Genomic DNA, 64,133 nt, shown 5'->3' with positions numbered 1-64,133 from the left:
TCAGGGAAGTGTGGTGTGGGCTTCAGCCATGCCAGCGGGCAGCGCCCAGGCCGGCACTTTGACCAGCTCCACTGCTGGGCTGGCCGCTCTGTCCATATCACCGGCCCCTCTCTCACAACCTTCTCCCAGCGCACATCTTGATAGGAGGGAAGGGAGCTAAAGGGAGGACCCAGGGCCCTGGAGAGAAAGAGGTGGCTGCAAGGAGAGAACAGAGACCAACCATATGGACACTCGCCAGGTATCCTGATTTCAAACCGAGGGGCCTTGTTCAGCTTGCAGAGCTGCATGCAGGAATGTGAGGGCCGCCCTTTGTGAAAGCACAGCTGTCCTGTGTCCTCAGCCCTCTAATGCCAGCCTCTTTTCTGGCCAAAGGACCTCTTACGACATTGTCAAATTGTGGTGATTATGCATGAGTATGAAGAAAAACATGCAGAGGACTCAAGGTTGTTTTTAAGTTAAGTTCAACAATGTAAATGCCTGTTTGGGGGGAAGATTTTTCTGCTAATCGACTTGGAACTGTTCCACTGTGGAACTATGGATTGCTCACTGTCCAGCAATGTCTCAGAGGTGAATCTCACTTGACTAAGGGAAATAGATCCGTGCAATGCTGCAGGGAAGGCCTAGATCAGGAGTTCTTAACATTTTGTGTATATGCCATGGTCCCCTTATCATCTGGTGAAGCTGTGGACCCCTTCTCAGAATAATGTTCTGAAATGCACAAAATAAAATAGCATAGGCTTACAAAGAAAACCAGTTATATTAAAATGTAGCCATCAAACAATGTTTTTTTCAGAGATGGGGTATCACCTAGTTACCCACTCTGGACTCAAACTTCTGGGCTCAAGCAATCTTCCTGCCCAGCCTCACAAAAAGCTGGGACTGCAGCTATGTGCCACTGTGCCCGGCATCAAACAATCTTCAGAAACCAAATTTTTGATGTAGGATTAGATAGTGCTTTCTAATTAATGCATGAAACATCAAGATCCAGCAAGAGGTCTAGTAGCTATTGTAATTTTGAAATACTGATGAGCATAGACCATATTTTGAAACACCTGTGAAAACTGTAACATGATTTTAAAGTATCTGCAATTCTGTTGGTGACACCATCATAGGTCCTGCTTATACTGCTCTGGTGTGTTGCCTACATTCATCAGTGAAGAAAACTATAAAATTCAGGTAGAAGTTAGTGAATATAATGATGTATTTTTTTCTCTTTCAGACATTTGGACTTCTTGAATTCTATCCTTTGATTTAGGAGTCCCATGGACCCCAGGTTAAGAATTCCTGGTCTACTTCTATCTTTTCTTTTATAGCATGTGTATGTAATTATATCAAATGTAGTTTTCAAAATCTGATTTAATTTACAAATGAATAAAGTGCCTGGAAGCTAGTAGGTCTCAATAAAGGGGGGTCTCTGTGCCCAGGGCCTGGGGCTCCTGCTGTGGTCACGCTTTCTTCTAGGGGCGCCCACAGCCTGCTTAGCACTGGGCCAGGCCTTCCCCGCTCAGTGGCCTTTGCGCCCTGACGCTGCACTGCTGCCACTTGGCAGGGGAGAAGTCACATTAGGTTTGAGGATATTTTGACTGGCCCTTGACCCCGGGAGGAGGGTGGCTTCACAGCCCAGCCCTGCGGAGCCCCAGCCTCCAAGGCCTCCCTCCCCCAGGGCCCTGCGCGGCCTGCATCCCGGGAATCCCCCGGAAGCCCTTGGCGCCTGCTTCCCCTCTTGACTCATCCAAGGTCGCATGAGGAGCAGTCACGAGCCGCATGACAAGGTCAGTAGTGCTGACAGGCTCACAAGACACCCTGAACCCCTGAGCTCCTGGCCCAGCTGCTGGCAGCAGAAGCGGCAGAGCTGGGAGGTCCTCAGGGCCCAGAGGGCGGACAGAGCCTACAGCAGAAGTCCACTCCGGCGTCTCGGGTTTCAGCACAGGGCCTGACCAGGACTCAGGCTCTGACTCCCAGAGATCACTCTCTCACCCCCTCTCCCTGCCCACCCTTTCCCCTGCGCAGGTCTTGATGCCCTGGGGACTCTAGCCAAGCTCTGTCCTCCACTCCCGCTGCTCTAGAACCCTTCCCCTCATCCCTTCCACCTTCCTATCAAAACCTGCCTGGGCTGGGCACGGTGGCTCACTCCTGAAATCCCAGCGCTTTGGGAGGCCGAAGCAGGAAGATTGTTTGAGGTCAGGAGTTCCAGATCAGCCTGAGCAAGAGTGTTACCCCGTCTCTACAAAAAATAGATATATTAGCTGAGTGTGGTGGCGCACACCTGTAGTCCCCGGCTACTTGAGAGGTCGAGGCAGGAGGATCACCTGAGCCCAGGAGCTGGAGGTTACAATGAGCTATGATGATGCCACGGCACTCTAGCCCTGGCAACAGAGCAAGACTCTGTCTTAAAACAAAACAAAACAAAATAAAAACAAAACAACAGCAAAAAAACTCCCCACCTGTTCTGTGTTCCATCAGCCTCCAAGTTCACCCCCAGTTATCCAAGGTATTTCGAGCAGAAAGACCTGTATTCAAGTGTGGACTCTGATTACCTATGGAGGTCCTCTGCCTCCCTGAGCCTCGCTCAATGTCCTCTTCTGTTCCACGGACGTGTTTAAATTGCTGCTCTACCTTTCACACTGTTGGGAGGGTCAAAAATGTTTTTAGAGCGGGGCATGGTGGCTCACGCCTGTAATCCTAGCATTCTGGGAAGCCAGGGCGGGAGGATCACTTGAGCTCAGGAGTTTGAGACCAGCCTGAGCAAGATCGAGACCCCGTCTCTATTAAAAATAGAAGAAATTAGCCAGGGCTGATGGTGTGAGCCTGTAGTCCCAGCTATTTGGGAGGCTGAGGCAGGAGTTTGAGGTTGCTGTGAGCTAGGCTGATGCCGCGGCACTGTAGCCCTGGCAACAGAGCAAGACTCTGTCTCCACAAAAAAAATAAATAAATAAAGTTTTTAGATGCGAAATCATTTTATAAACTGTAAGCCATTTACACAGCTATAGTGTGGGACTCATAGTTGACCAGTTGTTTGGTGTGTTTCAATTACCAGTGTCCCTCTGGGGAAATGATACAGAGGAACAGCTTTAGTGGTGGGGTTTCAGGCAGATGAGGAAACCCATATACCCAGAGGGCCCTGCCACACATTCCCACCCCTCCCCGACACAGCACTGCAGTAGGCAGAGTCTCATCTTGAATCTGGGTAGGAGCGCGCAATGACCCCTCTGAACCTGACACAGGAAACGGACTGGGGAAGTGTGGGGGTTGATGCAGATCTGCTTCTGCTTTGGATGTGATTCATCCAGTTTGTCTCAACAACCACTGTGGCACTAAGTGGGCCACAGCAGGCTGCAACATCTGTTTCTGTTGCTGAGGAGAGCCAGGACAGGTGAATACCCCACTGCAGGGCGTTTCCAAACCATTGCTTGGCTTGGGGGCCTGGAGGGTGACGGGCTACATCACGCAGGATGTAGCATCAGAAGGCCTGGATTCCACACCCTGCCCTGCCACGCCCAAGCTGTGTGCCCACAGGGAGGCCACTGGCCATCTCTGGGCCTACGTTTCCTGTGTGTGTAACCGGCTTACAACAGGCCTCAACTCAGCAGGGTCTTATGAGGATTCATGGGTTCACAAGACACAGAATGTCTGCAGTGCGGTTGGGGGTGAGGGGTCCAGCCCCCGCTGCCTCCTGACCCCTGCAGAGGCCAGCAGCGCTCTCCCACCTTCTACTCACATGCTGGGCACCTGTGGGCGTTCACTGTGCGCAGTGGCTGAGTGGAGGGTGGTGTATCTGTAAGTATTATTCCAGAACTTACACTGTGGCACGGCTAGAGCCCAGGAATTCCCCTTTCCCCTGTAAGGCTGTGATCATGTGTCTACATCTGTGATGTTTTCAGATATTTCACTTCGCTTTACCCTGTGGGATCACAGAAAACTTAGTTGCCCCAACATCTGGGAGTGTTTCATCAGTGCCCTCTGTCTTTCCTTGGGGCCAGGTAGTCTGGTTCAGACCCCAGCTCTGAAACTTACTAGCTATAACCTTAGGCAAACCACTTAACCATTCTGTGCCTCCGTTTCCTCATCTGTAAAACAGGAATAGTAATTCAACTATGGCTGGTTAGATGTATGTTCAGCTTGACAAGAAAATGTCAAATTGTTTTCTAAAGTGGTTGTGCCAATTTTTCCTTCCAACAACTGTGTATAAGAGAGCTCATGGTCCAGGCCAGGTGGCTCACACCTGTAATCCCAGCACTCTAGGAGGCCAATCTGAGAGGATTGTTTGAAGTCAAGAGTTCAAGATCAGCCTGGGCAATAGAGAGAGACCCCACCTTTACACATAATTAAAGAAAAAAATTAGCTGGGCGCGGTGGTGCATGCCTGTAGTCCCAGCTACTCAGGAGGTTGAGATAGGAGAACTGCTTGAGCCCAGGAGTTCAAGGCTACAGTAAGCTGTGATCATACCACTGTACTCCAGCCTGGGTGACAAAATGAGACCCTGTCTCTAAATAATAATAACAATACTAACAAATAAAAATTTATAAAGAGGTTGGGCGTGGTGGTTAACATCTGTAATCCTAGCACTATGAGAGGCTAAGGTGGGAGGATTGCTTGAGCTCAGGAGTTCGAAACCAGCCTGAGCAAGAGTGAGACCCCCGTCTCTACCAAAAATAGAAAAATTAGCCAGGCGTTGTGGCATGCCTGTAGTCCTAGCTACTTGGGAGGCTGAGGCAGGAGGATCGCTTGAGCCTAGGAGTTTGAGGTTACAGTGAGCTATGATGATGCCACTGCACTCTGCCTGGGCAACAGAGCAAGACACAAAAAGAGAGAGAGAGAGAGAGAGAGAGAAAGAGACAGGAAGGAAGGAAGGAAGGAAGGAAGGAAGGAAAAAAAAGAAAGGAACGAAGGAAAGAAAGGAAAAAGAAAGAGATCTCATGGTCCATACCTCTTCCACCTTTGTATTGTCAAACTTTTTAACTTTTGCCAACCAAATGGTTATCAAATGATATACATTATTGGGCTTATTTACATTTCTCTGAATATCAATGAGGTTAAATAGGTGTTCATGTTTATTAGCCATACCTCATGTTTTCCCTTAAGTGAAATGTCTATTCATATCTTTTGTTCAACTTTTTATTGTATTGTTTACCTTTTTGTTAATTGGTAAGAGTTTTCTCTATATGTGTTTATGTATCTTTCTATTTATTTTATTTTATTTTTTTTTTTGAGACAGAGTCTCACTCTTTTGCCCTGGCTACAGTGCCGTGGCATCAGCCTAGCTCACAGCAACCTCAAACTCCTGGGCTCCAGTGATCCTCCTGCCTCAGCCTCCCATGTCGCTGGGACTACAGGCATGTGCCACCATGCCCAGCTAATTTTTTCTATATATTTTTAGTTGTCCAGATAATTTCTTCCTATTTCTTGGTAGAGACGGGGTCTCGCTCTTGCTCAGGCTGGTGTCGAACTCCTGACCTCGAGGGATCCTCCCACCTCGGCTTCCCAGAGTGCTAGGATTACAGGCGTGAGCCACCACGCCCGGCCTCTATTTAGTCTTAATACTAATCTTTTACTGGTTATACAAAATAATTATCTTCTCATAGCTTTTAGCCTTATCTTTTAACTTTACTCAAGGTCTTTTAATAAGTAGTTCTTAATTTTAATGAAGTAGAATATCAGGAACATATTCACCTAATTTTTTTTTTTTTTTTTTTGAGACAGAGTCTCACTTTGTTGCCCGGGCTAGAGTGAGTGCCGTGGCATCAGCCTAGCTCACAGCAACCTCAGACTCCTGGGCTTAAGCGATCCTACTGCCTCAGCCTCCCGAGTAGCTGGGACTACAGGCATGAGCCACCATGCCCGGCTAATTTTTTTGTATATATATTTTTAGTTGGCCAGATAATTTCTTTCTATTTTTAGTAGAGACGGGGTCTCACTCTTGCTGAGGCTGGTCTCGAACTCCTGACCTCGAGCGATCCTCCCGCCTCGGCCTCCCAGAGCTAGGATTACAGGCGTGAGCCACCGCGCCCGGCCTCACCTAATTTTTTATAAAGGTTTTTAACCTTTAACTTTTGAATTATTGATCCATCTAGAGTTGATTTTTTGTGTATAGTGTGAGGTAAGGATTTTTTTCTTTTTTTCTTTTCTATATGAATAACCAAATTTTCTAGTTCCATTTATTGAATAGTCTGGAGCTTTTTTTTTTTTAATTTTCTGGATCCCTTTTTTTTTTCCCCTTTTTGAGACAGGGTCTCTCACTCTATCACCTGGGCTAGGGTGCAGTGGCATCTTCATAGCTCACTGCAGCCTCCAATTCCTGGGCTCAAGCGATCCTCCTGCCTCGGCCTCCTGAGTAGTTGGGACTACAGGCACTCATCACCATGCCTGGCTAATTAAAAAAAAAAAAATTTTTTTTTTTTTGTAGAGACAGAGTTTCACTATTGCCCAGGCCGGTGGAGCCAATCTTAACTGGATCTTGAGGGGACCCAGCTGAAGTTTGGCTGACACAGAATTCCCTAGTAGCCTGACCAAGGACTTCCTGAGAGGGTTGCAGCCAAAGAGCTGGAGACAAAAGCAGCCCCTGCCTGCCTCTGAGCTCAGCATTGACTATTTTATTAATAGATGTAACATATGTATATGGCAAATAATAATAATAATTCTAATAGCACTGAGAATGTGGAATAAAAAGTTAAATTCTCCCACCTCCAGAACCACTGCCCAGAAGTAACCACCTTAATGATTTTAGCTCTTGTGAATCCTGAATGGGTGGTTTTCAGCCCTTGTGAATCCTCTCCCTGACTGCAAATAATACACTCCTGCCTCTAGTTCTTCATTTGTCATTTCTAGAGTAACTAGTTATTCTCTGCTGGAGAAGTCAGCTTCCTTACATCCACTTTCTCTCCTCCCTTACTGCCCTATTTCCAATGTTAGATCTTTTCTAAATGAATGCTAGATGTTCTGCCAAATCCCGAAGCTGCTGCCACAGCTGTATTTCAGGAAGCCCAGTCCTGTGAGGTTGCCGCCCCCCAGCAACAGGACGTCAGACAGGACATTTCCCTGTTTCCTGACTCCGGGCATCAACACTGAGCCGGACAGAAGGAAAACAGCCTTTGGAGTCTGGGGCTGCTCCCAACAACAGTGCAAAGAGCAGGACTGGGCCTGTCTCCTGAATGGACGAACGTTGCCAGTGGGTTTGGGCTCGTGGATGCCCTGCCACAGGCCCCCTGTGTGACCTTGGGCAAGTCCCTTCCCTTGTCCTTCCATCTGCAAAATGCAGGTTACTGAGGTCTCTCCCACCTTAGACTGTGTGACAAGAGTAACAGAGAGAGGCAGCTCTAGGGAGGACCTTCCAAAGAAGAGTAGCAAAGGCTCTACTGAGAGACAACGTCATGATACAATGATCATAGCAGCCGCCGCTTCCTGAGGGCCCCTGCGGGCACCCACCAGCCACTGTCCAGGTGCTGTGCATGCACGATCCCGTGTCATCCTCAGAACTCGCAGGCCGGCATTATTCTCCTCAACAGATGACATAACTGGGCACCAGAGGTTAGGCAACTTGTCCAAGGTCACAGGGCCAGAAGGTCTGTGCCACCAATCCAATGCAATCTGCCACCTAGTCCTGTTGAAGAACTTGGATATTGGAAACTGCTGAAAAACTCCAGGGTCCCTGTAGACCTCCAGAACCAGGTTGAAAGACAGGAATTTAGCACTTCCTGAGCTCATGGAGACCCTGCCTTCCAGATCCCCTGCAGGGCCTGACCCTGGCCCAGGCCCGAGGGGTGATTCTGAGACAAGTTTCTCTCAGGGGGCCTTCTCATAGCCAGAGAAGAGAATGCGGCTATTTGGCCTGGGGAGAGTTTTGATCACCCACAGCAGAGACCTACGGGATGGCTCAGAATGGTTTGGGGGCTATTCCTTTCCCCCAGCCCTTCCGGAGACAGAGCTGTTCACACACTCCTCACCCCCCTGACAGCACACTCCCGCCCACACCGCGCCCTGGGGACTCCGGGGACCCACGGGCCTCAGCCTCAGCCTGGCCTGGCGCTGGCTGCAGCTGGGGCAGGCCTGCTTCCCTTCAGACCCAAGGCCACAGGCTGGGAAGGAAGCGGAGGTGGGAGGGCCCAGAAAGGCTGACCTCGCTGGAAGGCTGCCTGGGAGGGAGGGAGGCCGCCCAGGCCAGCCCAGCGTGCTGGGCAAACCCAGCACAGACACCCTGGCACCTCTGCAGATTCAGGGCCACAAGGGCCTCACCTTGGTCACCCAGCCGCAGCTTGTGGCCAGGAGGCTGGGGGAAGTCCTGATCGGGTCATACTGTAAGTGAGAGACCAAGCAAGAACCTGGCCCTGGCTGCCCCAGACTATAGGACTTTTTCCCTAACCAGCAGCCAAGAGGTGGCTGGAGGGCAAAGAAATGCCCATGTCTCCAGAAAGCCTCCAAAAAGCCTCTGCCCTGAGGCTCCAGCCTGGGACTCTGCGCTTGAGAGGCCAACATCAAGAAATGAATACAACAAAGAGGCATGAACAAAACAAACAAACGAAGCCTGTCTGCTTTGCACGAGGGCAGGAGCCCCGCCAAGCTGGGGCAAATCTGACAAAACCTAGCTCTGAACTGCTGCTGAACTCTCCTGACATTGCGGCCTGCCAGGGACAGGTGTCTTACATGTTCACAGTGACCACTACACTCACTCTACACCCTGTCTCGGTTGTGGCAACGGGACTATAAATTGTCCGTCTAGGTCAGGGTTTCTTAACCTCAGCACCACGAACATTTGGGCAGGAGTGGTGTGGGGCTGTCCTGTGCCTTGCAGGATGTTCAGCAGCATTTCTGGCTTCCACCCACTTAAATGCCCCTAGCAACACCCCCAGTTGTAACAAACAAAAATATCTCCAAGACATTAACAAATGTCCCCTGAAGGGCAACGTTACTCCTGGTTGAGAACCAGTGCTCTAGTTCCATTCTTCCCTTCTTTAGTGATAAGACTTTTGACTTTCGGCTGGCACATAGTCACCAGGACAAAAAGACCAAGAAGCTGTGAGACCACCTTGCAGTCAGGTGTGGCGTGCGACTAAGCTCTGGCCAGTGAGATGCAGGCAGAAGTGCAATTTCCAGGAAGTGTCCTACAGGGAAGGTGTCATCCTTATTCTCCTCCCTTCCCACTGGTTATAGCACAAGTGCAGTGGCTGGAGCTGAGTCGCCTCATGGGTCAGGAAGCCGAAGTCAAGGCTAAGATGGTAGAACAGCAAGAGAGGAGGCTGGGGCCCCAGTGACCAGGGAGCTGCTATGGTAGAGATGGCCTCTACCTCTGGATTCAGTTAGCATGGGAAGGAAATGAACTCGTGTCATGGTTATCTCGGTCTAACTCCCCCAGAGTTCAAGTTTAGCCTCTGATGATCTCTCCTGACACCTTGGCCTCTTGTCAGTCATAGTCCAATCTAATCCTAGGAGATGTACAAGATTTAAATCTGCCATGCTTGTGGCTTCAGTCACCCACCGTCTAGATGCCTGTGACTATCAGATTTGCCTCAGTTCTGGTAGTTCACCCTCCACACGGTTGCCATCCTCTGCCCATCCTGCCCCTCCCCCAGTGCTCCCATCTCAGGACAGGGCACCCCCACACCCCAGAGCTCTGAGCCATCCCTGACTCCCCTCCCTCCCGCTCCATTTCCCCCACACCCGCAATGCCCCCAACCCCACTGTGCCTCCTAAGTGGAATCTAGCCTTCCAATCCACCCCACCCCCAGGGCCACTGCCCCCTGCTCAGGCCCCCCGCGGTCCTCACCTGGTCCATTGTAACCACCTCCTAACCCGTCTCCCTGCCTCCAGTCCCCACCCCACGGCCTGTGCCTGCCCTCCTGAAAACCCTCCCATGACCCTCCTCAGTCTCCAGGCAAAGTCTAAGCTTCCTGGGTGACCCTCACACCCCCCTGCCTTCTGCCACCTCATCTCCCAGCCCCCCTAACCCACCCTTGCACGGCCCCCAACAGGGGACTGCACAGAGAATTGGCCACAGCTCCAGCAACATGCCATGATTCTGTTTCCTCTGTCCCAAATGTCCTTCCCCTCACCTGTTCGGTAAACTCTTATTCCTCCTCCAAGGCCCAGGCAAAGGCACCTCCTCCATGAGACCCTGATTGATTCCCCTGGCAAAAGCGGCCCGTTGATCTCTGTTCTGTGCTGCCACAGAGCGTGTCCCACTGCATTCACTGAGTCGGGGTGTCTGCCTCCCTGACTGGCAGTGAGCAACTTGGGGAAAGATCTCATTTTATGGCACTTAGAATCCACGGCTCCTAATACAGTGTTGGCACAGAGCAGGTGCCCAATACACGACATTATGTTTCTTGTTGGTTTTTTTTGTCCATCCTCGGTTGTCCTACCAACACACAATATTATTGCCCACTTTCTAAGCCCTTAATTTGTGCCAGGCCCTGAGCTAGATGCTTTATCTAACTTATTTCACTTTATCCTCAAAATCTCCCTGCCAGGAGTAATTATCTCCCAAGAGATGAGATGCATTCCGAGAGGCTGAGCAGCTGCTCCGGGTCACACAGCTTATGCACAGCAGCGTCAGAGACTCCATCGGCCACACCTGGCTCCCCCTGGGATCCAGCCTCACCCCACAGCCAACCCCAGACTCGATCTCCCGGGAAGCACTGATCCCAAGAACTGACCAGCCCTGGGTGTAGAAAAAGCCCTTTGTCCTTTTATTTAGTGAACAAGTTAGGATTCCTTAAAAACGAACTTTTAACAGGAAACCAAGGAAGAGCCAAACACACACACATATTTAACGAAACAGATGGCAAGTTCAGGTCCTCCCTCTGAGCTGTTACTTCCTCCTCTAAAACCAGCAGGTGAGACTAAAGGTCTCAAAGACCTTTATCAGCCGTGCTACCCTGTGAGTCGATGGCTGGCTTCTCAGGTGGACGGTGAGCTGGTGAGTTCTGCTGGGGAGGGCAGCACCCTCGGGACAAGGCTGTGGGAGGAGGAGGATGGGGGTGCTGCAAGCTGACCAGCTCCCCGCCAACTAAAGACTTGACCTTGGGGGTCCAAAGGGAGAAAGGCACAACTTGCCAGAGAGCCACCTCGCGCCTCCTCTCTTGGGCCTTCTAAGCGTGGGGCTGGTGCCAGATAGGCCCACAGCTGGGCGTCCAGACCTACGCCATCTTCCCTTCTGTGGGCCACCCCCTCTGGCCTCACAGGCCCTGCCTGGGCCCTTCTCTCCACTCCTGCCAGTGGGACCCTCTGGAAAGCCCCGGAAAGCCCTGCTGGGCTGCTAACACAGGAAGGGGAGAGGGGAGGCCCCGTGGGCGAGTTCCGGCTGAGGCTAACCTCTCAGCTGTAGCCCTCAGAGCCACAGTCATTTCCCTTCCTCCCCTCCCCCTGCTGGGAGGCAGAGAAATTTCATCACGCTGAGTTGTTGTCCTTATAAGGGAAGGGCCTCCCGAGCCTCTCCCTTGGGCCACGGCCAGCTGGTGGAGAACCTGGCCACGCTTTCGGGTATCCTCCAGGTGCCAGGAAAGGTAGGGGTGCCCCAGTCTCCTGGGCTGAGCCTCCATCTAAAATCACAGACCCTCCAGGGAAATAGCAGGAAGCAGTGAGTTGTAGCCCCAGGCCAGGACCTCAGGGGGGTCAAATTCCCGGTCCTGACACTAACTTAAGTCTCATAGGCAAGTTGCTTAAGCCTCAGTTTCCTAACCTGTAAAATGGAGGGAACATCACATCTTCCTTATGAGGCCTCTGTGGTGACAGTGAGAAAACAACAGGCCTGGCAAATAGTAGGTGCTCTGTGAGGCCAGGCTGCTGGGGTTTATTCAGTCTTTTCTATGAGGCAGGCCACCAGCTAGCTAGCGTTTCACAGCAACCCTGCTGAAGGATGGGGAATCAGTCCATTTTACAAATGGAAAAACTGAGGCACGGTTTGCCTGAGGTGACTGATGACCTGGGTTTAAATGGTTTGAATCTAGGTGTCTCTGCCTCCAAATCTAAAAGCATGATTTTTCTACTTATACCCTGCTGTTTCCTCCAGGAATTTTGTTTTTAAATAAAATTATGACAAGAGAGAGGAATTTCCACCATCACCTCTCCTCCTTCCACGTTCTAACACAGAGCCTCCTCAGTCACAGAAACTACTGCCGGAGTGAGTTTGTGTGGGACTTGGAGGAGGGCTCTAGACATAGGGACTCCACAGCCACAGGGTGCTTCCAGGGCCAGGCTCAGGTGGCAGTAGAGAGGGGGCAATCCGGATACCCCTCCCCCCAGGCCCTCCCCTTCTTTCCAGGTCCCATCTGTAGGTGGCCACTTTGTAGTCTGCAAAACCCTGCACTGTAACTACCCACAGGACTTCAGGCCACTGACATACGGCAGCCTGTGTTCAAAAGGAGGGCTCCCCTTCTCTGCACGGGCCTCCAGCCCCCAGGACCAGAGGGAAATGTGCTTACCACATCCTTCCCCAGCCTCGTGGCTGGCCACCAACACCGTCCCAGCAGCTACAGAGCTCCAAGTCAGCCTGGCCTTCAAAGTGGCCTCCAGAGGAGACCTAGTCCTGGGTTGGGGTTGAGGGGACACTCCCATGAATAAAGAGACTCTTCTCATATGAAGGGGTCTGCGAAGGCAAAGTGATTCACCTGAGGTCCCCCAGCTTCTGCAGGACACTCACTCGGTATGGCTGTCACATGCCAGGCCAGAGGTAGGGAAATTCAGGAGGGACAGGAGGGTCATAGCCACAGCTGAAAGGCCCCGGGTCAGGTGCTTCCTGTTATGTTGGCCGTGGGGCCTGTCCAGCAGCCCTCATGGAGGAGGGAGGGAGCCAGCCTTTGGTGAGCACAGCGGAGCTTTCCCACGCAGGGGAGCGGGGGGCATTATAGTCTTTTGTGGATGAGGAAACTGGGTCTCCCCGAAACTGAGACTCACCCAAAGTCCCAGGGTGGGATCTGAACCTTGGCAGCCTGTCCACTGGCCCAGGAACTTCCCAAGCGTGCTCAGGGAAGCCCTGGGGTTCTGCTGACATGTGTGGGTGACCACAGGCCTAAAACAGGGCCCAGTCTCACCCTTAGCCAGGACCAGGCTCTGAGGGCAAAACAACAGCTGGAATCATCATTTTGAAACCATTATAGGAAACACCTGTTCAGCAAGCATCATCAATGGATACTAAATCTGGGGGAATTTGTGGTGAGCTATAACATATTTGCATGATCTCAAGATGTCGCCCACAGATTGTTTATTAGTTGCAAGAGAAAAAAAAAACATTAACTACACAGTAGAAAAATCGGACACCTTGCCCAGGTGATCAAAATGAACATCACCAAGGAGGGGCAGATGGATGGTGCCTCTAGATGTGATACCCTGAGAAGGACACATTGTCACTCGTGCAGTTCTCCCGACACAATGCATAACCTCAATCTGATCATGAGGAAACCTCAGACAAACCCCAGTGAGGCCCGGTCCATTAGGGGAGGAGGATTGTATTCTTCAAAAATGTCAACGTCATCGAAGACAAAGAAAGCCTGTGGAAATGGTTCAGATTAAAGGAGACTGAAGAGAGATGACAACTGTATGCAATAGCTCACCCTAACTGGAGGAGAAATACAATAAAGGATAATATTGGCTCAAATGACAAAATTGGAATATGAACAATAAACTATTGCATTGATGTCAAATTACTGACATGGATGACTGTACATGGTTACGTGAGAGGATATACTTATTTTTAGGACATACACACTGGATGTTTTAGGGATAAGGGACCAAGATAACTGACTTTCCAATGATTCAGGAAAAAATTATGTGCACATGTGAAAGAGAGGAAGTGCTCAAAAGAGAAAACAATGGATCAATTTGGGTAGAGTAAATGGATATTCTCTGAGCTATTCTTATTCTTGCAACTTTTCCCTAATAAAAAGTTTTTAAATATTGAAAAGCATCGTTCCTTGTGACACTTAGCCCCCGCCTGTGGAAACGGTGGGCTGGGGGTGTGAAACCAGAGGGCCCGGGTTTAGCAAGGACAGAGCAGGCAGTGCCTCCAGCCCAGAGGCCAGCCCCGGAGCTGGCCTCACACCAACAAACAGGCTTGGGCAGAGAAGTTCCGAAAAAAGGGATTTATTGCCAGACTTCGAGAAAGGCGCTTCATAAGCAGAAGACAGGATGCCATCCCCCTCGAGGAGGCGGGCAAGGCCGCCCCCCCCTCCTTCCCTGGAAGCCGGCTCCCCCAGGGCCCAGGCAGCAGAGGCATGCGAACCCCACGGGAACCGAGGGCGTTTGGCCACTCAGGTGGCCCCAGAGCTACTTGCCCAGCCTGGTCACTTGACAGAGGAAGAAACTGAGGCTCCAGTTCCTGGAAGTAGGTAACTTGGCTAAAGTCCCAGGCAGCCTGGCTGCTGGTAGGGGATGGCTGTTCCCTAATGGAAGATGGCAGGCGTCATGTGACTAGGGGCACCTGATGACGCTCTTGCCTCTGTAGTGGAGACAGAGGGCAGGAAAGGCAGACTGTGGCAGGGGAGGCTGATGGGGGCTCAGGGCCAAGGCGCTGCCACTCACCTCCACTCCTGCCCCTCCCGATCCCCGCCCCCACCCTACAGAACAAAATGACAGTACGGTACAGTACAGTGAGGCCTCAGCAGGCACAACTGGTGGCTGGGGGTGGGGGCAGTGGGCAGAAAGGCCAGGGCATGCTGTTGTGACCCTCCCATCTTCTCTTTCAGTAAACAAAAGTGCACATGCAGAACTCTCCCGGGCAGGTCCTGCTGGAAGCTGCTGCCATCCCAATAGGCCCGGGGAAGAGTGGCTGGGGAACCAGCCCAAACCTGCGACCCATGGGGCCTCTGCACCTACAGCTGCCCTTGGTCCAGCTGTTGCAGCAGGATGAAGACTGGACGTGCTCCCAGGGCCAGGACAGTGGGGGCTGGGGAGTGAGAGGGTGTAGGGACGGACCAGGAAAGGGAGAGAAAATGCTCCTTCTACTAGGAAATTATTGGCGGGGGCGGGTAGAGGAGAGAGGGAAGTGGTTTCAGACCCCAGCATAACCCCATCAGAAATGACTGGGATACTGGACCTGTTTGGGCTGAGAAGGAACCGCAGAGGCCCCGACAAAGCCCATCTGGAGGCTGCACAGAAGTTGGGGGGATTCTTTTCTGAAGGTTGATTTATGATAATTACATAGAGGTTTTTTTGGTGTTGACATGGGGGCCACTCTGGGGCTCACCTCTCCCGGGAACGTGCAAGGGTGGACACAAGCTAATCTGGGGGCAGACAGACACTAGACTAGGAGACCCTCTGAGTTCCTCTTCCACCCTGGATTCCTCCAGATCTAAGCCCTCTCTCACAGCTGGCCAGAGGGGAAGGGGCTGCAGAAAATGCCTTTGTTTTGTAGAAAAGGAAACAGGCCCAGAGAGGGGCCACACAGCAGGTGGCGTCCTCACACAGGTGCCTCTCATCTGCTTTAGGAGGCCCCAGAGGGGTCGCGGGTCTTCCCCAGCTGAGGGATGAACCTACAGCCTGGCCCTGAGACCTCTGCAGCTACTTGGAATAGGTGGGAGGGACAGGCTTTGAGGCTGCCTTGCCATGAAGCTTTGCCTGGGAATATCTGGAGATGGCGGCTGCAGGGGGCTCAGCTGTGCTCTATTCAGAAGTCAGGAATGTAAACTACGAGGGGTGGGGAGCAGAGATGATGACACCCCCAGAATCCCCAAGTGCTGTGCCAAAGCCCTGGGGCAGTTTGGAACAACCACATGAGACAGGTCCCAGTGCATGTGCTCCCAGCCCAGGCCCAGAGCCCAGAGGACAGGCCAGACAACCAGACAGTGGTCCTGGTGGCACCTGGAGCCACTGGCCGGAGCAGGACAGGAAGGATACCAGGAGTTTCTTCCGGTCCTGGCCAAACCCTGACATGTCCAGTGGCCCTTCTACAGCCTGAGCAGAAGCCCATTTCTCAGCAGGGCTGGGCTTTGATGGATGGAGGTGGCCAGGAGGGACTGTGCCTCTGGCCCAGTGGGCCCTAGGGTGCACTTCTCCTGTACAAGGTCACCAGCTCCTTCTGCTTCTCCCTTAGCCCAGGCGCTTCCTGGCTCAGCTCTCCCAGATCTCTCATTTCCTGCAGGACCTGGGTGGCCTGCCTCAGTTGCTCCACGGCCTGGCTGAGCAATGTCTCGGCATTCACAGGGGCCGGCTCACTGCCCAGCACCTTGTTCAACAGTTTCTCCGTCTGTTCTGAGGCCACCTTCACCTCCAGCTGGGCCCGATACAGCTGCTCCCCAGGCTTCCGTGGACGCCGGGGGCCTTCCCCAAGCAGGTCCCCCAGAGAGGAGCAGCGGGCATGGAACTGAGGTGGCAGGTCCCAAGGGGGCAGGGCTGTGGATGTTGCGTCCTCTGGGGGAGTTCCTGGTGTGCCTGTGGCCTGGGACGGCTTGGCAGGCTCAGGACTGTCATCCACGCCATTCACTGAGACCTGCAACGGGTCTGGGGCAGAGGTCTCAGGGGCCTCAGGACTCTGGGCCGGCCCAGAAGCCTTCATGCAAGCTTTCAGTTTCTCCGATAAGATCTTAGGCGGGGGTGTAGGAGGCTTCCCACCCTCCCTGGGTGCAGCCTCTGAAGTCTCAGAACAGGGTGCCTGGGACGGCTCTGCGCTCTCTGGAGCAGGGAGCTCCTGGGGGCTGGGGTTCTCCCAGCTCACCTTCAGTTTGTCGGCCTGGATGCTGCTGGGGGGCTGCTCAGAGCCACTGTCCTCCCCTGCTGGGGTCTCTGAGTCCTCTGGGCTCTCGGGGTGGTCTTCAGAGCTAGCTGAGACAGGAGCTGGGGCCTTCTCCCCTGCAGGGGTCTCCACCATGTCACTAAGGCTTCTCGTCTCGGGTGCTGGGGAAGGCTTGGTCGGAGGCATGGGGGGCCGGGGTGTCTCCCGGGGCTGGTCTGAGCTGTCATCATTGCTGGGGGCAAACACTGGCGGCCCACTGTCCGGAACATCAAGGTCCAGGCGCAGAAGCCCATCAGAAGCTGCGCTGGCTACCTGGTGGGGGATGGTATCAGGTGTCATCTTGGCTGACTGGCCATTGGGTCAGGTGTGTTCACCTATGGGAGTTCTCGAGCCCTCCTCTCCAGGCTGTCCAGGCACCTGGCCCCTACCCCCTCTGCCCTGGCTTCCAAGGCTACTTGGTTAGAAGCTGAAGTGATTTTTTTTTTTTTTGAGACAGAGTCTCACTCTATTGCCCGGACTTGAGTGCCGTGGCATCAGCCTAGCTCACAGCAACCTCAAACTGCTGGGCTCAAGCAATCCTCTTGCCTCAGCCTCCCAAGTAGCTGGGACTACAGGCACGTGCCACCATGCCCAGCTAATTTTTTATATATATTTTTAGTTGTACAGCTAATTTCTTTCTATTTTTAGTAGAGACGGGGTCTCGCTTTTGCTCAGGCTGGTCTCAAACTCCTGAGCTCAAACGATTCTCCTGCCTCAGCCTCCCAGAGTGCTAGGATTACAGGCGTGAGCCACCGCGCCAGGCCTAAAGTGATTTCTTGATGAATCCTCTCCTCTCCCTCACTGTCAAAGAATTCCCTGTTTGGAATCACTGGCCAGGAAGTCAGAGCCAGGGTGTCCTCTTGGAGGCCCAGCCTGGTTTCTTCCAGCTGGAAAGAGACTCTTTTTAGGAGCAACTGTGCTGGCCTGGGCAGCAGGGGACATGGTTCCAGCCCTGTTTCTGACCCCTACCTGGTTGTATGGCCTTGGGACGGTCCCTTCTCTGCAGCCCACCCACTCACCACCAGCCCAGTATCCCCACAGCCAGTTGGTGACAGGACCGGGACTCACATACAGGTCTCTCGAGTCACCTCGAGCTCCCTCACTTCTGCATGCCCTTCCAGAGACCTGTGTCCCGTCGACCAGCCCCTCTCCAGCCCTTGCCTGCCCAGCTGCTCGGCAGCCTGTGCCCACTCTCCTCACGTCGTCAGGCCACAGCTGACCGCCACGGAACAGCTGCACCAAGGCTCCAGGGGCCCAAAGAGACACCCGGCAGCCCCACGGTCATGGGGACCCTCCAGGGAGCCTCAGGGGCCCTGGGGCAGGGCTGGGCAGGGGGCCTTTCTCAAGGCCCCTTGGATGGTGGGGGTCCTGGCTGGGACCCTCATTCCCTTTGACATGCACCACAGGATCTGGCCAACACACACTCTCAGTCACTAGGGACCACCAGAGACACCCCAACACACACCCATACGCTGCTCCCTCCCTGCCCCACCACCCCAGGCATTCCCTCCACTGACAGACAGGCACAGGCTGCCTCATCACAAAAACAAATGCTCTGGTGACCTTGGGTCCTTCCCCACATGGTCTCCTTCCCCTCCACCTCTGGCACCGCCCACCCTACGCTGACTCCTTCTCTTACGAAATATGCCGCAAACGCCACCACCTGCCTTTTCCTTGGTCCTGCCCTTGTGGCTGCCAACCCAGCTGATGACCCCCAGGTCCCGTACTCATCTCTCTCAGGATGTGCCACTTGCGTCTCTGGCTTCCACTTCCTTGGCTCCCTGCTGAGCCTCCTCCAATCCCCAAAGGTAGCATTTGCTGAGGTTCTTTGCTGACTTCCCAAACCTCCCCTCGCCTGCCCCATCAGCACCTGCCCATCAGCTTCTGGCCCGAACAAGGCTCCTCCCTTGCCCCTCCCCCTCACCTGTACCTTCTCCCAAATTCCCTGTGCCCAGAGCCTCCATGCGCCCAGACTCCAGGCTTAGGGCACCTCCGGCAACCTGCCCTCTGTCCAGTCCCCGTATTCAATCCCAAGCCTGGGTAGCTCCTGCTTCCCAATGTCTCTCCTGTGGACATCCCCTCCTTTTTCATTCCCTCCTTGAGCCTGTCAAGCCCACCTTCCTGACCCCCTCCCTGACCCCTGCCTTTCCCTCTCTGACCCAACTCGCCCTACCCAGGGCCTCAAACTGACCTCCGGAATGCACCCTCCCACCCAGCCCCAACTCTTGTAGCCAAGGCCGCCACAGTTTCCTCCCCACACCCCACCTTCTCAGACCAATCTCCCAAGCAAATGGAGCCACTCGCCACACCTTGAACCAGCTCACGCCATTCCTCCACAGGGACGCCCTCACTCCAAGTCCACCACCTGAAACCCCTCCCATTCTTCAAGGGGCAGCTCAAATGCCAGTGGCTCCTCGTGGTTCCTCCCTCTCTGACCTCCCAGATCCCTACCCTGTATAAAAATCAGAGAGGCTCTGCTTGAAGCAGTCTGTGGACAGGCCAATGTTCCAGCTGGAATTTGAGCCCTGAGGGGCAGGGACTACCCTCACAGGCCTCAGTTTCCCTCTGGTACCAACTCTGACTAAGGCCAGGTGCAACATGTGTATGGATTCAACAACTGAAGGAGGGCTCAGAGACATCCACACCCCATGCACATGTGACACAGGTGCCCCCAGCACCCTTCCTGTACACCACTCAGGAAGCCCCAACTCCAGATGTGCTCAGGAAAAAGGTGGCCCTGAGCCTAGCTGCCACCCAAAGGAGCTGGGATCCCAGGCTCAACTGGCCTCCCACCATCCAAGCTGGGGCAAAGCCTTACCTCCTTCAGGTGGATTCTCGTTGGTGGCCGGCGCCGCTGGCCCCCTCGCACTCGGTCCCGTGTCACATGCTCCAGGGCACAGCTCTTGTCCACTTTTACCTGGGAGGGAGAAGAACCATGTCAGCCCCCATCAGGCCTTGGGGAAAGTGGGAAATACCCAGGCACTGACTTGACTCAAAGGCAGGGTCAGTGTCCCACCACTGTCCTCTCTTTGCGTGTCTCCCTGCTTCTGGACCTCTGCTTCTCTCTGTGACTCTGCACTGCCACTGGCAGTCTCTTGCAAAGTTCGAGGCTCTCCCTCTCTGCAACTGCCTTCCTTGCCTCAGTCTTCCTGCCCAAGTAAGAGCTATCAGCCCTTGCCCCTGGGTCTATGTCAAATTATATAATCAACCCTGAGGCTGCTTTGGGGTGTAGCTGGGGGAGGGACCCATGATTCCCTGGTACCTGGCTTCTGCCACTCTCCCAGGACCCATAGGGATAACCCAGGAAAGGGCAGGGCCTCTACCCCTTGGGCCTGGGTGTCTGGAGGGCAGCATCTTCTCTCTGAGGGTAAGGAAAGGGAGTCAAGAGTAGCTGGGAAGCCTCAGAGTAACATTCACATGGGAGGCCAGGCGTCATGGCTCGTGCCTGTAATCCCAGTACTTTGGGAGGCTGAGGCAGGAGGATCGCTTGAGCCCAGGAGTTCAAGGCTCCAGTGAGCTATGACCACACCATTGCACTCCAGCCTGGGTGACAGAGCAACACCCTGTCTCAAAAAAAACAGATTCACGTGGGGGAGACGGACTCTGAATGCCAGAGCAGCCTGCCCCTGTGATGGTGAGTGGGGGTGCTCAGGCCCAACTAGGGGTTTGTCTCTATTCGTCAATGGAGGGGTAGACCTTGTTCCACCAAGACTGTGGGCGAAGACCCAGCCCATGGCTCCTGTGGCCTCACCTAACATCCATGTTATATCCCAACATCCCTCTCCCATGGAATGGGGACATTTCCCCCTAGATAGTGAAGGGCTGAGCATGACACAGTCACCCAGTACATGACACAGGAGCCACGGGCTGGGAGTCAGGAGACCTAGGTGTTAACAGGGCACTTTCTTGGGAAGATCCTCTCCCCTCAGGTCTCAGTCTTCTGCAATCCAAGGTGGGCATCACTCTAGGTGGCCCGCAGGCCCACTTTAGTGTGAACAGCAAAGATCCATGATGTCAGAGACAAATCCTCCCTAGGAGATCCTGGCCTCGTGGGATAATCCTGCCCACCCCAAGCCTGATCGTGGCCACTGTTGCCACGGTCCCCACTACAGCCCAGGAGGTTGAAGTCTGCAGACAGACAGGGAGGCCCAGGGCTGAGAGCCAGCCCAGCCCGGGCTTCATGGGCAAACTGGAAAGAGAGCTAGCTCTCAGCTTACCCCCCAGCTCACTCCGGCCTGGGCCCACTTGCTGTTTTCACTGAGACTAGGTTGGAAAAGAGGCATGCGGCAACCAGTCAAATTCTACCCTACCACTTACCTGCCTTCTAATTTAAAATGAGTTACTTAATTTCCTTATGCCTCCATTTCATCTGTAAAATGGGGACACCACCACCTACTCTGAGGGGCTGTTGTGAGAATTAAATGAGGTAACAACAACAGATGCCCAATCACAGTGACATAATCAATGGGTGGTCGGGGCGAGGTGGGGCCAGGTCCTCTCCCAGGCCACACACGGTGGGACAGGGGACACAGCTGTCCACAGGACTGCATCGCACCTCATCAAAAGCCTTGTTCTTGCCTCGGTTGATCCCTTCATTGAGGGCTTTGATCCAGGAATCCTTCTCCTCCCCGCTGGGTGCCTGGAATTTGATGTCGCTGACCTGTAGGCAAGACAGGTGGTGTGGGTGGCAGATGTTTGACAAGGCTCATGTTTGGCATCTTAAAGAGGCTTCCCGCTCACTGCAGATCCCAAAGTCAAACCAAAATGACCCTCACAACAGGTCTCACATCTGGACTTTAGGGCAAATAAAGGGAAAGATCCAGCAGAGAAGGCCCCTCCGCCCCTCAGCACACGGCTGCCAGAGGTGTGCATTGGAATCAGGCTTGTCCCAAGGAAAGAGCCTGGATCTGATCCGGTCCCATGGGACTCCACAGGCCAGCCGCCCACTCTCTGCACTTCAGTTTTCTTTATAAGTAGGAATTGTCCCAGTCTACATCCATGCCAGGCTGAGTATGATGACAGAGGTGACAGGCGTGAGGGGTATCCAGTGGTGAAGGCCCACTGGAACCATGGCCACCTCCAGCTCTCCAGTGAGCCCCACACCTAACCCTGGCCCAACTAAAAAATATGCCTGGATTCCTAAAGTCCCAAGCTCCCCATCTGGCCTTGAATCAGAAACTATAAAAGAGAAGGGCACTGGAGGGTCAGTTCCAATCCCCTCATCACACACATGACCAAACTGAGGCTCAGCAGATGGGACAGGACTTGGCCAAGATGGCCTAAAGGAGATTCCATGATTCCTGACTCCCCACACCACCCACGGGTCCCTTCCCATCTCAGGCCAGAGCTTCGAGCTCCTATGTTAGAATCAGCGGGCAGCTTGGAGAGCCCCATCCCTGCCAGGCCCAACGCCCAGACAGGATGTGAGAGGAAGGAGTGTGGCCATGCAAACAGGGCTGCTCGTGCCGCAGATGGTGCAGTAGGGCCTCTGAGCCAGAAAGTCCACCACTTACAGGTATCTGACCTTGGGCCACAGTTCCCTTATCTGTCGAGGAGAATACCACCATAACCTGCCTCATGGAGCCATGAATATCACTAAAAACTGATGTATAATATCTAATTTGGACACCCATCCTCATAGCATTATTTGCAACAGCCAAAAAGAGGAAGCAACCCAGGTGTCCATGATGGATGAATGGATAAGCAAAATGGGGTATATACACACAACGGAGTATTATTCAGCCTTAAAAAGGAAGGAAATTCTAGGCCAGGCGCAGTGGCTCATGCCTGTAATCCTAGCCCTTTGGTAGGCTGAAGTAGGAGGATTGCTTGAGACCAGGAGTTCAAGACTAGCCTAAGTAATAAAGCAACACCCCATCTATAAAAAATAGAAAAATTAGCTGGGCATGGTGGTATGCGCCTGTAGTCCCAGCTACTGGGGAGGATAAGGCAGCATGATCATTGAGCCCAGGAAGTAGAGATTGCAGTGAGCTATGATGACGCCACTACACTCTTGCCAGGCAAGAGAGCAAGACCCTGACTCAAAAAAAAAAAAAAAAAGGAAGGAAATTCTGACACATGCTACAACATGGATGAAACTTGAAAACACTATGCTAGGTGAAACAAGCCAGTCACAGAAAGATAAAGGCTGTATGATTCCATCTATATGAGGTACCCAGAGTAATCAAAATTTTAGAAAGTAGAATGATAATTGCCAGGGGCTGGGGAAAGGGGCGTGGGGCATTATTGTTTAATGGGTATAGAGCTTCCATTTTACAGGATGAAAAGAGTTATGGAGATGGATAGCGGTGATGGCTGTGCATCATGAATATATTCAATAATACTGAACTGTACACTTTAAAAATGGTTAAGATGGGCTGGGCGAGGTAGCTTACACCTGCCATCCCAGCACTTTGGGAGGCTGAGGCGGGAGGACTGCTTGAGGCCAGGATTTCGAGACCAGCCTAGGCACCATAGCAAGACCCTATCTCTACAAAAAGTTTAAAAAATTAAAAATAAATAAATAAATAAATAATGGTTTAGATGACCCCCTAAATCTATAAATATTTTTAATTACATTTAAATTAAATTTTAAAAAGGTTAAGATGGTAAATTTTATGTTATGTGTATTTGACCACAATTTTTTAAAATTGGAAAAAAATGGTGTATCTAAAGTGCTATAATAAATCTGGAACTGGGTGGCGTTGGATGCGCAGTAATAGGAATTAACACCGCTACCTGACTTCCGGACAAAACAGTCCCAGTTTCTTCATCTGTAAAGTGGGATAACACTTCCTACTCTAAAGCAATGCTGGAAGAATTAAACATGATTAAAGTCAGGCCCTGGCACATAGTAGGTACTCAGTCAATAATTACTGAATGAATGTGCCAATAAATGAATGAACTGGCCCAAGGTTCCTTCCCTTGCCCCGTTTTTGAGCTGCTGCCTACTCTCTGACCTCAAGATGCCCTAGTTCTCTGTCAGCGGTCGCCAGCCTGCCCATCCCCCACCCTGGTGTTAGATAGCGCCTTCCCTGCCCCCACTCTCCCCTTACGTAACCTGCAGTCTGGCCCCCTCAGCACCCTCATTATATAACTTCCTCCTGGCTGCCACTGCCTCCTCCTCATACGGAGCCCTGGGTCCCACCCCCACCACACCAGGCACAGCCAAATGCTCATTTGCATGACCAGGGTAAATTCGATCCTGGCAGCAGAGCTGCAGTTAAGTCAGAATCTCCAGGGCACCTTGGCAACTGTGTCTCAGCCCAGCCATCAGGACTGCTGGGGACTCAGGGAAGGACCACACTACATCTGGGGACTGCAAAGGCCACGCAACTTTGCGATAGGAGCTGCCAGAAAGGGTGTCGGGGTGGGCCCCTCTGACCCCAGCTGCTACTCCTGGTCATGGGCCCTGAGCTGGTGAGGCCCCTGACTGGTACAGGGCTTAGCATCCCAGAGAGCTTGAGAAGTACACAGTTGAACTCAGCAGCCCATGGAACAGGAGGGCGCCAAAGAGCAGGCCTGGGAGTCAGCTCTCTGACTCCCTACTCTGGGCCTCAAAGGGCAAAGAACAGAACCATCGGACCCAACCCAAACTGCAGCTGCTTCTCCCCTGGCCACCTCACCTGAAGCAGGCTGCCCATCCCTTCTGCTCCCCTGGGAGGAAATGGCCTCCGGGAAGACCTACAGTAGAAGCCAAAGGGCTCCCAGAGGAGAGGGAATGCAAGGTTAAATGGGACCCAGCTCCACCCCAAGGAAACCTGTAATCCCGGCTGACTGAGCCAGGCATTCCACAATAGGGACAAGAACACCAAGAAGTTGTGCCTCTGGCCCCACCCCCACCCTTGTTCCCAAAGGGCCACAGGCTGCACAGGTCCCTGCCCCAAGCCCTTCCAAGAAGCCCCAGGGACACAGGTCCTGCTAGGAGCTTAGATGCTAATGGCCACAGAAGAGGCCCACAAGGGCTGGGAGAAGGGGAAGGACAAAATGGCAGAGAGGGAAAAGGGGGAGGGGAAGCAAGGAGGCGGGAAAGAGGAAAGGGCCAGGCTGGCCAAGACCAGCAGGGCAGCAAGGCCCAGCAGTGGCCACCCTGCTTCCTGGCAGCGTCTGCCTGTGACCTCATGGGCAGGGGTGTGGGGACGGAAAGGCAGGGGGAGAGGGGCATGCAAGACACTGGAGTCTTTGTTTATTTGATTAGAGGGAAAAAAAAGGCGGCCTCAGGACCAGACAGCCGGGGTCATGTGACCTCCTGCAGGCTGGAGGCCTCACTGAGGATGGGAACACCCAGGGCGACAGGAAAGGAGGGTGAGACATGCGGGAATGTGGTGCTTGGGCCAGGTCCACCATCTGGCCTCTGGGGAGCCCTCACTCTGTGAGCTCCTGGGGGTTGTAAGGGTCAGGGGCCCTTAAGCTGGAACCAGAGTGGCTGTCCCACCCCGCAATACCCACCACTTGCTCCGCAGCCCTGGCTCCAGTTTGACTGTCCTGTTCCCAGAGCCAACCTGAACTCTTGCAGGGTGGGGAGACAGCAGGGAGGGTGTTGGCTGAAGCAGCCGAGAATGCAGCTGCACAAACAGGCCTCTCTGAAGGTGATGTCCCACCATGAGCTGGGCCCGACCCACCTAGTCCACCACCAGGAGGTGGCCCACAGAACAGCACTTGCAGAGGACCACAGGCAAGGCCCCTGAGCCCCACATCCACATAAGCACACTAAGAGACACACACCTGGACAGACCCATGCCAGGCGAACACTCACCTGCACGTAAAGAGGTGCACACACAAGGGCCAGACACCCAGGCAGAAATTGTCACATGTAATGTACTTTGCATCTCTCTCAAACACACATACACATACACAGCGCCCACTCAGACAGAAAGTAGGTCTCCAGGACTGGGGAGGGGGTCTAGGGCCTGAAAAACCAAAATGTGACTCTCCTTGTTGTCAAAGAGCCCTAAGCAGCAGATGTCAAGTGAAACCTACGCCCAGCCCCAGGAACCCTCATGACACCATGAACCCGCCCCTACTCTGAGGCACTTCCTCCAATTCCCTAGTATCAGAGCCCCATAGCCCCCTCCACTGCTGTCTCAGTTGCTTCTCTGTCCCCATCCTCTGCAGAGCAGGTCTAAGGGTCAATGAGCAAAGCATCATGGTCTTCTCCAGGGTCCAGAGGATGAGCTCCAGGCCCCTAAAGCTGAGAGAGAAACAGAATGGCCTCCAGCAGGCCCAGACCAGACCTGCTCCCCAACCCCTGGCCTGTGTGACTCAGCCCTACTCTGCAAAGCTCTGCATGACGTGCAGAGGCGTGGCCCAGCTGCAGATGGGCGCGAGCTGGCGAGAGGTGCTGTACACGCCAGCCTCAAAGCTGAACTCCCTCCTGACATCTGTGAAGCTACATCATGTGTCAACACCCACCAGACTCCCCGCCAGAGAAATGTGGTGCAAACAGCAAACTTCATATGCATATACAACATGTCCCAGGAAAAGAATCTCTTAAGCAAGAGCCCTCCCCCAGCTACAGCCAAGAAAGAAAAGTCCAAGGGGAGAAGAGCTGGGGCTGCAGGCCTCCCCTGGGGGCAGGAGGGGTGGCCCACCCATGAAGGCCTGGGATGAAGGGGAGGCCACACCCTCCTCTCTGCCCCAGGCTGTCAGGGTGCCAGAGGCCTGGTGGGGTGGAGACCTCATCCCTAGTTCTCCTGCCTCAGCCCACAGCCTCCCCCAGAGTGTGGGGTAGGGCCAAGGGCCCCACCTCCCCAAGGCTGCAGCTACAGCCTGAGATGGAGGCCCCAAGGCCTGGGAGGGAGCGGGGAGCCCCAAGTGCATCTCTTATCAACCAGGGGCTAAGGAGACTCCAAGACAAAATGAGTAAAAGGTCCAACCTATGGTGGCCGCTGGGTTTAAACCTCAGCCATGCTCAACGGAAAACCTGCAGGCTTCTTCAAGGGGCCAGCCTGCCTTAGACCTCCAGGGGCTGACCTCCCACACAGACCCTGGCCTGGATGGAGGTCAGCCAGCAGCAGGCATCTCCCTACCTTGTTCCCTGGAGATCGAAGCAGGATAAAGCGGTGTTTCCGCTTGAGGAGGGCACGAAGGTCCTGGCACTTCTCATAGCTGCCCAGCTCCACCGTCTCTACACAGTTCTGCTCGTCCTGGGGAGGGGGACAGAGGGAACATGAGCTGGAGAGAGGCAGACCACCACAACCCTCAACCACCCAGGCCATCCCCCAGGCCCTGATCCCACTCAGTGAGGACATCACGTGGTCAGAGGGAGGACCTCAGGCTGCCAATCAATCACCAAGATGCAGCACGCAGACTCTGGCAAGTGCGTGCTGGCTTCAGGGACACCTGCAAGGCTGCCCATCTGGATGGGGACCGGGACACACAGCCCAGAGGCGGGTATGTGCCTAAGGCCAGAGGAGGAAACAGAGGAGAAGCTAGAGAGAGAGGCTTAGAAAAGGGTGCCAAGGGTGCCTGGGGGTTCATGCAGGCCCAGAGGCCCAACAGAGATCTGTGGAAGAGATAGCCTGGAAGAGGGATGCAGGATGTCACAAAATGGGGCGAAAAAAGACTTTGCAGGAAGAGCCACAGAGGGAAGCATGAACAAGGCACATTTGGGTTACATGCAATCCTGCATTGGTACCCTCACCTGGCACCAACCTCTGCTGACCCTTGGCTTGGGACAGCAGCCCCTCACCCCAGGCTGCAGGCTATGCACAATGGAGGCGGCAAAGGTTCCTTTAAGAGCAGCCCACTCCTACAGCCTGCACCCTGAGGCCTCATTGTTAGCAGGGCCAGTGGCCAGCACAGTGCCCAGCCTCTTGCAGGTCATCCCTGGACATCGGCCAGGCTGCCTTCCTGCCAACCAACACTTGAGTGTTTTCTCCAGGAGCTCTACCCATCAGGTGCCTCTCGGCCAAGCTGCCTAGGACAAGCTCCTCCCTCAGTGGCGGTCAATGGGTCCCCTCCCAGCGGAGACCTAGTTGGAACAACTTCCTGGGTGTGGCACATTCTCATCCTGGAGAGTCCAGGGGAGCAGAATCAGGCCCTTTGAGTGGTGGGGGTGAGGGGGTAGGAGGGTACACTCCCCTTGAAACTGGCCAACAAGTTAAGGAAACTCTTGTTGATGTCCAACAGCAAGACACCAGACCCTTGGCAAGCACTTTGGCATCCTGTATCCTCCTAAGCCTCACAATAACCCTGACAGCCTAGAGCCCCAGTATCTGCTTCCTTTCAGAAATGGAGAGAATGAGGCCTGGAAGCAATGTGATTTGCTGTAGGGGCACAGACCCAAATACAAGGGGCAGGGCCCAACTCAAACCACATCCTCTGACTCCCAGGCCAGGGTGCTTTCCAACACCCACACTCCTCCCAGAGCCAGTGGCCTGGTCAGTGCCTTAGCAACAGGTTGCTCTACAAAGTGGTCCTCCAGGTGTGGGACCTGGGCCAGCAGCATCAGCACCGCCTGAGAACTTGTTAGAAATGCAAATTCTTGAGCCTCAGCCCTACTGAGTCATAAACTCAGGGAAATGGGCCTGGCAATCGGAGTTTTAATTAGCCCTCCAGGAGATTCCAATGTATGTGAACCTTTGAAAACCACTGGTCTACATGAGAGCTTCTCAATCTTGGTGGCACCTGGGAGCTTTTAAAAGCCCCAGTGCCCAGCAACATCCCAGACCAATTGTACCAGGATCTCTGAGGGTGAGGCCCAGACCTCAGGATTTTTTTTAAAGCAGATGATTGTACAGCCAAGGTGGAAAACCACTGATCTACCCTCTCTTCAGCCTCTCAGGGAAAAGGGGACAGATAGCCAGGGTGGCCTCATCACTCCCATCCACACTTAGTCAGGTGTCTCTTTCTAGTCCCTAGTCTCCAGCCCCTTCGAGGTTCCTCCACTAAACATAAGGGCCAAAAAAGTCCTCCTGCTCTGAGAAGCTCCCCATTCCCCACCATAAACCCCTGAGCCTGGGTGCTCTCCCTCCTATGAAGGCCCTGCCACTTACTGCTCAGGACAGGCAAACTTCTAGAAAGCACTGCCAGGTGCAGGCACCCCACGAGGTGCTAGGGGCACATGGGAAAGCACAGTCCCAACGCCCTGCGTGGCCACTTCTCTACCCTGTTCTCTGTGTCTGCTCTCCTTCCTGGTTCCCCCACAGCAGCTTTCAAGAAGTAGCCCTCCAGAGGGACATACATAGAACCAGTTTGCTGGAATGAGTGCCTGGCCCAGACTGAGACTGCAGTCTCCTCCTCCCTGGACATCCAGAGGAAGGAAGCTGCCTGAGGAAGGATCCCCACTCCAGCGAGGGCAACTCACCTGCCCCATGTTCATAGGCCTCCCCTAGCTGGACACCAGTGGCCAAAATGCACCCTTTCTCTGCCTGGGAACAAAATGTCAGTCTACCTCCACCACCCGGCTCCCCACAGCTGCCTGTCCTGGGTCTCCTCTCCACCCGAGGCTGCTGAATCATCCCGGCCCTTTTGCAGCTCAGAAAAACGGATAAACTAGCAGGCCCTGGGCGGGGGCAGCATCTATGGAATGTCAGCCTTTCTGACAGTGAGGAAACAGCCAAGAGCCGTTCACACTCGCCTAGTTCCTTACATCAGAAAGAGGAATTGAGCTAATAAGCATTTCTCAATTCCTACTCCTGGGCCAGGCTCCCCCACCCCCGAGTGCTAAGTTCTTGAAATTGCATTTAGGTTTTTAATAGTGATTTTTTTTTAAAGCGTGATTTGGATTTGTCATGTTTGGGGGATGTGAAATCTTCCTGCTTCCCAGCCATGGCCAGATGTGGAGAGGCAGTCCAGGACAAGTCTGGCAGTGCCTGAAGGGCTGACAGCTGAGAGCCTGTCACTCAACTCTTGCGGCTGCTGGCTCTGGAGGAAGCTGTGACAACCCCCTTTATTGATAAAAATATCCTCTTGCTGCCACATTCCTAACTGGTACATCCCAATTTGGTGAGAGCAGCAGCAGAGAACATCTACGGGGCCTGTCTGCCCACCCTCATCCCCCTGCCCTCTTCCCACTGCTTCCCTGACACCCCAATTCCACGGGCCAGAGACTCAGGCAGGACAGGCAAGGTGCTTCTCAAAGGCAGCTGCTTTAACCACTTGGATCCAGGATGCCCAGTCTTTCTTGGCCTGAGACAATGATAAATTTGCCAAGATATCCTGAGGCAGGCTGAGAGAGGCTGATGAGGAAGAAGGAGGCTCCCCCTTCCTCTGCCCCCAAGCCAGTTCTTCCCCACGTGTTTCATCTGCTAAAGGCACATAGTGATGCCCCATTTTCAGTGGACAGGCCCTGTGATAGCCTCACCCCCAGAACACAAACAGCATCTACAAGGAGAAACCACCTTTCCTCAAGTCTTCACCTACAGCTTTATTGACTCTTATTTAACACACCATTTTAGCAACCTTAGTTGTCCAAATACCAAGCCTGCCTGAAACTAGAACGGGAACAAGAGTTTGAAGTGGAAAGGTGTGAGGGCTGTTAGAAGCACAAGGACAGCAGAAATGGCAACCAGCAGCTGGATGTTAAAGGAGAAAGAAAAGCTGAAAAGTACAGTCTGGCAGTACCAAACAGTCTGACAAGTGACTCTGAGCCACCACGGAGAGATTCAGTTTAGGCCAGCACCTTCTGTTGAAGGAGACAGAGAATATTTAACATATTTTAGAGAATTTCTACCAAAAATAAGTTTTGGAGTTTATTTGTTGGTGTCTCTCGGTGGAAAGAGCACTAGACTTGTTTCTACACCTAATTCCTCCACTCACTGTGAGATGCTGAGCAGTCATTTTGCCACTCTGAGCCCCAGTATGCTCTTCTGTAAAATGCAACATGGCTGGTCTGATGGTAGTGGGTTATCAGAACTTATTAACATTAGTGTCACTAAAGTTGGTATGCAACCCCCCACTGCTAAATTTGACTGGCTTTTAAAATAAAAAATAAATAAATAAAATGCAACATGATGACCGCTCTCATGGGACTATCCCGTCATAAGGGAGATATGTAAGAGCTCCAAACAAGTATGAGTGCTAAGGCATGGCACAGTGGCTCACACCTGTAATCCCAGCACTTTGGGAGGCCACGGCGGGAGGACCGCTCGAAGCCAGGAGTTTGAGACCAGCCTGGGCAACAGCGAGACCCCATCTCTACAAAACATAGAAAAATTAGCTGGGTGTGGTGGCGCAGGCCTGTAGTCCCAGCTACTCGGGAGGCTGAGGCAGGAGGATCACTGGAGCCCAGGAGTTTGAGGTTGCAGTGAGCTATGATGACGCCACTGCACTCTGCCCCAGGCAACAGAGCCAGACCCTATCTCAAAAAAAAAACAAAAGTATAAGCGCTAATTATTATTTCTACTACCACTGCTAAATGGAGCAGGCTTCAGTTTTCTGGAACATTCACTCTTATGGAACCTTGCCCAGGGAGAGGAAGAGACTCGCATACTAGATGCACAGACGGTCCACAGAGCATCTCTCATCTAACAACCCTAGATTTGCCTCATATGCAAACAGAGACCTAGAGAAGGTGAGGAACTTGCCCAGGTTGTACAGCATGTCAAAAGTAGAATAGCTCTTCCATCCCCAGTCGCAGGGGCCTCCTGCTGGCTTGGGCTGCCCTCACTTTGCCCCTGCCCCAAAATCTCCAACCTGCTTGAGGGGCAAGCCGGTCCTTACCTCGTTCTCATACACCAGCAGCTGGGCCTGGCAGAGGAGCAGATATCGGTCTTTCCAGAAACCCAGGAGGCCCCCACTGCTCTTCTTGATCCAGCCAGCCTTGTCCGCCGTCCGTGCTCCCCGAGGCTTCTCACCCCCCTCCTTCACACCCTGTAAGACAGCACCAGGACATGCCCCATGATCCACACGCCACACAAGGGATGCGTCCCTGTGAAATCATCCTATGGGAGCTTCCCCACAACTCCCCAGGGCAGATAATCCTAACCCAACATCGGAAATAATAACAGTAATAATAGCAGCAGCCTCCTCATACTGGCCACCGTATTACATTTTACACACGTCGTTCACTGAACTCTTACAATTACCCTCCGAGGTGGTAGCATCATCGTCTCCATGTCACAGCAAACTGAAGCTCAGAATGGAGAAGTGACTTGCCAGTCTCCCGGCTAGAGGAGGACAGAGCCTGAATTCAAAGTGGGTCTCTCTGACCCCATGTTTTTCCCACTCCGCCATTCTGCCTCCATGTGTTCATTCAACCAGTCAACAAATGTTGCACTGAGTACTTACTTACGTCAGAGAAGAATAAAAATAAGAAAAGTAATGCAGTCTCTGCCCTCGTAGAGCTCACAACGGGGGGAAGAGGAGCTGAACAAATAAATACCCACACAGAAACCATTAAGCCATGTGCAATGCTACACAGGAAACAAACGGGGCAGGCAGAGTACAGCCGGTTCAGGTTTGGTGGCCCAGGAAGGCCTCCTAGAACAGGGCTCAGAAGGACAGGGCGTCAGGAGGCTGCATGGCACTCTGCCTGTCTGCCCTGCCCTTCTAGAGAACCCACTCTGCCACCCCTGCTTCCTGCCCCAAAGCAGGAGGCACCTCTGCCCTCCTCCCTGCCCCAGCCCAGGACTTCAGGGCAGCTAGCACAACTGGGGAGGGTTCCAGAAGGACTCAACCACCCTTCTCCTGGACATGAGTAGCCACCTGGGAGCCTCGGGGCCAGCCACGGACATTCTGTGCCCCATCAATTACCTGCTTGGGTGGCTGGGTACCAGGTACATGCCCAGGAGATGGGGTCAGGATTGGATTCACCTCTGGGTTCCCAGCACCCAGCCCTGTTCTTTTACTATAATGGGTGCTCAAGAAATATCTATGAAATGAAAACAAAAATACACCCAATTTGCCAACCACTGTGTCTCACTGACTGGTACCCAGAGTGGTGAGTGTGAAGGAGAGGAGAGGCAGTCAAGGGCATGACATGATCTAGAGGCTGCTGGAAGGAAATTAGCACTGACTAATTTTGACTACGTTATAATTTACATAAAACTCAAGAAAGGGGCCCCAGTTAAAAGAGGCATGCCTCTCCCCAGGGATACCCTGTGGCCACAGCTGCCTTTGGAAGGACAAGCCTAGACAGATACAAGCGTGGTGAGCTGTCAGGAGCTGGGCAGGGCCTGGCTTCCCTGGTCTCTGTCCCGGCTGGGGAGCGCCAGCCTGGTTCCCTCTGTGGCCCCTGCCCCCTCCATGCACTGCACATGCTGGTGGTTGGGCGCCTGGGCTTTGGAGCCCCAGTCACGCAGACTGAGGCAAACCACTTCACCTCTCCAAGCCTCAGTTTCTTCATCTGTGAAATGGAGGTATTAACAGCAGGCATGGTAAGGAGTATAACTCCATGAGGGCAGGGATTTACTGCTTTAGCCCCAGTGCCTAGACTATGCCTGGCACACAGTAAGTGCTTAATAAATGTTTATTGCTGAATAAAGATAAGGCACATAAAGCAGCTCCTAGGATACCCTAAACCTAGCAAATGGTGGCTGTCATTATTGCTATTATACTATTGTTGTCACTGCCATCCCCTCAGGCTCACAGGGACCTTGTCCCTGGGCCTCCCAATTCAGGACAAGGCTTTTCTGGACTGCAGCCGCTGGCCTCAGACCTCCAGGAGCTCTAGGAATATGGGGCACCCTTTCAGGATCTCCCCCTAACTCGTAGATGGCAAGAGAAATGGGGAAGTGGGATGGTCCCAAATGTTCTTCCCGGATACAGGAATGAGGAAGTGGGAGGCTGGCCAGTTATGAGACACCCTGTCCAGGGGAAGAGGCACCTCAGGGCTCTTTGACAAGAATAGAGAGGCTCTCCCATCCTATTGTGTCCCCAACTCCCACTCCCTACATCACTACTCAGACCAACTGTTCAGCCCACGGGCTATGTGACCCTCCAGGGGCCTAATCTCTTCCGTGACTCCTGCAGGCTGTCACAGGCCCAGGGCTAGAAGGGAAGAACTGGGAAATGGGAAATCCCACCCTGCATTTCACACTCACAGCCTCCCACCAGCAACTACAGCACTGTGGCCACCTCCCAGGCCCTCCACGCCCCGATGGGCAGACCAGACTCTTGGTCTCTCGTAAACAAGGCAGTGGGGGCTGTGGAGGGTGAAGCTGCTGTCCCCAACTCTGAACTCCAAGCTTGCCTCCTGCTTTTCAGGGGGTCCACCCACCACCCCATGGGATCCCACACCCCTTTCTAAACTCCTCCCACTTGTGACCTCCCCTGAAAACTTCCTACCAGCTGGAAGCTTCCCGGGGCCAAGGCTGGAACCTGTGCCTAGATCACTGTCACCTCTGGGCCAGGTGTTGCAAACCATGACTAAATTGGCTAGGGAAGCAAGTCCAGGACCTCGAAGGATAGGCGGGACAGGACTGGGTAGGATAGCACTTTGGGATAGAAGAAGGGACAGCTGAGGAGCTGCAGATGGTGTGAACCGAAGTCCAGCCATGGCAGCAGCCACCCGGGGAGGCCTGGCTGGAGGCCAGGGTCCTACTTGCCTCCAGCCTCCACTCAGCCCCCTTCCCTGCCCCTCAGACCCCTCCCTCCAGGGGGCCTGGCTATGCCCCAGTAAGTTTTAATAAGGGGCCCCTCCCCTTGGCAGGGTTCACAGGAGAGGTTTTGTCCTGCTCAGCCCAGTTTCTCAGCCTTCTCTCCTCATTAACCAGCTGACCACTGTTCTTCCTGTCTCACCCTCTCCCCTCCCACCCATCCTCACCGGCCCTTTCCTGCCCACTGCGAGCAGCTCCTGTGGCACCCCAAGCACCAGCCTGGCTCCCCTTTGCCTGACATCAGAGGGCCTCTGGGTCACTCATGAAAAAAAAAAAAAAAAAAAGCCAGGTTACCTCCACCCTGTGCACAGAGGGACAAAGGGAAAGCCATAATACAGGTTATGACAGAGAGACAGAGACCAGCAGAAGAATCCTTGTTGGCACCTCACATAACAGGCATCTTATAGCAACCTTTGCCCTTTGATTAAACCCATTGGTCCTCCGACCAGACTCTATTAAGAACCCACCATGTCAGAGGCTTGTGATGGGGCATTCAGATAGAGGACACACAGGCTCTGTCCTGGGGGAACTTCCAGTCTTTTGGGGGCAACACAAACGCTGCATAAGGGAAGTCCCCAGTCCTGGGTGGGCGGGGTCTCTCCTGCTTGACAGGGCACTTACCTGGGATCCCGCACTTAACCCAGATCCGCCATTCCTAGCTCTTTAGCGGGGTAAGGGCTTGGGGTTAGTTTGGGAGACCCTTGCAGAAGGCAGGGTTTGCGTAGGGCTCTGAGGAGGGGAAGAGACGCATGCGTTGGCCCAGAGAAGACAAGGCACAAACAGGTGCCAAAGACCCTGCACTTTCAACTCCTTTACTACACACAGAAAGGGAAAATACAGCCCAGAAGGGCAAGAGATGAGCCCAGTGTCACAAATCCAGTACTGGGACAGGACACTGCCCTGTCTCTTGATAGCTGAGGACAAATGGGCAGCTCAGAGCCAACAGAGGCTGAGCCAGAGAAAGACCTGGCAGGGGCAGGGGGCAGAGCCCCAGAGCAGAGACGGGAAAATCTGGGTCCAGGATTGCTAGCCTTACCCCAAGGGCAACAACAACACCCTCAATGACACCTGCAGTTTCAAAGCTTTTGCACATACATCATCACATTTCTGGATCACCCATTCCTCTCATTTTACTGGAGAAACTGAGGCCAAGAGAACACAAGTGGGCAGATGCCCAGTGCCCAGACCAGCACTTCTTCATCAAGCCTCAGCCTGACAGGGACACCAGCCCACTGCACAGAGGAGGTCACTGAGGCTGAGGGGTGTTGGTCCAGAGAGACTAGGGCACAGGGAATAAGCTCAAAGCCAGCAGGAGGGCTGAAAGCAGCCATGTGAAAGGGATGTGAAGAAGATGGCCTGGGGTCATGGGCAGAGCAGGTGACTACAATCTAAGAGGTGTTTTAGAGAGACAAAGATGGGCACTGAGGCCCAGTGAAACAAGGGGAAGCTACTGGGAGAAGAAGTGGGAGGAAAATAGTCTTAGGGATGCCAAAGCGGAGGCAGGGGATAGGGGGCCCCTGGCTGTGTGGGTGAGGCTTGCAGGGGCGGCGTGTGGCGGAGGAGTAATGTTAGAGATTCAGGACCAAGGGGAGCAAAGAGCTGGGCCAGGCCCAGGAGATCCCCAGAGAATATTCCTTAATTGGGGGCCAGAGCAGACCTATATCCTCTGGGAGAAGGGGAGGAGCCCCGGCCAGAGAGCCCAGCCATCCCAGCAGGGGCCTGGGGCAGACAGCAGCCCCACCCTGACAGTAAGAAAGAAACCACAGCAAATCATGGTGGCCTGACTGTGCCCCCTATCTCCACCCACTCTGACAGAAGGGGCCACAATCATACAGTCAGGCCCAGGGGAGGAGGCCAGGCCCTGTATTTTACAGAAGAGGAAATGAAGGCTGAGAGGGGAAGTGACTTATCTACCATCCCACAGAAATGCAGGGCCTGGCCTGGAGGGCACCCTGACTGACAGCCTAGCTGCTCCTCACAGTGGCCTTGGGAAGTAGGGAGGTCGGCACTGACAGGAACACAGGCAGCCTGGTCCACTCAGGGCACCCCAGCTGGCCAGGGCTGCCCCAAGAGAGAAAGCTTCATCTCTCCTCCCTACCCATCCAAGCGAAGACATCCCCTTCCCCTGGGCTGGGAGAAGCAGAAGCCGGGACCCCCTCAGGGGATAAGAAGCAAATTCACTGGGACCCCCCTCAGGGGATAAGAAGCAAATTCACCTACCTCTAGACCCAGCAGGCCCCTCTTTCTAACTTATTCATTCCATAGCCATACATTAAGTGCTTGCTGTGTGCTGGATCTTTGGATGATGGGGCTGCTGGGAGAACTGAGTTTGCAAGCAAAGGGCAGGGGTTAGAGAGCCTGACCCCACCCCAGACCAAGAGTGTCCTAAGGAGGTAGAAGGAGGCTCAAGGGGCACTGCTGGTCCAGCCCTTGGCTCCTTCTGGGAGTTAGCCCTCCCAGGGACGTGGGGAAGGCAGAGGACAGGATCGGGCCCTGGGCGGGCTGACTCCTAGGTTAGAGCACAGTCAGATAGATGTGGAGCAAGGGAGAGGGTGGAGGGAAGGAGATTCACAAAGACTTATACAAGGGAGAAAAAAGAAACTTCTCCAGTCCTCCTGCCACCAAGGCATGGTCATTGCCTCAGATTCCTTGAGACAGGGACCCCAGAACCTACAGAACCCCTCCCAACACACACACACACACACACACACACACACAGTCTGCCCCCTCAGGATCAGACCTGGCAGGCAGGGGGAGTCAGCGGTAACCAGGGTTCGAACACAGCAGCCCAGGCCCCTCCCAACGAGTCATCAAACTCGATGGAGCCTCAGTCTCCCTGTCAATCTAATGGGAACAACAACAAACACGATGCCCCACAACTAGTGAGAAAAGCCAAAGAGATAATGAAGGAGGACGCGGTCTTCAAAGTGCCCGATGCGGATTCCTACCCTTGCCCCTGCCCCATCTCCCTAGGCTCTGCCTGGGGTACAGGGGCGAGGGTCCTGAGATTGGCAAGATTGGCGGGAGTCGGGCGAGCAGGAACGAGGGCCTGAGCCCAGGACCCCAAGCCCCGTGAGGGGCTCGAAGACCCCAGCCCAGCCCTCGCGCCGGGCCCTGCCCTCACCTCCTCCTCCATGGCGAGTCCCCTGCGGTCCTGCCGCTCCGCCGCTCGCTCCCGGCGCCGCGCGGGCTGGCCACCTTCATCTACGCCCGGCCGGGCGGCGGCTCTCTGCGATCTGTCCCGCCGGCCTCCGGGGGCACAAGAAACTTCGGGGGGGCGGGGCCGGGGGCGGAGAGAGGCTTCCGGGGGCCGGGGGCGGGGCCGCGGAGCGGAATAGCGGCGCCGGTAAGCTCCGGCCCGGGGCGGGAAATGGGCGGGGCGGAGCCTGGGCCGGGGCGGGGCCGGGGCTGGGGGCGGAGCTTGGGCGGGGCCGGGCGTGGGTTTGGGGACTGGACAGAGAAGCCCGGGCGGAGCCGGAGCTGAAGGAAGAGGGCGGGACAGGGCGGAGAGAGGTTTCTGGGACCCGTACGGGGAGAGGGACTAGGAGGGGGTGTAGGCTGAGGGGGACGCGGAGGGGGAGGAGGAGGGGGCTTCCGGCCCGACACTGAGGCGAGGGACGCGGGAGCGGCCGGAGGGCGGGGCCGGGGTGGGGCGGACGGAGTGAGGGCCCGAGGCGCTGGCGGCTGGTGCCTTTGAGGTCTCCGGGCTGAGTGGGCTGGGGTTGCGAGATCGAGCCGAGCCGCCCTGGGTGGCCAGGGATGGGGACACAAAGAGGCTCCTCCTCTTTCCTCCCTGACGCCAGGGCAGTGCGGTGGTCTGGTCTTCCCCCTGGAACCTCTGGACCAGGCCAGTCCTGGAGCCTAGGTCTCTGTCCCGAGGGTAGAGTAACGGAAGACCTGGGGCTGGGAAGCTAGGCTAGTCCTTTGTGTTTAGATGGGCGTGTGTGCGTGTGTGTTGGCGGGGGGTCTGTCCCTGGCTCTCAGAGGCCCCCAAACGCAGTGTTCTGCCCTCCGTGGGCACCGTCCAACCCTTCTCAGGTTCCCATATCTGAGGGTCGACCTTCCCTCTCATCCCGCGGTGATCTTGCAGCCCTGACAATCTTGCTGGAGAGTATAGGGACCAGCAGGAATGATGATTTTAGTTACACAGTGCCTCCTCATTTTACATGGGAGAAACTGAGGCCCATAGAGAGAAGTGACTGGCTACATCCCAATCTAAAGCACCACGGCCCCTTCCCTTCCCCTCAGCTCTCCTGGTCAACTCTGCCCCATGCCATGGAAGGGAAAATTAAGTGCATGGGATCAATGGTGACCTCCTTTGGCTTTGGCTGCCATAGCAGCAGCTGTGCCAGTGACCAAACTCCCCTTTCACTTCCTTTTGCCAGCCCTCAGGATCCCAGGCCACTTCCAGCCCTGCGTGGAAAAGGGCAGCTTGGGACTCCAGGCCAAGGGAGAAGGAAGGAGATGCAGGCACACTTTTCCCTCATGCCTAGGCCTGGGTTCCTTTTTTTTTTTGGAGACAGTCTTGCTCTGTTGCTTGGGCTAGAGTGCTGTGATGTCAGCCTAGCTCACAGCAACCTCAAACTCCTGGGCTCAAGCGATCCTCCTGCCTCAGCCTCCCAAGTAGCTGGGACTACAGGCATTTGCTACCGCACCTGGCTAATTTTTTCTATTTTTTAGTAGAGACAGGGTCTCTCTCTTGCCCAGGCTGGTCTTGAACTCCTGCCCTCAATCGATCGTCTCCCCTTGGCCTCCCAGAGTGCTAGGATTACAGGCATAAGCCACCACACCCAGTGGGCCTGGGTTCCTTTATCTAAAGGAATGAAGAAAATCCAGCCTGGATCTGAGAAAGTCAGCATATGTGATGGCCTCTTTCAGCTACCACATGATTTTACTCCCTCAATCTGCAGAGCTGTGCAGCATTGCACTTCATGCCCAAGGACTCAGAAGATCTTCCATCTGGAAACTCAGGTTCTATTTGTAGCAGACCAGAGACCCTAGGGAAATTCATGCTATAACACAGAAGCAGCCCTTGATGGGGAGAGGGTAGTGAGGTCAGGCTGGTTTTCATATCAAGCCAGTTCTGTTATTTTGGGGAGTGAGCCATTGACACCCACTCTGGCTTCAGTTTCCCCATCCAGCTCATGCTGAGCCTCTCTGGTTTTCCCTCCGTACCACATATTCAACACAAATATTTTGTTTGCTTTGATTGTCTGTTGGGCCCTATACTAATTACTGGGAGACAATGGCAGGGCTGAGGGGCCCTGTCCTCTATTGGGGGAGATTGCCAGGTGTTAAATGAGAGGATAAGTACACAGAGGAAAGGCACCAAAACCAGGGCAAAAGGGTAGGACAGGCATTCTAGGCAGAGGGAACAATGTAAGCGATGGCATGGAGGCATGAAACAGCGTAATGTGTGTGTGTATGGAAGCCAGGCTGGAGAAGCAGATGGAGCACAGTGTAGAGAGGGCTTTGTAGGTTGTGTTAGGCAATTGGAAGTCACTGAAAGTTATGGGGTGTGGAAGTAATGGAGTCTTCTGCATGTGTTCCATATAATCACCAGCAAAATTTATCAAGTACAGCCAGGCATGGTGGCTCACGCCTGTAATCCTAGCACTCAGGGAGGCTGAGGTGGGAGATTCGCTTGAACTCAGGAGTTTGAGACCAGCCTGAGCAAGAGCAAGACCCCAGACCTTGTCTCTACTAAAAACAGAAAAAATTAGCCAGGTGCTGTGGCGAGTGCCAGTAGTCTCAGCTACTTGGGAGGCTGAGGCAGGAGGATGACTTGAGCCCAGGAGTTTGAGGTTGCAGAGAGCTAGGCTGATGCCACACACTCGAGCCTGGGCAACAGAGCAAGACTCTGTCTCAAAAAAAAAAAAAGAAATTATCAACTGCCACTTAAGTGGGTGTGCTTTTCAAGACACCATCCTGGAAGTATCTATTCACTTAAAGAAGCCCTGTTATCCACTCACTGTACTAACTCTTCTTATGTATCTCATCTGATCCTCACAGAAGTAGGTACCCATCCATGAAACAATGTCATCCTCATTGAACAGATCGAGAATTTGAGGCTTGAAGAAGTTAAGGTCACTTGAATGGATTGGACCCTGCCTAACTCCACAGTCCATGCTCTCTAATGAATGACCCCTTTGGGCAGCATTGTGTGACCAGGCCACACAGAACTGGGCCCTGCCTTGGATAGCTGATGAACCAGTAGGACGGCAGACAAGCCTTCATAATGGCTTTGATGAAGGAGTACACAGTGTATGGTGAGAGTTGGTTCCCAGAGGAGGGCATGACTTGTATTCTAGCAGGGTTGGTTGGATTGCAGGGTGGGGGAAGGGGGACAGGGAGAGTTCAGGAAGAGGGAACATTTCACAAACGTGAGAACTTGTAGAACATCCTGACTTGTTAGGGGAACTGTAGGTAGTTTTTGTGTGGTTGTGGTCATATGTGAGGTGGATGGGGTGGTGGGGCAAGTTCTGTAAGATGCCACCAAGGAGGCAGCAGGAGCCAGAGCACTAAGGGCCTTGAGTGCCAACCTGAGGGATTTGAAATTCCTCCTGCAAGTAGCAGGGGGCTACCAAAGCTTGAAGCCGGGTGTGACACAATCTCATTTTCATTTTACAAGTTCATTTTCATGACTGCTGAGTGGAGAAAGGAGTGACTGGGGCAACAGAGACAGAGAGGTCCATTCAGTAGGAGATTGTTCCAGTAATACAGGTTGGAGGTGACAGAGCCTGAACCAGGGCAGTGGTTATTAGGATGGTGGGGATAGGTTCAAGAGATAATAAAGAGATAGAGAAATCAGGACTTGGAGAGAATGGTTTCATTATTCATTGATTCATCCATTCAATAAGTACCTGTTGAAAGTCTACCACGCATCAGGCACTGTTGTAAACACAAGGGACAAAGCCATAAACATGATAGGTATGATCCCTGCCCTCATGAATCTGGAAGAGAGGAATGAAAGTCAAGTAAACAAATGAACATGATAACAACTGAATATGGTAAGTTCTACAAAGGAAATAAACAGGTATAAAATAGTAACTGGGGGAGCCCATTTTTAGATAAAGGTGTGTTGTGGGGAGAAGCCCTTCTGAAGAGTGGATATTTCAGCTGAGACCTGAAAGATGAGAAAAAGACAGACACACAAAGAGGTGGGGAAGAAGGAGGAGGGTATTTCATGCAAAGGAAAAAGCCAAGTACAAAGACCCTGGCACAAGAAAGGGCTTTAGGTGTTAAGAAACCCCAAGGGGAGGCCAGTGTGACAGAAGCTTAGTGAGCAAGGGAGCACAACAGGCTTGAGGTCACAGTGGAAGGAAGAGGGGAATTGGCCTCAGGCTATGGTAAGGACTGTGGGTTTTATGCTAAGAGGAATATTCTAGGGAGGCATTGAGGGCTTGTAACTGGAGCAGCAGCAAAGTCTGGTTGATACGTTTAAAAAAATCCTACCTCCTGCTGTTTGGAAAATGGACTGTAGTGGGAGCAGAGTGGAAAATGGATTGTAGAAGGGCAGAGTGGAGGCTGGGAATCCAGTGAAGATTAGGAGACAAATGAGAGATAACAAGCTGCAAATTCTAGGGTGGGGGTGGGGATGGAGGGAAGTGAATAAATTCAAAACACATTTTGGAGACACAGTCAACAGGTTTCAGTGGTGGGTTGGATGTGGCAAGTGAAGAAGGAGTCAAGGATATAATGTGGGTTTTTAACTTGAGCCCAGAATGGTGGTGCCATTTACTGAGATGATGAAGACAAGAGAAAAACAGGTGTACTTGGTATTGGTGAAGGAGAGTACAAGCTCTGTTTTGGAGAAAGTGAGTGTGACATGCCTGTTAGCATCCATGTGGAAATATCAGGAAGACAAATATGGTGGAGGCATCGTCTGGAGTTCCGGGAAAAAGGGCAGTCAGGAGATGTAATATTGGGAATCAGCATGCATTAATGGTTGATAATTAAGTCATGGAATTGGAAGAGATAGAAAAGAAAAAAGGAAGGAAGGAAGAAAAAAGAAAGAAGAATCAGTGAGAGGTCTGATCGAGGAAGACGTTCCAGCAAAGGAGATTAACAAGGAGCATCCGGTGGCTAGGAAGAAACCCAGAGAGTGGGATGTCGTGAAGTTAAGAGGAGGGAGTCACCAGCTGTATGAGAGGGTCAATGAAATGAGTGTCTGCCACTAGTGTTGAAGCAGTGCGAGGTGAGGTAGTGCTCTGCAAGCTGGAAGACTGTGAAACAAATAGTGTTTCCTGTTCAGATCCTCTACAAGACTGTTCTTGTAAACTTCGGGCCGCAAAAGCGGGAGAGTAAAAAGCTTGGAGAGAAAGGATCCTAAGGTGGAGGGGAGGGGTTCTTTTGAGCGTCACATGAGATAATGCTGAAAATGCGTTTTGTAAACCGCCTTGTGCTAATGTCATTGCAGTTGTTGTTAACGAGCCAGGGACTGGACTGAGACCTCTCCGTGAGAGAGGGCAGATAAGACGTGTGAACGGAGTCCCGAGTAGGAAATTTCATAATGAAGAAAACCCGTTCCTCCTGAGAGCTTGTCTCCAAACCAGGCTTTGGTTTAGGCGCGATCAGGAGCAGCGTCGCGCCTCACTCGGGATTGACCGCACGGCGGCAGCAATGAACAGAGCAGAGCACGGGGCGGATGCGGAGAGAACCACCCATAGCAGGAAAGGAGGAAGTCCGGCCCCACATGTGAGGGCTCCCTCTGGCCCCGCCTGTCTCCCCCGCCGGCCAATCAGGATCCAGCTGACAGGACGGCGGCGCTGGGGCGGGGAAGAGGGCGGAGTCCGAGGTCTGTTCATTCCCGGCGAGGCGGTGTCTCCTTCTGCGCTTCACTTGTTTCTCTCGCGGTTGCTTAGGTGAAAACCTGGGTGGGAATACAACCGCCTTTGGAGAAAGATCTGGCAGTTTCATATAAAACTAAATATACAACTGCTCTATGGCTTAGAATTTCTCACCCAGATATTTATACAAAAGAAATTAAAAACAGGTCGGGCGCGGTGGCTCAAGCCTGTAATCCTAGCACTCTGGGAGGCCGAGGCGGGTGGATCGCTCGAGGTCAGGAGTTCGAGACCAGCCTGAGCAAGAGCGAGACCCTGTGTCTACTAAAAAATAGAAAGAAATTATCTGGCCAACTAAAAATATATATAGAAAAAATTAGCCGGGCATGGTGGCGCATGCCTGTAGTCCCAGCTACCAGGGAGGCTGAGGCAGTAGGATCGCTTAAGCCCAGGAGTTTGAGGTTGCTGTGAGCTAGGCTGATGCCACGGCACTCACTCTAGCCCCGGCAACACAGCAAGACTCTGTCTCAAAAAAAAAAAAAAAAAGAAATTAAAAACATAAGTCCACGGAAAAATATCCATCAACAGAAAAATAGATAAAATGTAGTATATCCATACAGTGGAATACTACTCAGCAATAGAAAGGAACCAACTACTGATATATGCAACATGGGTGAATCTCAAAATCATGCTGGATGAAAGAAGCCTTATGCAAAAGAATATGTACTGTATAATTCCATTTATAAGAAGCTCTAGAACAAGCTAAACTAAGCTATGGTGAAAACAAAATTAGCACAGGGTGCTCTGAGGATTGAGGATGAGAATTGACTGGGAAGGGGCACGAGGGAGCTTTCTAGATGATAATGTTCTTAGAACTTTATGCAGTGAGAGAGATTGTCTTCTGCTGTCAAATATAGTAGCTACTAGCCACATGTGGCTATTGAGTACTGAATTTGAACTTCATTTAATTTTAATTGATTTAAATTTAAAATTATCTAGCCACATGTGGCTAGTGGCTACCAGGAACATAGCAAGACCCCTTCTCTGAAAAAAAGTTAAAAAAGAAAATCAGTATAAACTCTAGTTAATGCTATCCATGCTAAAATGCCAGAAGTGAAATGTGCTGATGTCTGCAACACTGAAATTCACAACAAAAAGATGGATTGACGGGTGGAAGGATGGATAGATGTATAGACATGTAATAAAACATAAAGCAAAATATTAATTGTAGAATGGTGGTGGGTATATGGGTATTCACTGTAAAATTCTTTCAACTTTTCTGTATATACTGGAATATTTTCATAATTAAACAGGGTAACCACCATCTGAGAGAAGGGAAGAATGGTGAATTATTGTCTAGTGGGTACAGAATTTCTATGTGAAATGAGAAAAAGTTCTGGAAAAAGATTGTGGTGATGGTCATGCATATTGAATTTTGAATATACTTAATGCCAAAATTGTACACTGAAGAACAGTTAAAATGGTAAATTTTTTGTCATGTATATTTTGCCATCCTTTTTTTTAAAAAAAAAAGTTTGAAAGCCAAAAGAAAAAAAATGTTGGGGGAAAATCCGTTTGGAAGTCCCAGTGAGTTCCCTCAAAGCAGTCTGGGCTACGCACAGAGAAAGAGGAGAAGGGAGGTGGCTGTAAGTGTGCCAGGCCCATTTTGAAGAGGGCAGTGGGAACACAGAACACAGCGTTTGGAAATAGATCTGGGCTCATAATCCCAGCTCTTCCACTTTCTAGCCATGTGCCTGTGTGAGTGTATTTGTTTCTTGTTGCTATTGCTGCTGTAACAAATTACCACAAATTTAGTGGCCGAAAACAACACAAATGATTACCTTGCCATTCTGGAAGTCAGCAGTCTGAAATGTGTCCACTGTGCTAAAATCAAAAGCTGCGTTCCTCCTATAGACTCCAGGGGAGAATCCATTTCCTTGACTTTTCCAGTTTCTAGAGGCCTCCTGGATTCCTTGGCTGGACTCATGGCCCCTTCCTCCATCCTCAAAGCCAGAAGTAACATCTTCACATCTGTCTCTCTCTTATCTCCCTCTCTGAACTCTGCTTCCTTTGTCACAGCTTCACTGACTCTTCTGTCTCTGTTTCCCTTATGATTACACGGGGCCTGCCCAGATAATTCAGGATAACCTCCCCATCTCAAAATCCTTAAAGGGACTCAAAAGTCCCGTTTGCCAATGTAGAGTAACATTTAAAAATTCTAGGCCAGGTGCGGTGGCTCACGCATGTAATCCTAGCACTCTCGGAGGCCGAGGAGGGTGGATTGCTCGAGGTCAGGAGTTCAAGACCAGCCTGAGCAAGAGCAAGACCCCGTCTCTACTAAAAATAGAAATAAATTATCTGGCCAACTAAAATATATATAGAAAAAATTAGCCAGGCATGGTAGTGCAGCCTGTCGTCCCAGCTACTTGGGAAGCTGAGGCAGTAGGATCGCTTAAGCCCAGGAGTTTGAGGTTGCTGTGAGCTAGGCTAACGCCATGGTACTCATTCTAGCCCAGGGAACAAAGCAAGACTCTGTCTCAAAAAAAATAAATAAATAAAATGAAAATAAAATAAAAAAATAAAAATTCTAGGAGGCTGGGGTGGTAGCTCATGCCTGTAATACTAGCACTTTGGGAGGCTGAGGTGGAGGATCGTTTAAGACCAGCCTAGGCAATGTACTGAGACCCTGTCTCTACAAAAATTAGAAAAATTAGCTGGGCGTGGTGGTGCATGCCTGTAGTTCCAGCTACTTGGGAGGCTGAGGCAGGAGGATCACTTGAGTTCAGGAATTTGAGGTTGCAGTGAGTTATGATGATGCCACTGCACTTGAGCCCCAGCAACAGACCAAGACTATGTCTCAAAAAAAAAAAAAAAAGAAAGAAAAAAAATTCTAGGCTTTAGGATATGGGCATTTTGGGAGAGGGTCATTATTCTGCCTGCCACAGTGACCTTGAAGATTTTCCTTAACCTATTTATTTACTCATTATGAGCTATGGCACTGGTACTCAGTATATGTCAAGACAATATTGAAGTGGAAAAATATTTCCTATGATTTCTTCCTAACAGTTCTATTGAGATATAATTCACATACCATACAATTTAACCATTCAAAGCACACAATTAAATGGTTTTTAGTATAGTCACAGAGTTGTGCAACTATCACCACAATCAATTTTAGAACATTTTTATCTTTCTCTTATTTTTACATATGAGGAAACGGAGGTCTGAGACATTAAGGAAACTTGTTTAGGGTAACATTTACCTGGCAGGGTTGTCGGCATTGAAGTGGCTGTCAGCTGAGATTCCAGTCCAGGCTCTGCCCTTCATGAAGTTAGACCAGTCACCTGGGAGCAGTGAGGTATGACAGCTAAGCAGGTGTAGCAGTTAAGCAAGCAGGCAACCTGTGTTCAAGGTTTGGTCTTGCTATCTATGTATAAGCAATGTGACCTTCAGTAAAACTTTTTGGAGCCTTGGTTTTTTCCTCATTTGAAAAATGAAGTCAATTTATTCCATGATTATCTATAAAATGCGGTAGCTGCACTCAGCTATAAGAGCCCTTCCAGCTACGTAATTCCAAGCTTCTATGAGGGAAAAAAGATAATTAAAAATCAATTCTCTGGCCGGGCGCGGTGGCTCACGCCTGTAATCCTAGCACTCTGGGAGGCCGAGGCGGGTGGATCGCTCGAGGTCAGGAGTTCGAGACCAGCCTGAGCAAGAGCGAGACCCCGTCTCTACTAAAAATAGAAAGAAATTATCTGGCCAACTAAAGTATATATAGAAAAAATTAGCCGGGCATGGTGGCGCACGCCTGTAGTCCCAGCTACTCGGGAGGCTGAGGCAGGAGGATCGCTTAAGCCCAGGAGTTTGAGGTTGCTGTGAGCTAGGCTGATGCCACGGCACTCACTCTAGCCCGGGCAACAAAGCGACACTCTGTCTCAAAAAAAAAAAAAAAAAAAAAATCAATTCTCTGAGTATACAGTGCAACAAGAGGGACAAGAATTCCTTGGAGACAGGGACTCACACGCTTCCCTTGTATCCTCTGGCACCTGCCACAGGTCTGAGTTTCTCACTTATGGACCTTAAGTAGGGTGGAAAGGCAAATGCATAAAATGCCCCTTACAAAGGCAGAGAAGGGGGAATAGTTGCGGGGCAGGTGCAGCGGACCTGGCAGGCCTCGGGGCAGTTTGCCCAGGAGTGGAAGCTTGAACTGTGAGTGGAAACAGAGCTGTGAGGGACGGGAGACAGCTTTTCCCCAAGGCCAAGTCCAGCCGCTGTGTGCAGGGTAGAGAGGAGAGGCAATGCGTTGGAAGGATGATTCTGAAAATAAATCTTCATTGCTGCGTCGGTTGACACTACACTACGCGCCGCCCAGCCGCGGCCCCAGCCTCCTCTCGCCGCTCCCACTCGTCCATTCGACTTGGTATGCTCGGCCGCCACGATAAACCTCCCTCCTCTGGTGTGCGATTGGTACAGCCCAAGCTCCAGGCGTGTCTTTAGTTGAAACAACCCTAAAGGCACGCCCATTACCACGCCCCTGCCTCTGGTTGGCTGGAGAATTTAAAGATCCAGCCGGTGATAGGGTGATTTTCTAGCCCTAGAATTTGAAAGTTCCCAGTTTCGTAGCTTCGCCAGCTAGTCGGCTTCGATCAGCTTGTTTATCCAAGTTCCCAAACAAGTGAGTATCTCCCCGAACCCCGAGGTGGGAAGCAGAAAGCCTGATATTTCTAGGGGTCCCAGTCTGGAGGGGGCAGAGGACTGGGTCAGACTGAGGGAGCACGGATTCCTGGACCCCAGCGTCACCCCACAATTTCCCTAACCAGATACTCTCCGCCCCATCTCCACCTTGAAGGTGGGAAGCTCCAGGGCATGGGAATCACCCCGATTCTGACCCCCACTAGACGTTGTGGCCTAGGAAGGGCAAGTGAGTTTGCCTCTCCCAGCCTGTTTCTACTTCTGTACACAGGGAGCAGTGAGACCTCCTGGCTGCATATAAACCAGTGAAAGTACGTGGGAGACAGAAGGCGCTTATTACGTGTCTTTCCCCTTCCCATCTCCCCACATGCAGTTCTCCTGCTTCCTGGGGAGAGGACCCTGAGGATTCCCTTGCTGGCTCTGGGTCTCTCGGAAGCAGGATTTTCTGCGCAGGGACCCCCTTCTAGTGCGGTCCTTGCAGGACAGCCGAGACGCCCCCAATCCTGGGTGCCCGTGCGCCTCTCCAACAATGTTGCGTTGCAGGGTACATTCTAACAGTGGGTTTTCGGCTAGCCTTAGGGTTCTTTCACCGTCTCTATGACTTCCTTGTGTTACCAGTGACAGCCTCCATCATCCTATGTGGGCTTGACCGGGCTTCCGGTCACGGCCTCTATGCCACCCAGTATGTCCCCTGAATCTCGGTGACTCTTGCGCTCCGGTCTCTTCGCAGACCTCTGGAGACGGTGACGATGCTCTCCGGCGCGGCGGCGGCGGAATGCGAGGACGCGGAGCTGCGGTGCCGCGTGGCTGTGGAGGAGCTGAGCCCCGGCGGGCAGCCGCGCAGACGCCAGGCCCTGCGCAGCGCCGAGCTGAGCCTGGGTCGTAACGAGCGCCGCGAGCTGATGCTGCGGCTGCGGGCGCCGGGCGCGGCGGAGCGGCCGCGTTGCTTCCCGCTGCGCGCCGCGCGCCTCTTCACGCGTTTCGCCGCGGCCGGGCGCAGCACGCTGCGGGTCCCCGCCCACGGCGCTCCCGGGGCCAGCGCCGTGCAGCTGCTGCTCTCCGACTGCCCCCCGGACCGCCTTCGCCGCTTCCTGCGCACGCTGCGCCTCAAGCTGGCTGCGGCCCCGGGTCCCCGGCCGGCCTCCGCCCGCGCGCAGCTGCTCGGCCCGAGGCCCCGCGACTTCGTCACCATCAGCCCCGTGCAGCCCGAGGAGCTGCGGCGTGGAGCGACCACGCGGGCTCCGGACACCACGCTGGTGACGCGGCCCGCGGAGCCCCAGACTGGGGCCGAACCTAGCACTGTGAGGACATGAAAGGGGGCGCTTTGGGAGTGGGTGTGCCACTCTCTAACATGGAAGAGACCGTGGAGGCCCAAGGTTGGGGGAAGCCATTGTGGGTATTTGAAGGGGCTGCCGTTTGTCTCAGAGGAGGTGGCCACTGGACATCTGAGCATGACGGAGGTGTGGGAATTGCACCTGTGCTTCTCACAGTGTAACCCCTGAGGCCGGGTGCCTGAAAACAGGGAACGGGGCCCAGGCCACATGAAAAGAGAGAGCAGAAGAGGCCTGGAAAGGAGACCCCAGAAGGAAAACTAGCAGCGTGTAGGAGGCCCGGAGGAGAGAAGCTTCTGGAGAGAATGACATGGTTAGCAGTGTCAGGGGCAGCCCCCAGTCCACTCAGATGGGGGGAACCAAGTCTGATGGGTTTGACAATGTTTGTGGGCTAGGACAGGTGGATCACAGACCGCCGGGGTTTGAGATTAAGCGGCGAGAAGATAGAAATGGCGCAAGGAAGGGCCCTGGCTAGGCAGGGATTTGCTTGGGAGCTTTGAGGTGAGAGACAGGTGTGTGATAGAGAAATGAGAAGTAGAGTTGAGTGACAGGACCAGAGGGGTTAGGGAACCCAGGAGAAGGAGCTGAGGAAGGATCCGGACCCACACACTGAGGGGCTTCAGGGCCCAAGGAGAGACAGGGCCCATGAGTTGCCAGCAAGATCTCCGGGTGAACCAGGGCTGCCCAAGGGCTCCGAAGCGTGAAGCCAGCAGAGAAACGGGGCTACCCGGGCTAGCACTGCACGGGGCCAGGACGGGTGGAGCCAATGCCGCAGGGGTAGGAGGAGGCCCTGAGACAGCCCTGTGACCCCCAGGAAGCCCCAAAGTGGCCCCTGCCTGTGAAGAGGCTGAGCTTGCCCCCCACCAAGCCCCAGCTTTCTGAGGAGCAGGCTGCTGTGCTGCGGGTCGTCCTAAAAGGCCAGAGCATTTTCTTCACTGGGAGCGCAGGTAGCGGGCCAGAGAGTGGGTAGGAGGACAGAGGTGGGGTGGGATAGAGGAGCAGGCAGCTCTGACTTTGCCCCTTGCCCAGGGACAGGGAAGTCATACCTGCTGAAACGTATCCTGGGCTCGCTGCCCCCCACAGGCACTGTGGCTACTGCCAGCACCGGGGTGGCAGCATGCCACATCGGGGGCACCACCCTCCATGCCTTTGCAGGTAAGTGGGAGTCCCTGGGGCTTGAGCTAAGAGCAAGCCAGGCCTGTGGGAAGGAAGGGAGGTGGTCAGGGTTTAGAGGGTGCTTGGGTCTTGGCCCAGGCTGAATAGTGTCACTCACAGGCATCGGTTCAGGGCAGGCTCCCCTGGCCCAGTGTGTGGCCCTGGCCCAAAGGCCAGGCCTGCGGCAGGGCTGGCTAAACTGCCAGCGGCTGGTCATTGACGAGATATCAATGGTGGAGGCGGATCTGTTCGACAAGCTGGAGGCTGTGGCCAGGTCAGTGTGTAAGGTGAGGGCTGGGTGCTCTTCCTGTGTGGAGCCCACCCACCCTAGCACCTAAAGCACCTCATGCTCCTCTCTAGAGCTGTTCGGCAACAGAACAAGCCATTCGGAGGAATCCAGCTCATCATCTGTGGGGACTTCCTGCAGCTGCCGCCTGTGACAAAGGGCTCCCAGCCCCCCAAGTTCTGCTTCCAGGTACCACTCACCCCCTGGCCCTACCCCCCATGGGGGTCTGCTCTGTTCCCTGACCCATCCCCATCCTGCCCCCACCAGGCCAAGAGCTGGAAGAGGTGTGTACCAGTGACCCTGGAGCTGACTCAGGTGTGGAGACAGGCAGACCAGACCTTCGTCTCTCTGCTACAGGCTGTGAGGCTGGGCAGGTGGGCCCTGGTGTATAAAGAAGGGGCCATGGGATGAGGATCCAGGTGTGGGTCAGAGTGGAACACAGGGAAGGGGGAGAGATGCTTGTTCTTGGGAACAAGCAGTCTGTACAGGAAGAGAAGCCTTGTGTGGGACACTGGGCAACCCAAGGCAGATTGTAGTAGAGAGCGTCATGCCCCTGTAGGAGAAGGTCACTCTGTGAGCACTGGGACCCAGCCTCCCGCAGGGCTGGGTCCCTGTCACCCGCCACAGGGGCTTGGCACAAAGTGCGTGTCAGGGAAGGAAGGGTGGACAGACAGATGGACACACAGAAGGAATTCAGAGATGTTGACTCACCCAAAGTCATGGCAGTAAGTGGTCTGACTCTAACACCCAAGTGCCTTCTACTTTTAGAGCCCATGGGACAACTTGGTGGGAGAGGGGAGATTGCAGACATGCTGGGACAAAAGGGTAAAATGCTGCAGCTACTCTAATGTGGGAGTAGAAAGGAGGCCAGGAGGGCATAAGACATGGGCCAGAGCTGGGCCTTGAAAGACAGGTCAGATTGGGATGGGATGAGAGCGGTGGAGTGGCTATGAGGGGCTTTCTATACCTGCGGACCCCTGGCACAGACACGGGAGGCAGACAGGAAGGGGTACAGCACACACCAGCACTTGTTGGGGATAAGAAGAAGGCTGAGTGGCAGAGCAAGTAAAGATGGTTCCATGCCGCTCCCCTTGTCCCACTTGAGTTGCTGCTATGCCAGCTCTTCCAGGTGGAAGAAGGCTTGAAATTAGAAAGGATAGAAGTATAAGCTGGATTTTTCACCCAAGGCAGCAGGCAAGTGGCTAGAAGATTTTACCCTGGAGGCTGATCTGACTGCAGGGTACCCAGTATTGCAGGATGTCCACATCAGCCCCAAGTCTAGGTCCTGCAAACCTCTGGCCTGTGCTCACTCATCATATCCAACTTCCTCAGCAGCAGCATGAGGTGGGAGGGTGGCCAGCTCCAACTTGGGAGCAGCAGCAGGAAAGGTGCCCACCTGTGATCACAGCCCAGCACCGCCCCACCCCCACTCCATGTTCATTCCCCATGTGTGGGGTCCAAGTGGGAAGGGACAGGTTGGCCAGCCTAGGGGCCAGCAGCAAGTCCTGCCCTGGTGCCCTTTTCCGGTCCCCAGCCCTGACCCATGGCCTGCTGCTTCGGCCATATTGCCCATGTTCCCCACTTTCCCTGCTGTTCATGTGGCCTCTGTCCTGACAGCCTAACCCCCACAGGTGCTCAGATGAGGTGACTCGCCAGCTCCAGGCCACAGCCACCAACAAGGTAGGGCGGGATGGGATTGTGGCCACGAGGCTCTGCACCCACCAGGATGATGTGGCCCTCACCAACAAGAGGCGGCTGCAGGAACTGCCAGGTGAGCAGGGAGATGAGGCTGGGCAAGACCTGTTGGGAGTGGCCACTAAGCAGGTATGGCAGCCCAGGCCATGGGGCCATTTGGATATCTAGGTCCCAACTTCTATGGCCCTTACATTTGCAGAAGTAACTGTGACTTTGAGGTAGGCTGATTCCAAAGCCCAGCTAGGCCTGAGCTGTCCCTACCCCATCCCCCATGTCCTAGTCTAATAGGTGCTTTTGGACAGTGAGCCACAAGTCAGTAATTTGTAACCTGTTTGCCCAACTGCCTTACTTTTTCCAGATAAGGTACATAGCTTTGAGGCTGTGGACAGCCACCCCGAGCTAGCCCAGACCCTGGATGCCCAGTGTCCCGTTAGCCGGCTCCTGCAGCTAAAGCTGGGGGCTCAGGTGAGTGGGAGGCAGGGTCTAGACTCTGGAAGCTTGGGCTATCCTGTGTGGGCCTCCCTGATCTGTCCCCCTCTGCCCGGGCCACTCTGCAGTCAGTGGCCCCAGCTTTGACCACACTAAACAACCCTCCCTCCTTCCTGTTTCACCCAGCTTTCCACTGCTCCCCTCTTCCTGCCTCAGGAGCCCCTCCAAGCAGTGTTGCCTTGGGCAAGTCCCTTTCCCTTGCTGATGCTCTGTCCCTCTGTCCCCTCATCTGTAAAATGGGGAGTGAAATACCTTCCTCCATGGCCATCCCATGTCGCATACCTTATAGGTGTGAGAGTCCTGATTCCTTCCCGGTGTTGGGGTGGGCATGGGGGGAGACATTCCTCACGATCCAAAGGACACCCAAGGGGAAAATGCCCAAGGGGCACCCAGTGTGACTGAGAGGGGGGTGGCAGGACCCAGGGGCTGTCCCTCAAGACTCGTGGCCCACATACATACCCTCACAAGTCTGATCCTCCTCAAAGCCTTGTGACAGAGTTTACCTTAACAATCCTTACCACCTCCTCCTGAGGCAAGCTGAGCAAATGTTATTCCTCTTTGACACAAGGGGAAACTGAGACCCAGGAAAATAAGGCAGCTTGCCCCAGGGGTCACAGAGAGCTGGTGGCAGAGCTAAGGATCGGGACTTGGTGCCCCTTCCATGACAGCTCCCTGCTCTCCAGCTCCAAGAACAGCTGTGGGGACAGGGCTGCGCTCTCTTCCCTCGCAGGTGATGCTGGTGAAGAACTTAGCGGTGTCCCGGGGCCTGGTGAATGGCACCCGAGGGGTGGTAGTCGGGTTCGAGGCCGAAGGGAGAGGTGAGTGACAGGCGGAGGTGGCAGTCCTCCTGCTTGGGTGTGCAGCAGGGCCCCCAGGGAAGTGGGTGAGGAAAAGGCGAGGAAGAAATGCCCAAAGGCCCCTGCTCCTCACCTCTGAGCCCAGCAGGGCTGAAAGGTTGGCCTTCTCCGTGCCTTCCTCAGGGCTGCCGCAGGTACGGTTCCTGTGTGGAGTCACTGAGGTCATCCACGCTGACCGCTGGACCGTGCAGGCCACCGGGGGCCAGCTCCTCAGCCGGCAGCAGCTGCCCCTCCAGCTGGCCTGGGCGATCTCCATCCACAAGAGCCAAGTGAGCACCCAGTGTGTGGGACGGGGACAGGGCAGGGCAGAGAATGGGTAGGGTATGCCCTGGGCATGTTGGGGCTCCATGTGTCCTGAAGGCTTTATGGGAGTTGAGCTTGCCCTAGATGGAAAGTTCCAGGCCAGGAGTAGAATCAGCCTTTCTTTAGTGAAGTTCCCAGTCTAATCCTTCTCTCCCTTTCCTGGACACGTTCACTTTGCCTCTGCCATTTCCTGCCCCACCATTTTCTTTTTTTCTTTTTATTTGTTTTTCCTTCTGCTTCTACAGGTCAGAATGCCCTACCATTTTCTGAGCCACTGCTGGATACATTAAATTTAATTCCTACAACTGTATGAAGTATAGAGTAATTAATAATCATTCCTATTTTATAGAGGAAGAAACCAAGGCTCACAGAGGTTAAGGAACTTGTCCAGGTCACACAGCTAGTGAGTGGCAAGCTCCACACCTTCTGACCCAGAACTTGAGCTCTTTCCTTTCACCCCCATCCCTCAACACTTATCCAAGAGCTGCATCTCCTGGTCCCCTTCCTACTCAGATAACTGTCTACTGTCATATTCTCCCTCTGTCTTAAGACTGTCTGGACTGGGTGAGGAGATCCAGGGGCAGAAGCCAGGCTAGTGAAGGGTCAGGTTCTTCAGGGCAAGGGACTTCAGGCTGAGCTGGCTCCATCCCTGTCCCTCTATCCCCCAGGGCATGTCCCTGGATTGTGTGGAGATCTCTCTGGGCCGTGTGTTTGCCAGTGGCCAGGCCTACGTGGCCCTGTCCCGGGCCCGCAGCCTGCAGGGCCTGCGTGTACTGGACTTTGACCCCACAGTGGTTCGCTGTGACCCCCGTGTGCTGCATTTCTATGCCACCCTGCGGCGGGACAGGGGCCTCAGTCTGGTAAGAGGGAGTCACCTAGTGGAGGGTCCCTGTGGCCATGGGTGGCTGGGAGCTAGGACAGAGGGAAGGCCAAGTAGGATGTGGGTGGGGATGGCAGAGCCCTCTACTGGCTGCTTTGGGGGCAGAGGTGGAGGAAAGAGATGTTGGCCCCCAGGATGTGCCCTGGGGAACAGCACAAGCCCATGACTGGGCTTCTTTGGCTCTAATCCAGGAGTCCCCAAATGATGAGGAGGCAGCCTCAGACCAGGAGAACATGGACCCAAACCTCTGAGCCTCAGCTGCAAAGAGAAGACAAATGGTGGTCTCCCCACCCTCCTGCTCCCTAGGGGACCAGGGCCCCAGGGAATAACTGGGGGAGCGGGACCAGCATTCCTTGCTCCATTCTTTAGGGGCTCCCTGCCTCCTGGCAGTGTTAAAGGGAGAGTGTTTCCTGCCCACGTGCCAGCTGTGCCTCAGTTTGTCTCCTTTTGCCCCAAATGAGCTGCTTCAGGGTCATAAGTACCCTTTCTGTGCCAGTTGGGAATGGGCCTGTGGTACCTGGTGTCAGAGGACAAAGCTCTCTGCAAGGGATGGACACAGCGCTACAGAGTCCTGAACACCCCTCCCTTTGGGCTGCAAAAGGGAGAGGCAATGAGGACAGGTCTCCCAGAGCAGCCTCAGGCGTCTCTAGCAGGGAGACCTGGGGGAGACTCAGGCTGGGTGCAGGCCCAAAACAGAGAACGGAACGTGGGGGCATCACAGCTAGGCCCAGCCTAGAACAAGCACCTTCTGAGCCTTACCTGAGAACAGAAGCTGCAAAATGTGTGCCCGTATCTTAAGCTGCTTGTTCAGAGGATAAATAGTGTTGGGGGCATTGAAATGGATGTTTTCAGGTTGTATTTATTTAGGACAAATAAACTTGTGAATTGTGAATAACAGTGCGTCCTGCCTCCTCTCTCTCCCTCTCACTGGTGCGTGTGCACGCACAGGTGTTTACGCCACGGTGGCTGAGATCACAGCGCCCTTATGTGAGGTTTGGCTAGTAGCACTGGTTGTTTGGAAAGCTGAGTTTTCTGACCTTGGTGACTAACAGTGAAATGACAAGGTGAATCACCATCCCCCGATAGTCAGACAAGAGCATACTAGAGAATTCACCTGGTGGGAAACACAAACAGGCGTGTCACAATGTCACAGCGTGCACTAGGGGCCTACGTAGAAACTTTCTCATTTTGGGCCTTGCTGGGGCTCCAGCTTGGACATTCTGATGGGAAAGGAATCATCGACAAACTAACCAGTTTGTAAAAAAGCCTGATGGCAATTGCCCAGGGTTGCTCACAGGCCAGCTAAAACTAATGTTCTCTGCTTGAGTGAAACGGTGTCAATTCTGGGTGGTAAACACAGGTTATGGTCGAGGCAGCACTGGCAGCTACAGGTGTCTAATTAACTAAAAGACAGCAATGCCTAGCACTCTGGGAGGTCAAGGCAGCAGGATCGCTTGAGCTTGAGCTCAGGAGATCAAGACCAGCCTGAGCAAGAGCAAGACCCCATCTCTACTAAAAATAGAAAAAATTAGCCAGACATTGTGGTGTGCATCTATAGTCCCAGCTACTTGGGAGGCTGAAGCAGGAGGATCACTTGAGCCCAGGAGTTTGAGGATGCAGTGAGCTACAATGACACCACTGCACTCTAGCTAGAGTGACAGAGCAAGACTCTGTCTTAATAATAATAATAAAAGAGAGCAATAGGTACTTAAAAGTAAAACCACCAGTAGTGGGAGAAGTTTGAGAATAATAAAACCATGCTGGTTGCTGGGTGACACAAAATCTGGGTGCTCGAAGGCACTTATCCCTGTCTCCCAAAAGCCAGCAGAGACTCCAGTGCACAGTGAGGGGGGTGCCCAGGCAGTGTCCAGTTAAGGTGGAGACATCGACATGGAGACTCAGTGCTGTGGTGGTCGAGAGGGTCTGCAGGCCTCAGACCTTCACTCTGGGCTTCGGGGAGGAGGCAGGACAAAAGCCTGTGAAGAATTTTACCAATGGGGGCCGGGCGCGGTGGCTCACGCCTGTAATCCTAGCACTCTGGGAGGCCGAGGCGGGTGGATCGCTCGAGGTCAGGAGTTCGAGACCAGCCTGAGCAAGAGCGAGACCCCATCTCTACTAAAAATAGAAAGAAATTATCTGGCCAACTAAAAATATATACAAAAAAAATTAGCTGGGCATGGCGGCGCATGCCTGTAGTCCCAGCTACTTGGGAGGCTGAGGCAGTAGGATCGCTTGAGCCCAGGAGTTTGAGGTTGCTGTGAGCTAGGCTGACGCCACAGCACTCACTCTAGCCTGGGCAACAAAGCGAGACTCTGTCTCAAAAACAAAAAAGAATTTTACCAATGGTTCTAACTCCGGAGACAGATCTGGTTTTCCACCTTCTAACTCTGGAGACAGATCTGGTTTTCCACCGTGATTTTGCCACTCGCCAGCTGTGCGGCTTTGGGCATGTTACGCAACCTCTCTGAGAGGCTTTCTTCACCTGTAAAGTGCAGGTGGTAATTGTTCTTTTACATAGCAATGTTAAAAAGGCCTGACGTGGCAGGAACTCCATCTGTAGCTGTTATTAACATTTATCATCACTAATGATCACTGTGATGTCTTTTTCTTTTCTTTCTTTCTTTCTTTCTTTTTTTTTCTTGAGACAAGGTCTTGCTCTGTCACCCCAGCTAGAATGGTACAGTGGCATCATCATAGCTCACTGCAACCTCAAATTCCTGCGTCAGCCTCCCAAGTAGCTGAGATTACAAGTGTGTGACACCACACCCAGCTAACTTTACTATTTTTTGTACAGATGGGGTCTCACTCTTGCTCAGGCTGGTCTCAAACTCCTGGCCTAAAGCAATCCTCCCACCTCAGCCTCCCAAAGTGCTAGGATTGCAGGCGTGAGCCACCGCATCCAGTCACTGTGATGACTTTAGAGCACAGTCCTGTTTCCTACACCAGCTCCTTGGCAGACAAGATGAAGTGGCTCAGAGGGGTACCAGCCTGGCCCCTGGAGCACCCCTGCCTGGCTGGCCTTGCCACCACCCTTCCAGACCTTGAGGAGTGAATTGTTTTTCTGTGGTGTGATCCCTTTTCCCTGCTCTAAACAGAAGACACTCTTAGGAGCAGAAGCCAAGTCCACAAGGGTGCCCCCCTGCCCTGCAGCAAGTGGGCAGCCATGGGGGTCTTTATTTATGTATTTATTTTTGGACACAATTAAATTTGCTTTAAATATTTCTTTGGAGGAGGGACACCACACTTCTACTCAATGAACAGAAACACTTTTACAATCCAGTGTCTTTTATTTTTTTTACACCAATTATGCTACGAATTCCTAGGGAACATGTTCCTTTCCACTGGTTCTCACACAGGGTGCTTCTCCGGGCGGAGCAGGCTGGCGCTCCGCTGAACCCAGGTTCTTTTCTCTTCAGTTTCTTTTTCTGATCGTTTTCCATCGCGTGTTTCAGGAAGCTGTCTCAGCTCGGAGTGCTTAAGATGCTCAATACGCACATTAATTCTTTTGGCAAGAATCTTGCCCTTAACTGTTTGTTTACAGCAAGGCCAGCAGCATGCTGGGTCACACTGTAGACCCTTCCAGCTTTGCCCTGGTGACATCTGTGGGACATGCCTTTTTGAACAGTACCCATTCCCTTGATGTCCACAACATCACCCTTCTTGTAGATTCGTATGTACGTGGCCAAAAGAACAACCCCGTGTTTTCTAAAAGGCCTAGAGAACACAGCAGGTGCCTCTCCTCCTTCTCTTTATGTTCGTTATTTTGGTGAATTACTGGAAGATGGTGGTTCCAGCCTAAAGGAGGGGATGGGCATCTTTAAATGTGGTGCCATTATGTGCCAGGATGTTCTGAATCTGCCCACACTACACAGCCCTGGGAGATCCAGCTCTGAGCAGATCACACAGAGGCCCTGCCCTCAGAGTGCCAACATGCCCAGCTAATTTTTTTATTTTTCGTAAAGAACAGGGTCTTGATATGTTGCCCAGGCTGGTCTCGAACTCCTGGCCTCAAGCGATCCTCCCAGCTTGGCCTCCCAAAGTGCTAGGATTACAGGTATGAGCCTGCTTCTGCATCTTCTCCTGGGACTCTCGTCTCTCTGAGCACCAGCTCCACACACACTGCTGGGGTGGGTACCCTCACCCACCCAGCTCCTTCCCTCATCCAGGAGCCGATTGCAACTTTCCCTGGTCTCACATGCACCTGCCCTGCGTAGAGCAGAGATGAGACTACGTGGGCACCAGAAAGTCTTCTCCTTAGCAATCCCTTTGAGTTGGGAAAATGCTTTCCAGAAGGCCACTGAAGGAAGGCAGGCGAGTGCTCCGTGCTGGGAGCTACAGACGTCCCTGGCCCTCACCCGGACCTCAGGCCAGGATGCAAGAATGCATTATCTGGTGAGGCACATGCAAAAGAAACCTTCTGGTTATTGACATCTAATTTAATCTAACTTTGAAGCTGCACCTCTGGGTGTAGGGAAACTCCCTGTCTGTCAGGATAAGGGGTGGGGCTGGCAGGAGCAGCCTCTCACCCCAGAGCCCGCACTGACCAGCATCCACAGGTAGTTGCGGGCCTGAGCCTGGGAGCACGGCAGGGAGGGGCTTTCTGAGAGCCACAGCCTCTCCAGGTGCCTCCCGCCTAGGATCTAGCCCTGCCCCTTTCTGGGCAGAATTGTCAGTTCCTGCCTCGGAGCACATACATTGTGTTGTGCTTTGCTGCGGGTCTGTGCCTTCACCAGGAAGCTCCTCAGAATGGGATGGAGCCCCCCGCCTCGCTGAAGCCTCAGTGGGCACCTTGCCGACTGCCAGGGAATGAATACATACAGGCAGGGACCACAAGGGCTTGCTACCTGCTGAGAATGCAGCCCTGATGCAGAGGGGTGTCTGCGCCCCTGTTGGGGGTGGGGGCAGGAACCTTGGATGTGGGTTTCCTCCCTAGTTGCAGGGATTGCTCACGCTCCTCTCCACTCCCCTACAGGTGGACACGCTGGAGGAAGGCATTTATGAGAGAGGAACTTCGCAGTGGCAGTACACATGCACGGAGCAGGTGTGATCTACCCCTGATGGAGCCAATGGTTCACTTTAAAGGCTTTAATGTAAGAGAAGGTGGGAGTTGGGGGAGGCAGGCCTGGCTCTGAAGGGGCTGAGCCCATGGTAGGGGGCTGAGCATGAGACAGCCAGTCCCTAGCTAGGAGGGCTGGGCCAGAGGGTGTGCCCCTCAGAAAAAGAAAAAGAGAATCCTATGACCTGACTAGCTACAGTCCCTGCCACCTTTCAAAAACACTCACCTGGGCCAGGCATGGTGGCTCACGCCTGTAATCCTAGCACTCTGGGAGGCCAAGGTGGGTGGATTGCTCGAGGTCAGGAGTTCAAGACCAGCCTGAGCAAGAGCGAAACCCCTGTCTCTACTAAAAATAGAAAGAAATGATCTGGACAGCTAAAAATATATATAGAAAAAATTAGCCGGGCATGGTGGCGCATGCCTGTAGTCCCAGCTATTCGGGAGGCTGAGGCAGGAGGATTGCTTGAGCCCAGGAGTTTGAGATTGCTGTGAGTTAGGCTGACGCCATGGCACTCTAGCCTGGGCAACAGAGTGAGACTCTGTCTCAAAAAATAAAAAAACAAAAAAAACAACAACACTCACCTGGGTGGGGAGGTGAGTCCCACTTTCTGCTGCCCCCCCACTCATTTCCCGTCTCAGTGCTCTCTCTTCAGTGCCTCTGGGATCTGCACTTGAGGGTGGTGACCAATAGATAAGTCGGTCTGGTCTCTCCCTAGAATGGGGAGGATCCCCTGGTACCATGAGACCTGGCTTAGATGTCTTTGAGTCCCCACAGCACAAGTGCGCCTCATAGAATGTTTGATAAACGAACAGAGGCCCCGGGCAGTGACAGGTCTCTGAGAGGCAGGGAATATTCACTTCCATTTTGGAGAAGAGGTAGCTGGGGCACGAGGAGCTTCTCAGTGGCAGAGCTGGAACTAGAACCCTGTGCCCTCTCCTTGGTCTCCACCCAGCTGTCCCACGGGTACAAGATGTGAGGAGGGGACCTTGACAGGCCGAGATGGCAGGACTAGTGGGGTGCTCACCCTCACCCTGCATCAGTGGGGTGCCAGGTAGGCCTGACCTTATCCCTTCTGAGGTCCTGGTATATTTTTCCCATCCCCACTGGGCCAATGGTCATACTCAGACCCCCAGTCCCAGAGCAGCCAGGCCCTCCCGCTCCCCAAGCACCACGTGCCACAGGCCATTAGGTGGCGCCAAGTGGTCATTGGATCCCTTTGCAGAGACCCGCAGCTCCTTTGTCTCCCAGTCTCCCAGTCTCCGGGCCTGTGGGGCACAGGGACACCTCAGGAGCGCGGGCTGCCAGTGAGGCCTGGGAAGTTTCCTTTGTTACGAAGCTTCCACCAGGGATCTGTTGAGTGCCTCATGGTCTGTATTCATTAACCCTCTTGGTTTTTTTCACAATAACCCAAAGAAGAGGGTGGGACAATTGTCCCCATCTTAAGAAGAGAGAAACCTGGCCAGGTGTGGGGACTCATGCCTGTAATCCTAGCACTTTGGGAGCCTGAGGCAGGAGGATCGCTTGAAGCCAGGAGTTCCAGACCAGCCTAAGCAACATAGCCAGACCCCATCTCTACTATAAAATAGAAAAATTAGCTGGGCGTGGTGGCGCACACTTGTAGTCCCAGCTGCTCGGGAGGCTGAGGCAGGAGGATCACTTGAGCCCAGGAGTTGGAGGTTTCAGTGAGCTGTTCTGATGCCACTGCACTCTAGCCCAGTGGACAGAGTGAGACCCTGTCTCACATATACACACACAAAAAAAGAAGAAAGAAACTACTCTCTAAGAAGTTAGGCGACTTGGCCAAGGCCACACTGCAAGCTGTGTCTGGAACCCAAGTCCCAGATACAGGGTCCTGGGGTTTTTACAAAGGCAGCAGAGAGCCCTGAAGCCAGAATCCTGTGTTTAAATATCGGCTCCATCACTTCCTGACGGCATGACCTTGGATGTTCTGCCTAAATTTCCTGAGCCTCGGTTTCATCATTAGTGAAATGGGGATAACAGCCAATCAATGGTGTTAGGATGACTGAAGAGCTGGGGTCAGGCAGGGACCTGGTAAACCCTCTAAGTCTGCGGTCCCTAACCCCCAGCCGTGGCCCAGGTAGCGGTGGGTGGCCTGTTAGGAAAACAGGGCAGTACATCACCACCTGAGCTCTGCCTCCTCACCCCGCCTCACCCACCCCTCCTACCAGTCCGTGGAAAAATAGTCTTCCATGAAACCAGGCCCGGGTGCCAAAAAGGTTCGGGACCGCTGCTCTAGGTTAGCTCAGATTTGTCTACACTACTCTCACCTGTAGGGGCCACCCACACCTCCTCTCTTGATGGTCTCTGAGGAATAACAAAGAGCATTAACAGCAGCCCAGAGTAAATGAATGCCCTCTTTCACAAAGCCTTCCTTCCCACCGGCCTCCTGGAGGGCCCAGGCTGTGCCCACCCACCATGGAGAAGGGGAGGGGAAGTCTGGCCCCCTCTGCTTTCCCCAACAAACCTGAGCTCCTGGCCCTGGTCAGTCAGTGCATTTGCCATATCTTAGCAAAGCGTCGTTGACAACTCTAGGAGTGGAATCTTTAGACTCAGTTTACAGAGGGGGCATCCAGGCTTGCAGAAGGTGGCTGGCCCCAGGTCATGCAGCTGTAAATGGCAGAGCCAGGAGGGGCACCTGGGTGTCTGAGGCCTCCCCTCTGGTGTTCAGGGCCTTTGCACAAAGGATGGACCATGGACTGCTTCCTTGCCCCCTTGCTCTGTCCCAGAAACCCCACAAGCAAGACTTCCATTTCTTTATGATTCCAAGAGCATCCCCTGCTGGGAGACAGATGGCCCCCTGACTCCTTGGTGGCCAGCCCTAGATGGGAGGGGTGGGGCTTGGGAGGCTTAGAAGGTGACCCAGACTGGGAAAGTGGAACCCCGGGAGCCCCACTAGCTGGGGCTGGGGGCTGAGAGTGACAGCCTGGACTCCTTCCCCTCCTTCTGCCTCAGCCTCTAGGCAAAGGCCCACCCCTGCGGTGTCCCCTCACTTCCCTCCCCCAGCCGGTGTTGGGTTCAGTAAGCAGAGCCCCAGCTCACCTGGGAAGGTGCAGAGTGAGGAGGGCGTCCAGTTACAAGCTGGGGCTGGGGGAATAGGCAGGGGCAACCCAGGGGCAGGGGCCAAAGGTCTGGGAACTGATGGTGGGGGCAGGTGTCAGGGGGAGGCCCCACCCCTGGGCTCCTAGCCTCGCTGAACACCTTCTCCCCACTCCTGGGGGCTGGAGCAGAAAGACCTTGGCACGTATCCGCAGACTGGGACTGTGCGTGGTAAACTGTGAAGGGCTGTGCACACCCCTGGGGAGGTTGCTCTCCTCTCTTTCAGCTCCCTCCTTTCTCTCCTCCACTCGGATGGCCTCCTCCCCTCCCCCCGGGCCCGGGCACAGCACTCCATGCCTATTTAAGGCAAATCTTCTGATCTTCTTTTAAATAACATTCAGTCCTTGCAGTGAAGGCAAGCAGGGCCTGGGAAACGGGGGTGGGGGGAGCCCCAAATATCTCATGGTGGGGAGAGCAGGGATGGGGGAGCAGGTATGCACTCCCCTCTCCCAAAGTGAGCCTTGGGAAGGTCCTTGCCCCACCCCCTCCCACCCCCAGCTGGGCTGAATGCTGTCCCTAGGCTTGGGGAAAGAAGGGGCACAAGCAGGTGACCAGCAAGGGCAGTGGGAGGCTTTGGGGGAGGACTGACATCTGACCTCACTGCCCACCCGTGTGAAGGACTGAACATAACTGCTATTTGTTAGAACTTGAGGCTCAGAGAGGCCATGAGACCTGCCTAAGGCCACACAGCTAATGAGTGGAAGGGTCTGAAAATCAGGCTGGCAGGCTCTAAGTTTAATGCTTTCTTTTCTTTCCCACCAGGTCTCCTTGTGCCTGGTGCTGTATGTGACACACGACAGAGGCTCTTTTCAGGACCAGGCATCATTCGAAGTCCCCTGCCCACACCCTTCCTCTGCCTGCAAGGCTCCCAGGCAGGCTCCTGCCTCCCTCTTCTGCTTCCCCTTCTCCTGGGTCCCTGGCCCGGTCTGCTCCCTCTCCTGCTTTCTTCTACCCCCTCGCCCCTTCCTGTCACTCCCCCAGATGGGTGCCTCCCCTCTCAGCCTCGCTAATCCCCCTGTGGTCCTCACGTGACTGAGACGCCCACTCCAGGGTTCAAAAAGACGGTCAGGGATCTTTTACAGATCATGTTGCCTCCTCGGGACCAGGCGCTCACTCCTCAGGCATGTGAGCCCTACTGGGCTGGCCCCACCCCTGTCAGGCTGGACTGGGGGGCGGGGCACAGAGTGAGGAAGAAGCCCTAGCCTGGCCTTCCTCTGGCCACTTAGAGCTGAAAGAGCCATGGTGGCCG

At 53.5% G+C, this 64,133-nt stretch overlaps 2 protein-coding genes across 2 annotated transcripts; one reads left to right on the top strand and one right to left on the bottom strand.

Annotated features, from left to right (window-relative positions):
• Positions 1-14,847: 14,847 nt before the first annotated feature.
• PLEKHO2 (pleckstrin homology domain containing O2) lies at positions 14,848-37,500 on the bottom strand. Its single transcript, XM_045540926.1, has 6 exons — positions 37,361-37,500; positions 31,361-31,510; positions 26,725-26,841; positions 21,252-21,356; positions 19,515-19,613; positions 14,848-16,969 (listed from the first exon to the last, which is right to left on the bottom strand). Exons 1-6 carry the CDS (start codon positions 37,370-37,372, stop codon positions 15,965-15,967), a joined length of 1,488 nt encoding a protein of 495 aa, XP_045396882.1. The 5' UTR covers positions 37,373-37,500; the 3' UTR covers positions 14,848-15,964.
• A 10,129-nt stretch (positions 37,501-47,629) lies between these two features.
• Positions 47,630-55,600, top strand: PIF1 (PIF1 5'-to-3' DNA helicase). Its single transcript, XM_045540925.1, has 13 exons — positions 47,630-47,697; positions 48,445-49,015; positions 49,860-49,992; positions 50,075-50,200; positions 50,321-50,474; positions 50,561-50,675; positions 50,754-50,860; positions 52,118-52,257; positions 52,540-52,646; positions 53,401-53,488; positions 53,651-53,796; positions 54,499-54,690; positions 54,902-55,600. The coding sequence occupies exons 2-13, from the start codon at positions 48,464-48,466 to the stop codon at positions 54,959-54,961; spliced, it is 1,920 nt and encodes a 639-aa protein (XP_045396881.1). The 5' UTR covers positions 47,630-47,697; positions 48,445-48,463; the 3' UTR covers positions 54,962-55,600.
• Positions 55,601-64,133: the final 8,533 nt, after the last annotated feature.

This window comes from Lemur catta, chromosome 1 (genome assembly GCF_020740605.2).
Source record: "Lemur catta isolate mLemCat1 chromosome 1, mLemCat1.pri, whole genome shotgun sequence".
In the NCBI taxonomy this organism is placed as follows: Eukaryota; Metazoa; Chordata; class Mammalia; order Primates; family Lemuridae; genus Lemur; species Lemur catta.
Note: the sequence above shows the minus strand (reverse complement) of the source record. Positions and strands in the feature narration are given on the sequence as shown.

Coding starts and splice junctions, on each gene's coding strand:
- PLEKHO2 (XM_045540926.1), bottom strand. Junction 26,842..31,360: donor TGCTGGTGTATGAGAACGAG/GTAAGGACCGGC, acceptor CCCCCTCCCCAG/GACGAGCAGAACTGTGTAGA. Junction 19,614..21,251: donor AGAACAAGGCTTTTGATGAG/GTGCGATGCAGT, acceptor TCTCCCTCCCAG/GTAAAAGTGGACAAGAGCTG.
- PIF1 (XM_045540925.1), top strand. CDS start 48,464: ATGCTCTCCGGCGCGGCGGCGGCGGAATGCGAGGACGCGGAGCTGCGG. Junction 52,258..52,539: donor GCGGCTGCAGGAACTGCCAG/GTGAGCAGGGAG, acceptor TACTTTTTCCAG/ATAAGGTACATAGCTTTGAG. Junction 53,489..53,650: donor GTTCGAGGCCGAAGGGAGAG/GTGAGTGACAGG, acceptor TGCCTTCCTCAG/GGCTGCCGCAGGTACGGTTC.